This window comes from Caloenas nicobarica, unplaced genomic scaffold, assembly GCF_036013445.1.
Source record: "Caloenas nicobarica isolate bCalNic1 unplaced genomic scaffold, bCalNic1.hap1 Scaffold_219, whole genome shotgun sequence".
NCBI classification, from domain to species: Eukaryota; Metazoa; Chordata; class Aves; order Columbiformes; family Columbidae; genus Caloenas; species Caloenas nicobarica.
Genome location: NW_027017208.1, coordinates 152,141 through 218,496, shown reverse-complemented (window position 1 = coordinate 218,496; position 66,356 = coordinate 152,141). Strand labels below are relative to the sequence as shown.

Genomic DNA, 66,356 nt, shown 5'->3' with positions numbered 1-66,356 from the left:
CCCCCCGATGTCCCCATGTCCCCATGTCCCCATGTCCCCCCATGTCCCCATGTCCCCCCAATGTCCCCATGTCCCCCCATGTCCCCCCATGTCCCCCCGCCATCCCCATGTCCCCCCCATGTCCTCATGTCCCCCCGATGCCCCCATGTCCCCCCGATGTCCCCATGTCGCCATGTCCCCATGTCCCCCCGATGTCCCCATGTCGCCGTGTCCCCCCAATGTCCCCATGTCCCCATGTCCCCCCATGTCCCCATGTCCCTCCGATGTCCCCATGTCCCCCCGATGTCCCCATGTCCCCATGTCCCCATGTCCCCCCATGTCCCCATGTCCCCCCGATGTCCCCATGTCCCCCCATGTCCCCATGTCCCCATGTCCCCATGTCCCCCCATGTCCCCATGTCCCCCGATGTCCCCATGTCCCCATGTCCCCATGTCCCCCCATGTCCCCATGTCCCCCCAATGTCCCCATGTCCCCATGTCCCCCCATGTCCCCATGTCCCCCAATGTCCCCATGTCCCCCTGATGTCCCCCATGTCCCCATGTCCCCATGTCCCCATGTCCCCCCATGTCCCCATGTCCCCCTGATGTCCCCCATGTCCCCATGTCCCCATGTCCCCATGTCCCCATGTCCCCCCATGTCCCCATGTCCCCCCGATGTCCCCATGTCCCCACGTCCCCCCATGTCCCCAGGCCACCGTGGCGGCCTTTGCGGCCAGCGAGGGCCACGCGCACCCGCGGGTGGTGGAGCTGCCCAAGACCGAGGAGGGTCTGGGCTTCAACATCATGGGGGGCAAGGAGCAGAACTCCCCCATCTACATCTCGCGCGTCATCCCGGGCGGGGTGGCCGACCGGCACGGGGGGCTCAAGAGGGGGGACCAGCTGCTCAGCGTCAACGGCGTGGTGAGCGGGGGCCGGGGGGGCGGCGAGGAGTTATGGGAGGGGTTTGGGGGGACATGGGGATGGGGGGCGTGGGGGCGTCATGGGGGGACGCGGGGACACGGGGACGTGGGGATGGGGGGGCATGGGGGCGTCATGGGGGGACGCGGGGACACGGGGACGTGGGGATGGGGGGGCATGGGGGCGTCATGGGGGGACGCGGGGACACGGGGACGTGGGGATGGGGGGGCATGGGGGCGTCATGGGGGGACGCGGGGACACGGGGACGTGGGGATGGGGGGGCATGGGGGCGTCATGGGGGGACGCGGGGACACGGGGACGTGGGGATGGGGGGCATGGGGGCGTCATGGGGGGACGCGGGGACACGGGGACGTGGGGATGGGGGGGCATGGGGGGACATGGGGGGACGCGGGGACACGGGGACGTGGGGATGGGGGGCATGGGGGTGTCATGGGGGGGACATGGGGATATGGGGACGTGGGGATGGGGGGACATGGGGGGACATGGGGGGACATGGGGACATGGGGACGTGGGGATGGGGGGGCATGGGGGGACATGGGGGGACATGGGGACACGGGGACGTGGGGATGGGGGGCATGGGGGGACATGGGGGGACATGGGGACATGGGGACGTGGGGATGGGGGGGCATGGGGGCGTCATGGGGGGACATGGGGACGTGGGGATGGGGGGCATGGGGGCGTCATGGGGGGACATGGGGACGTGGGGATGGGGGGGCATGGGGGGACATGGGGGGACACGGGGACGTGGGGATGGGGGGCATGGGGGAGTCATGGGGGGACGCGGGGACATGGGGACGTGGGGATGGGGGGGCATGGGGGCGTCATGGGGGGACACGGGGACGTGGGGATGGGGGGCATGGGGGAGTCATGGGGGGACGCGGGGACATGGGGACGTGGGGATGGGGGGCATGGGGGGACATGGGGGGACATGGGGACATGGGGACGTGGGGATGGGGGGGCATGGGGGCACCATGGGGGGACATGGGGACATGGGGACGTGGGGATGGGGGGGCATGGGGGGACATGGGGGGACATGGGGACACGGGGATGTGGGGATGGGGGGGCATGGGGGCGTCATGGGGGGACATGGGGACACGGGGACGTGGGGATGGGGGGCATGGGGGCGTCATGGGGGGGACATGGGGATGGGGGGACGTGGGGATGGGGGCGTCATGGGGGCGTCATGGGGGGACGCGGGGACATGGGGACGTGGGGATGGGGGCGTCATGGGGGCGTCATGGGGGGGACATGGGGATGGGGGGATATGGGGACATGGGGACATCATGGGGGGACGCGGGGATATGGCGACATGGGGATGGGGGGGCATGGGGGGACATGGGGACGTGGGGATGGGGGGGCATGGGGGTGTCATGGAGGGGACATGGGGATATGGGGACGTGGGGATGGGGGGACATGGGGATGGGGGGATATGGGGACGTGGGGACATCATGGGGGGGACACGGGGATATGGGGACGTGGGGATGGGGGGCATGGGGGTGTCATGGGGGGGACATGGGGATATGGGGACATGGGGACATCATGGGGGGGACACGGGGATATGGGGACATGGGGATGGGGGCGTCATGGGGGGGACATGGGGTTTTGGAGATATGGGGGGACATGGGGGAATTAGAGGGGTTCGGGGGGGCCTATGGGAGGGGTTCGGGGGGTTATGAGGGGATTCGGGGGCTACGAGGGGTTTGGGCGGATTATGGGGGATTTGGGGGGTTATGAGAGTGTTTGGAGGGGTTATGGGGGGCTACAGGGGGTTTGGGGTGCAGGGGGGTTGCGGGGGGGTTACAAGGGGATTTGGGGGGCTATGAGGGGTTTGGGGGGTTATGGGGGGGCTACAGGGGAGTATTGGGGGGCTTTGATGGGGCTACAAGAGGTTTAGGGGGGCTACGAGGTGTTTGGAGGGGTCTAGGAGGGGTTTTGGGGTGCGCCAGAGGGTTTGCAGGGGATGCCCAGGGTTTGGGGTGTCAGAGCAGGTTTTTGGGGGGGTAATCCAGGTTTTGGGGTGCAGCACAGATTTTGGGGGTGCAGCAGGAGGTTTGCAGGGCTGGGTGTTGGTTCTGGGGGGGGGTGTGTGCGGGTTTGGGGGGGTCAGAGCAGGATTTGGGGGTCCGAGCGGGTTTTGGGGGGTCAGAGCAGGATTTGGGGGTCCGAGCGGGTTTTGGGGGGTCAGAGCAGGTTTGGGGGCGCAGCACAGATTTGGGGGTGCAGCAGAAGGTTTGCAGGGTATAGGATGCAGCAGCGGGTTTGCAGGGGTGGGTGTTGGTTTGGAGGGGTCACTGTTGGTTCTGGGGGGGTGTGTGCGGGTTTGGGGGTTCTGAGCGTGTTTTCGGGGTGCAGAGCATGGAGGGGGAGCAGCACCGGCGGGCGGTGGAGCTGCTGAGGGAGGCGCAGGTTGGGGGGGGTCGGTGCATGGTTGGGGGGGTCAGAGCAGGATTTGGGGGTCCGAGCGGGTTTTGGGGGGTCAGAGCAGGATTTGGGGTGTCAGAGCGTGTTTTCGGGGGGCAGAGCGTGGAGGGGGAGCAGCACGAGCGCGCGGTGGAGCTGCTGAAGGCGGCGCAGGGCTCGGTGAAGCTGGTCGTGCGTTACACGCCGCGGGTGCTGGAGGAGATGGAGGCGCGATTCGAGAAGCTGCGCACGGCCCGGCGGCGCCAGCACAACAGCTACTCGTGAGCACCCCCAAAAACGCACCCCCCGAAACACCCCAAAGACCGCACACCGAAAAAAACCCCCTGCGCGCTGAAAAACTGCACCCCAAAAATCCTGCGCCCCCAAAAACCTGCATTCTGAAAACCCTCCCCGACCGCCCCCCGAGACCCAACCCGGCGCCCCCAAATCTCCTGAGCCCCCAACCCCACCTTGGCCCTCCCCGAATCCCCCTCAGCACCCCCAAACCTGCCTGACCCCCCCAGTTTACTGACCCACTCCCAATTTCACCCCACAGGTCGCTGGAATCGAGGGGCTAGAGCCCCCCCCGGACCCCCCCCGGGCCCCCCAAAACCCCTGGTGCTCCCCAAGGTCCCCTCTGTATATTTGGATTATTTATGGGGCGCAGCCCCCTCTGTACAGTATTTATTGACCCCCCCCCATTGAAAGGCTGATGTGTGTCATGGGGTGGGGGGGGAAGGGGCTCGGACGCCTGGGTCCTCTCTGGGGGGGTTGGGGCACACGGGGTGGGGGGTGGCTGTAACTATGGCAACGGGTGTGGGGAGGGGGAGGAGGGGCTGTTGCCATGGTGATGGGGGGGTGTGGAGCTGTCACCATGGCAACAGGTGGATGCGATGGTTTGTTTCCATGGCAACACATATGGGGGGTGTGATCCTCTCTCCATGGCAACGGGCGTGGAAGGGCCGACCGTTTCCATGGCGACACGGGAGGAGCAGTCCTGTCTCCATGGCAACACACAGGGAAGGATGGTCTGTCCCCATGGAGACCTGCTGGGGGGAGACACACGTGTCCATGGCAACGCGCCTGGATGGACGCGCCGTCTCCACGGCGACGGGGATGGAGGGGCGGTCCCGTCTCCATGGCAACGCGCGGGGGTGGGCGGTCCCTCTATCTCCATGGAGACTTCCTGCAGGGGGCGTGGCCCCGTCTCCATGGCAACGCGCGTGCGCGCCGCCGCCCCGCCCCGATGACATCACCCCCCGCCGGCCCCGCCCCCGCCGCCTCCCATTGGCCGCTGGCGCCGCCGCTCCCCTCCCCCTCCCTCCCCGCGCGGGGGCGGGGCCAGGGCTCCGCCGGACCGCAGGGCGCGCTCCCATTGGTCCACGCCGCCGTCCGTCAGCGCCGCTCTTAAAGGGCCCGCGCAGCGTTTTTTTTTAGCGGAGCCGGGCGGGGGGGGGGGGCTCGGTGGCGGGGGTGGGGGGCGGGCGGCGGCCGCGGGGCTCGGGGCGCGGCGGGGGCCTGGACGGGAGCGGGGGCGGCGGGCAGAGACCCCCCCCTCCCCGGGGCCGCCTCCCTCCAGCGGAGCTGCCGCAGCGCCGCTCGCAGCCCAGGTAGGAGCGGGCCTGGCCCCCCAGCCCCCCCACCCCCGGACCCCTCCCCCACACCCACCATCACACCCCCACCCTGGACGCCCCCAACCCCCCCCATTGAGCCCCCCCATTGAACCCCCCCATTGCTCCCAGTCATCCCCATCTCATCCTGCAGTGCATCCCCAAATTGACACCCCCGCCAGACCCCTCTGCACCCCCACTGCACCCCCCCGTTGGCCCCCCAGGCCCCATTGCACCCCCATCGCACCCCCCATCTCATCCTGCAGTGCATCCCCAAATTGACACCCCCCCAGGCCCCTTTGCACCCCCCCACTGATAACCCCCAGGCCCCTCTGCACCCCCATCGCATCCCCACTGCCCCCCACATTGGCCCCCCTTGCATCCCCCCGTGCACCCCCTCTGCAACCCCCTTTGCATTCCCGCTGCACCCCCACATTTGCATCCCTTCCCTGCACCCCAGCATCTCCCCTTTGCACCCCCATTGCATCCCCCCATTGCACCCCAGGAGCCCCCATTGCACCTCCGCGCTGCAACCTCCCGTTGCACCCCCCCATTGCATCCCCCCATCGCACCCCAAATTGACACCCCCCAGGCCCCTCTGCACCCCCATCGCAGCCTCCATTTCACCCCCACATTGACACCCTCCCAGTCCCCATTGCACCCCCTCTTTTGCACCCCCCATTTGCACCCCCCCGTTTGCACCTCCTTTTCTGCACCCCCATTGCAACCTCCTCTTTTACACCCCCCCTCTTTTGCACCCCTCCGTATTTCCCCCCCCCATCATGACCGTGTGTCACACGTGGATGCCCCCCCCTCCCCCACACCAGGGGACCCAGGCGTCCGGGGGCCCCCCTGGGATTTGGAAGGTGGTGGGGAGGGGGGACACACACCCCTCTGTGTCATGGGATGGGCTTGCGGGGGGGAGGACCCAGGCGTCCGGGGGTGGGGGTTGGGGGAACCCCGGCATCCGGGCCCCACACATGTGGGGTGCTGGGGGGTGTTTTAGGGTGTAAGGGAGCCGGGCCTTCCTGCTGGGCCCCCCCGTGCAGGCAGGACGAGGTACAAGGTGCTGCCCATCCTGTGTTGCAGGCAGGACACAGGCAGGGTGCAGGCAGGATGATGTGTGAGGTCCTGCCTGTCCCGTGCTGCAGGCAGGACGCAGGCAGGAGGATGCACAAGGCTCTGATGTCCTGCCCGTCCCGTGCTGCAGGCAGGACGCAGGCAGGGTGCAGGCAGGAGGATGCACAAGGCTCTGATGCCCTGCCCGTCCCGTGCTGCAGGCAGGACGCAGGCAGGGCGCAGGCAGGAGGATGCACAAGGCTCTGATGTCCTGCCCGTCCCGTGCTGCAGGCAGGGCGCAGGCAGGAGGATGCACAAGGCTCTGATGTCCTGCCTGTCCCGTGCTGCAGGCAGGGCGCAGGCAGGAGGACGCACAAGGCTCTGATGTCCTGCCCGTGCCGTGCTGCAGGCAGGGCGCAGGCAGGAGGATGCACAAGGCTCTGATGTCCTGCCCGTCCCGTGCTGCAGGCAGGACGCAGGCAGGGCGCAGGCAGGAGGATGCACAAGGCTCTGATGTCCTGCCCGTCCCGTGCTGCAGGCAGGGTGCAGGCAGGAGGATGCACAAGGCTCTGATGTCCTGCCCGTCCCGTGCTGCAGGCAGGACGCAGGCAGGGCGCAGGCAGGAGGATGCACAAGGCTCTGATGTCCTGCCCGTGCCGTGCTGCAGGCAGGGTGCAGGCAGGGCGCAGGCAGGAGGATGCACAAGGCTCTGATGTCCTGCCCGTCCCGTGCTGCAGGCAGGATGCAGGCAGGACACAGGCAGGAGGATGCACAAGGCTCTGATGTCCTGCCCGTCCCGTGCTGCAGGCAGGGTGCAGGCAGGACACAGGCAGGAGGATGCACAAGGCTCTGATGTCCTGCCCGTCCCGTGCTGCAGGCAGGGCGCAGGCAGGAGGATGCACAAGGCTCTGATGTCCTGCCCGTCCCGTGCTGCAGGCAGGACGCAGGCAGGGCGCAGGCAGGAGGATGCACAGGGCTCTGATGTCCTGCCCGTGCCGTGCTGCAGGCAGGACGCAGGCAGGAGGATGCACAAGGCTCTGATGTCCTGCCCGTGCCGTGCTGCAGGCAGGGCGCAGGCAGGAGGATGCACAAGGCTCTGATGTCCTGCCCGTGCCGTGCTGCAGGCAGGGCGCAGACAGGGTCCCGTACAAGGTGCTGACGTCCACGTCCCCTGTTCCAGGCAGGGCTGCAGCCCCTGGGCAGGATGACGCGCGAGGCGCTGACGTCCCGATGTCCTGCTGTCCATCCTGTGTTCCAGGCAGGGCTGCGGGCCCCCCCAGCAGCAGGATGATGTGCGAGGTGCTCCCCACCATCAGCGAGGACGGGCGGCGCGGCTCGGGCGCCCCCGAGGAGCCGGGGCTGGAGCAGCTGATGGTGCAGATGCTGCGGGAGCGCGAGCGGCTGCTGGAGACGCTGCGGGACACGCAGGAGGGCCTGGCCACGGCGCAGCTGCGCCTGCGCGACCTGGCGCACGAGAAGGACTCGCTGCAGCGCCAGCTGGCCAGCGCCCTGCCGCAGGTGGGCGGGGCCCGAGGGGAGGGGCTGGCGCGAGGGAAGGCGAGGGGGCGTGGCTTCGTGGGGGCGCGGCCTGAGGGGGCGTGGCCTGAGGGGTGGGGCGTGATGGGCGGGGCCTGAAGGGGTGGGGCCTGAGGGGGTGGAGGGGATCAGGTGGGGGTGGGTGGGGCCAATTAGAGCAGGGAGAGGAAGGGAGGGGCGTGGCTTAGTTTGGGCGGGGCCTGAGGGGGCGGGGCCTGAGGGGGCGGAGGGCGAGAGGGGATGGGGGTGGGGAGGGCGGGGTTGAGGTGATGGGGTGTGGGAGGTGAGGGGGCGTGGCTCGGTTGGGGTGGGGCCTAAGGGGGCAGGGCAGGAAGGGCGGGGCCTAAGGGGGTGGGGCCTGAGGGGGAGGGGAGGGGTGGGTGGGGTTGAGGGGATGGGCAGTTAAGGAGGGGAGCACGGCTGGGCTGGGGCCTAAGGGCTGGGGCGGGTGCTGTCCCTGTGTCCCCGCTGTCCCCCATGTCCCCCATGTCCCCCATGTCCCCGCTGTCCCCGCTGTATGTCCCCGCTGTCCCCAGGAGCTGGCGGCGCTGACCAAGGAGCTGAACCTGTGCCGGGAGCAGCTGCTGGAGCGCGAGGAGGAGATCGCGGAGCTGAAGGCCGAGCGCAACAACACGCGGGTGAGGACAGCGGGGCGCTGGCACCTGCCCCCGTGTCACCGTGTCACCTGGCACCTGGCATGTGGCACTATGACCCCGTGTCCCCAGCTGCTGCTGGAGCACCTGGAGTGCCTGGTGTCTCCATGTATGTCCCCACACTGTCCCCGTGTCCCCAGCTGCTGCTGGAGCACCTGGAGTGCCTGGTGTCGCGCCACGAGCGCTCCCTGCGGATGACGGTCGTCAAGCGCCAGGCGCAGTCCCCGGCCGGCGTCTCCTCCGAGGTCGAGGTGCTCAAGGCGCTCAAGTCCCTGTTCGAGCACCACAAGGCCCTGGACGAGAAGGTGGGACCTGCTGGCACGTCCCGGTCCCCAAGGGTGGCCCAAGGGTCTCAGGGCGGCTTCTGGTGGCACCTGGTGGGACCCGGGGGTGTCTCAGGGGTCTCAGGTGGCTTCTGGGGGGACGTGGTGGCAACCAGGGGTGTCTCAGGTGGGTTCAGGGGGACCTGGTGGGACCTGGTGGTCCCCAAGGGTGGCCCAAGGGTCTCATGTGGCTTCTGGGGTGACCTGGGGGGTGTCTTAAGGATCTCAGGTGGCTTCTGGTAGGACCTGATAGGACTTGGTGGCACCCGGTGGTCCCCAAGGGTGTCTTGAGGGTCTCAGGTGGCTTCGGGGGTGACCTGGTGGCACCTGGTGGCCTCTGGGGGTGTCTCAAGGGTCTCGCGTGGCTTCAGGGGTGACCCGTGGGACACCAGGAGGTGTTGGGGTGACCCAAGTGGCTCTGGGGACAATCCAGGAGGTCCCCAAGCTCTGGGGAACCTGGTGGCCCCCCAAGAGCTCCTTGGCCAATCTGGAGGGTCCCAGGGGCACCCCTGGGTGCTGGTGGCCGCGGGTCACTCCCCGGTGTCCCCAGCAGGTGCGGGAGCGGCTGCGGGTGGCCCTGGAGCGAGTGGCCGTCCTGGAGGAGGAGCTGGAGGTGTCCAACCAGGAGGTGGGTGACACCGGGGGGGTGTCCCCATGACAAGATGTCCCCATGGGCAGGTGTCCCCATGACTTGGTGTCCCCATGACGAGACGTCCTCATGGGTGGAGGTGTCCCTGTGGGTGGGATGTCCCCATGACTTGGTGTCTCCCTGACAAGATGTCCCCATGACTTGGTGTCCCCATGACATTGTGTCCCCATGACATTGTGTCCCCATGGGTGGGGGTGTCCCCATGGGTGAGGGTGTCCCCATGGGTGAGGGTGTCCCCATGGGTGAGATGTCCCCATGACTTGGTGTCCCCATGACTTGGTGTCCCCATGACATTGTGTCCCCATGGGTGGGGGTGTTCCCATGGGTGGGGGTGTCCCCATGGGTGGGATGTCCCCATGACTTGGTGTCCCCATGATATTGTGTCCCCATGGGCAGGTGTCCCTGTGACTTGGTGTCCCCATGGGTGGGGGTGTCCCCATGGGTGGGGGTGTCCCCATGGGTGAGATGTCCCCATGACTTGGTGTCCCCATGGGTGGGGATGTCCCCACGACTTGGTGTCCCCACGACTTGGTGTCCCCATGACGAGACGTCCCCATGGGTGGGATGTCCCCATGGGTGGGACGTCCCCACGGGTGTGTGTCCCCGGGGGGTGACTCCGTCCGTCTGTCCGTCCGTCCGCAGTCGCTGTCCCTGCGGGAGCAGCTTTCCCGCCGGCGCTCCGGCCTGGAGGACACGCCCAGCGACGGGGACACCCCGGTACCGGGGCCGGGGGGCGGGGCGGGGGGGCTGGGGTCAGAGGTCAAGGTCATGGGCTGGTCGTCAAGGTCAGAGGTTGCATGTCAAGGGCCAAGGGGCAGGGGCCACATCCCCCCCCCCCAAGCAGCCCCTGAGGTCCACGGGACCGGGGGCCGGGGCCGGGCCAAGACCCCCAGGCCCAGGGGTCAAGGTCGCGTCCCCGCGCCCCCGCAGGGCACCCCCGAGGGCCGCCGGCGCGAGGCGGAGCTGGAGGCGTCGCTGTGGCGGCAGCGGGCGGTGGCCGCGCAGCAGCGCGAGCGCGCGGCCGCCATGGGCCGCCAGCTGGGCCGCCTGCAGGAGGAGGCGGCGGCCGCGCAGCGGGAGCTGCAGCGCGCCCAGGAGAGCGGCGCCAAGCTGCAGAGGGACCTGCGGGAGGTACGGGCGCCCAGAACGGGGACACGGTGACGGGGGCGCCCAAAACGGGGACACGGTGATGGGGGCGCCCAAAATGGGGACACGGTGATGGGGGCACCCAAAACGGGGACACAGTGACGGGGGCGCCCAAAACGGGGACACGGTGACGGGGGCGCCCAAAACGGGGACACGGTGATGGGGGCACCCAAAACGGGGACACGGTGACGGGGGCGCCCAAAACGGGGACACAGTGACAGGGGCGCCCCGAAAATGGGGACACAGTGACGGGGGCGCCCCGAAAATGGGGACACGGTGACGGGGGCACCCCGAAAATGGGGACACAGTGATGGGGGCGCCCAAAATGGGGACACGGTGACAGGGGCGCCCAAAACGGGGACACGGTGATGGGGGCACCCAAAACGGGGACACGGTGATGGGGGCGCCCAAAACGGGGACACAGTGACAGGGGCGCCCAAAACAGGGACACGGTGACGGGGGCGCCCAAAATGGGGACACGGTGACGGGGGCACCCCGAAAATGGGGACACAGTGACGGGGGCGCCCAAAACGGGGACACGGTGACGGGGGCGCCCCGAAAATGGGGACACGGTGATGGGGACGCCCAAAACGGGGACACGGTGACGGGGGCGCCCAAAATGGGGACACACACACAGAGTGGCGGGGGTGCCGAAAATGGGGACACAGAGCAACAGGGACACCCTGAAAATGGGGGGACACACACACACAGTGACAGGGGCAGCGAAAATGGGGACACACACACACAGAGCGACGGGCGCACCCCGACACCGGGGACACTCGGCCCGGAATGGAGGGACTAGGCCTGGACTGGGGGGACCGGGCCCAGGCTGCAGGAACAGCCCCAAACTGGGGCCCATCCCATCCCTGTCCCCATGATGTCTTTGTCCCCCTCCCCATGATGTCCTTGTCCCCACCCCCATGATGTCCCCGTTCAAACCCCTGATGTCCTTGTCCCCATCTCCACCCCATCCCACACCATCCTGTCCCCCCTGTCCCCATCCCGTCCCCCCTGTCCCCATCCATCCCCACTGTCCCCATCCCGTCCCCCCTGTCCCCATCCATCCCCATCATCCCCATCCCGTCCCCATCGTCCCCATCCCGTCCCCATCACCCACATCCATCCCCATCACCCCCATCCCGTCCCCATCACCCCCATCCATCCCCATTGTCCCCATCCTGTCCCCATCACCCCCATCCCGTCCCCACTGTCCCCATCCCATCCCCACTGTCCCCATCCCGTCCCCATCACCCCCATCCATCCCCATCACCCCCATCCATCCCCATTGTCCCCATCCTGTCCCCATCACCCCCATCCATCCCCACTGTCCCCATCCCGTCCCCACTGTCCCCATCCCGTCCCCACTGTCCCCATCCCGTCCCCATCACCCCCATCCATCCCCACTGTCCCCATCCCGTCCCCACTGTCCCCATCCCGTCCCCATCACCCCCATCCATCCCCACTGTCCCCATCCCGTCCCCACTGTCCCCATCCCGTCCCCATCACCCCCATCCATCCCCACTGTCCCCATCCCGTCCCCACTGTCCCCATCCCGTCCCCATCACCCCCATCCATCCCCACTGTCCCCATCCCGTCCCCATCACCCCCATCCCGTCCCCATCACCCCCATCCATCCCCACTGTCCCCATCCCATCCCCATCACCCCCATCCATCCCCACTGTCCCCATCCCGCTGTCCCTGTCCCCGCAGGCGCTGGCGCAGCGGGAGGACATGGAGGAGCGCATCACCACGCTGGAGCGGCGCTACCTGAGCGCTCAGCGCGAGGCCACGTCCCTGCACGACGCCAACGACCGTCTGGAGAACGAGCTGGCCAGCAAGGACTCGCTGTACCGCCAGGTGACAGCCCAGACCCCGCGGGGACACCGCGATGGGGACACCCCCCGGAACCCAACAGGGACACCCCGATGTGGGTCACTCCCCGGGAACCCAACGTGGGTCCCTGAACATGGGACCCTCACCCTGGGCCCTCCACTCGTGTCCCACGGTGACGTCTCTGTCCCAAAGAGCCCCATGGGGTGATGTCCCCATGGTGGTGGCCCTGATGGGACCTTCACCGAGGAGCTGCAGTGGATGGTGTCCCTGACCCCATGGCTGTGTGTCCCCCCCGTGGCTGTGTGTCCCTCACCCCATGGCTGTGTGTCCCGCCCATGGCCGTGTCCCCCGCCCCACGGCCGTGTGTGTCCCCTGGCCCTGTCCCCCGCCCCACGGCGCTGTCCCCATCCCCAGAGCGAGGAGAAGGGCCGGCAGCTGCAGGAGTGGCTGGAGGACGCCAAGGCCAAGCTCCAGCAGACCCTCCAAAAGGCTGAGACCCTCCCCGAGATCGAGGCCCAGCTGGCGCAGAGGGTGGCGGCGCTCACCAAGGTGGAGGGGGGACAACTTGGGAGGGTCCTTGGGGAGTTCTGGTGGGTTCTTGGGGGGTTCTGGTGGGTCCTGAGGAGGTTCCAGGGTGTTCTGGTGGGTTCTTGGGGGGTTCTGGTGGGTCCTGAGGAGGTTCCAGGGTGTTCTGGTGGGTTCTTGGGGGGTTCTGGTGGGTCCTGAGGAGGTTCCAGGGTGTTCTGGTGGGTTCTTGGGGGGTTCTGGTGGGTCCTGAGGAGGTTCTAGGGTGTTCTGGTGGGTTCTTGGGGGGTCTTGGCGGTGGTTCTGGTGGGTTTTTGGTGGGTTCTGGGGGTGGTTCTGGTGGGTCCTCAGGAGGTTCTGGTAGGTCCTTGTGGGTTCTTGGAGGTCTTGGGGAGTCCTGGTCAGTTCTTGAGGGGTTCTGGGGGGGCTCCGGTGGCTTCTCGGGGTCCTGGAGGGGTCCTGGGGGTGCAGATCTGGGAGGTACAGCGGAGGTGTCCAGCCTCAGGGGTCCCTATGTCCCCCCCATCCCCACGTCCCCATGTTCCCATATCCCCATGATGTCCCCATGTCCCCCCATATCCCCACGTCCCCCTGATGTCCCAATGTCCCCTGTCCCCATGTCCCTGTCCCCAGGCTGAGGAGCGTCACGGGAACTTTGAGGAGCGGCTCCGGCAGCTCGAGGCCCAACTGCAGGAGAAGAACCAGGAGCTGCAGCGGGTGAGACTTTGGGGGCAACCCCACCAACCTTGGGGACCCCCCTCCCGATCGTGGGGACCCCCCCTGAATTCGGGGCCCCCCCCAGGCCCGGCAGCGGGAGAAGATGAACGACGAGCACAACAAGCGGCTCTCGGAGACGGTGGATCGGCTGCTGTGCGAGTCCAACGAGCGGCTGCAGCTGCACCTCAAGGAGAGGATGGGGGCCCTGGAGGAGAAGGTGGGGGGAGCTTGGGGGGTCTGGGGGGGTCCTAGAGGGGTCTGGGGGGTTATGGTGGGTTTGGGGGGTCCTGGAAGGGTCCAACGAGCGGCTGCAGCTCAAGGTGAGGCTGGGGCTCTGGAGGAGAATGGGGGTATCTTAGAGGGTTTGGGGAAGTCTGGGGGGGTCCTGGAGAACGTGGGGGGGTCTGGGGGAGTCTTGGGGATCTGGGAGGGGACCTCTGAGTTATTTTGGGGGCTCCCCCACTTTGTGTCCCCTTCAAACCGCAGAACTCGCTGAGTGAAGAAATCGCCAACATGAAGAAGTTGCAGGACGAGCTGCTGCTCAACAAGGTCTGGGGGGGGTCGGAGGGGATCGGGGGAGCCCTGGAGGGATCCCCAGCATTGACCCCCCCTCCCCAAAATCCCCTCGGCCCCCCAGGAGCAGCTGCTGGCGGAGATGGAGCGGATGCAGCTGGAGCTCGACCAGCTCCGGGGGCGGCCCAGCTCCACGTACTCCAGGTACCCCCCAAACCCCCCCAAAACCCCCACAATTCCCCCCAGGACCCCCCCCAAAACTCCACCCCCAAAACCTTCCCTGGATTCCCCCCCCCAAAAACCCAAACCACTTCCCAGGACTCCCCAGCCCCTCCCTCAAACTCCCCCCCAGGATCCCCCTTAATTATCCCCAGCCCCCCCCAGACCCCCCCCTAATTACCACAGGACCCCCACAATTACCCAAAGACCCCCCCAGGACCCCCCTCAATTACCCCAGACCACCCCAGTTACCCAAGACCCCCCCAATGACCCCCAGCCCCCCCTAACGTGTATCTGGGGGTCTGGGGGGGTCACACCCCCACGTGCCCCCCCCGGCCCCCCAGGTCCCTTCCGGGCAGCGCCTTGGAGCTGCGGTACCCCCAAAGTCCCGGGGGGGGGCCCCCCCTGGACCCCTACAGCGCCCCCCCCCCCCGCAGGGCCCGCAAGGCCCGATGGGCCCCCCCAAAAGAGGACGCCAAGGTGGGGGAGCGGGGGGGGATTTAGGGGGGGTCAGGGAGGGGGCTTGGGGGGGGTGCGGGGGGGTGGGGAATTTGGGGGGGTCAGGAAGTGATGAGGGTGCTGGGGGGGGTTGGGGGATTTGGGGGTGATTTTGGGGGAGCTGGGGGGGTGGGGGGATCTGGGAGGGGGTTTGGGGGGTCGGGGGAATTTGGGGGGTCAGAAAGGGGCTGGAGGGGTTGGGGGATGTGGGGGGGGATTTAGGAGTGGGGGTTTTGGGGGGACTTTGGGGGAGTTGGGGAGGGGCTGGGGGGGTTTGGGGATTTTGCGGGGACCTGGGGGGGATTGGGGGGCTCTTCATCTGCTTCTTCCTCTTCCTCATCTTCTTCCTCTTCCATCCCCGTCATCTCCCCATCATCCCCGTCATCCCTGTCATCTCCATCCCCATCCCCATCATCATCCCCGTCATCCCCATCATCCCCGTCATCTCCATCCCCATCCCCATCATCATCTCCATCATCATCCCCGTCATCCCTGTCATCTCCATCCCCATCCCCGTCATCATCCCCGTCATCCCCGTCATCCCCGTCATCCCCATCATCCCCGTCATCTCCATCCCCGTCATCTCCATCCCCATCCCCATCATCATCTCCATCATCATCCCCGTCATCCCTGTCATCTCCATCCCCATCCCCATCATCCCCGTGATCCCCGTCATCCCCATCATCCCTGTCATCTCCATCTCCACCCCCGTCATCTCCATCCCCGTCATCTCCATCCCCATCCCCATCATCATCTCCATCATCATCCCCATCATCCCCGTCATCTCTCCATCCTCTCTCCATCATCATCTCCATCACCCCCATCTCCATCACCCCCATCTCCATCACCCCCATCTCCATCACCCCCATCTCCATCCCCGTCATCATCTCCATCCCCGTCATCATCTCCATCCCCGTCATCATCTCCATCCCCGTCATCTCCATCCCCATCCCCATCCCCGTCATCCCCATCATCCCCGTGATCCCCATCATCCCCGTCATCTCCATCCCCATCCCCGTCATCTCCATCCCCATCCCCATCATCATCTCCATCATCATCCCCGTCATCCCCGTCATCTCTCCATCCTCTCTCCATCATCTCTCCATCAACATCCCCATCACCCCCATCCCCATCTCCATCTCCATCCCCGTCATCTCCATCTCCATCTCCATCCCCGTCATCTCCATCTCCATCCCCGTCATCTCCATCCCCATCCCCACCATCATCTCCATCCCCATCTCCATCCCCATCCCCATCCCCATCTCCATCCCCATCATCTCCATCCCCATCCTCATCCTCATCCTTCTCCTCCCCGCCAGGGCGGGGACTGGGCGGGGCCGCCCCTCCCCCCCGAGGGCTCTGACGAGGAGCGGGGGGAGGGGCCGGGGGGGGCCGGGGGGGCGGGGGAGCCACTGTCCCCCCCCGGCCAGACAGACGTACAGACGCTGGCGGTGCTGCTGCAGGAGCAGCTGGAGGCCATCAACAAGGAGATCAAGTGCGTACCCCCAAAATGCAGGGACTCCCAAACCCGGGACCTCCCCCGGGGACCCCCCAAAACCCCCCAGGGACCCCAAAACCCCCGTAGGACACACAGACACCGGTGGTACAGCTGGAGGCGTCAACAAGGAGACCAAGTGCATGGGGGGGCCCCAAATCCCAGGGACCCCCCAACCTGGGACCCATGTTTTGGGGACCCCCCAGGCTGACGGAGGAGGAGAAACAGTGACCGGGGGGGGGTCTGAGGGACATTTGGGGTGATACCATGAATTCGGGGGGAGTCCCACAGATGTCGGGGGTTCTGTGGGTTCCAGGGGGGGTCCCATGGGTGTGGGGGGGGTTCTATGGGTTCCAGGGGGGTCCCACCGATATCGGGGGTTCTGTGGGTTCCAGGGGGGGTCCCATGGGTGTGTGGGGGGGGTGCCACGTTTTGGGCCCCCCCCGATGCCCCGTTTCCCCCCAGGCTGATCCAGGAGGAGAAGGAGTGCACGGAGCTGCGGGCGGAGGAGCTGGAGAGCCGCGTTGGGGGGGGGTCTGTGGAGGGGACCCCCCCAGGGCGGTACCGGGGGGGTGGGGGGGGCAGCCCCTCCCTGCCCCCCTCCCTGGCCAGCCCCTCCCCCCCCAGCAGCGGCCGCTCCACCCCCCGCCCGGCCCCGCCCAGCCCCGCCCGCGAGGTGAGACCCCCCCAAAAATACAGGGGGACCCCCCCAAAATGATGGCATCCCCTCCAAATGATGGGGACCCCCTAAAATGGATGGAGAACCCTCCAACGATTGGGGACCCCCTAAAATGGGTGGGGACCCTCCCAAATGATTGGAACACCCCCAAAATTATGGGGACCCCCTGAAATGCTTGTGAATCCAAAACGGGGGGGGGGCGACCAGAATATGTGGGTGTTTCTGGGACCCCCCCAAAATTAGAGTGTGTGTCCCCCCAAATTATCTGCCGCTCCTCCCCCCCAGAACCATGTGCCCAAGGAGGAGCCGCGGGGGGGGGAGGGGCCTGGGGACCCCCCCGGGCCCCCCCGAGCACCCCGAATGGAGCGGGGGGGCCCCCCCGTGGAAGAGGCAAGAGACCCCCGGGCGGGGTGAGTTTGGGGGGGCTGGGGGGATATTGGGGTCCCTGGGGGGTCCTTGGGGTGTGGGGGGTTCTCGGGGGGGGCGTTGGGGTGCGGGGGGGGTTAATGGGGGATATTGGGGTGCGGGGGTGGGTCCCGGGGGGCTCTGGGGGATACTGTGGTCCCTGGGGGCATCCTTAGGGTGCGGGGGGGTCCTGGGGGTTCTCTGGGGGGGTTATTGGGGTCCCTGGGCGGGGTGTCTGGGGGGTATCGGGGTGCAGGAGGGTCCCGGGAGGCCCATCGGGGGGGTCTCTGGGTGGGGGGTATTTGGAGCCTTGGGGGGGTGATGGGGGATCCCCAAGGGGTGACCCCCCCCAATACTCCCCCTCCCCAGGCTGGTCCCCGAGGGCCCCGGGGCCCCCCCCGACCCCCTGCACAAACCGCCCCCCCCCAAGAAGAAAAGCATCAAATCGTCCATCGGGCGCCTGTTCGGCAAGAGGGAGAAGGGGCGGCCAGGGCCCCCCCCGCGGGACGGGCCCCCCCTGGGTGAGACCCCCCCCCAAAAGGGACCCAGGCGTCCGGGTGCCCCCACCCCGGGTTGTGTGTGTGTGTGGGGGAGGGTCCCTTTTTTGGGGGGGGTCTCACTGTGTGTCCCCCCCCCAGCCGGGACCCCCTCAGAGGAGCTGCCCCCCCCCGAGGCGCTGGGCCTGGCCAAACTGCCGGGGGGGGTGGACAAGGACCGGCGGAGCAAGAAAAAGTGAGGGGGGGTCCCCAAATCGGGGAGGGGGGACCGGGGGGCTGGGGGGAGCCCGGGGGCTTGGGGGTCCAGGAAGATTTGGGGAGGGGGCTGGGAGAGTACAGGGGGTCTGGGGGGGGTTGGAGGGGATGGGGGGCAGGGGGGGTTGGGGGGTTCTGGATGCAGGGGGGGGATTAGGGGGGTCAAGGGGCTTTGGGGGTCTCAGGGTGGGGGTTTGGGGGGGTCTGGGGGGTCTGGGGGTGCCCATGGGTTTTGGGGGTGCCCATGTGGGGTCTCACCCCCCGTTGCCCCCCCAGGCATGAACTGCTGGAGGAGGCGTGTCGCCAGGGGCTGCCCTTCGCCGCCTGGGACGGGCCCACCGTGGTGTCCTGGCTCGAGGTGGGGGGACCCAGGCGTCCGGGGGACCCAGGCGTCCGGGGCGGACCCAGGAGTTCAGGGGGATTCGCTGTGGGGGGGACCCAGGAGTTTGGGTGCCTTCCCCGCTTAGTAGGGGAGTTCTGGACAGGGACCCAGGTGTCCGGGTGGGGACCCAGGTGTCCGGGTGGGGACCCCCAGCCATGGGTGGGTGGGGATGCTGGGCTGGGAACACCCATAGTGGGGTGGTCCTGGGGAGGGGACCCATGTGTCCAGGCAGGGACCCAGGCGTCCGGGTGCCCCCAGCTGTGGGTGCGTGGGGGGTGCTGGGGAGAGGACCCAGGCGTCCGTGTGGGGACCCAGGCGTCCGGGTGCCCCCAGCTGTGGGTGCGTGGGGGGTGCTGGGGAGGGGACCCAGGCGTCCGTGTGGGGACCCAGGCGTCCGGGTGCCCCCAGCTGTGGGTGCATGGGGGGTGCTGGGGAGGGGACCCAGGCGTCCGGGCAGGGACCCAGGCGTCCGGGTGCCCCCAGCTGTGGGTGGGGATGCCGGCCTGGTACGTGGCCGCCTGTCGCGCCAACGTGAAGAGCGGCGCCATCATGGCCAACCTGTCGGACACCGAGATCCAGCGCGAGATCGGGATCAGCAACCCCCTGCACCGGCTCAAGCTGCGCTTGGCCATCCAGGAGATGGTGTCGCTCACCAGCCCCTCGGCACCGGCCTCCTCGCGCACGGTCAGTGCACGGGGCTTGTGCGAGGGGTTTGCACAAGGGGCTGGTGCAAGGGAGTTTTGTAAGGGGGTTTGCATGGGGGGTTTGTGCAAGGAGGTTTGCATGAGGGAGTTTGCACACAGGGTTTTGCACAAGGGGGTTTTGCACAAGGGGGTTTGCACAAGAGGGTTTTGCACACGGGGTTTTGCACACGGGGTTTTGCACAAGGGGGTTTGCACAAGGGGGTTTTGCACAAGGGGGTTTTGCACAAGGGGGTTTTGCACAAGGGGGTTTTGCACAAGGGGGTTTGCACAAGGGGGTTTTGCACACGGGGTTTTACACCAGAGGATTTGTGCAAAGGGTTTTTCTGGAGGGGGGTTGCACAAGGCGGGTTGGATGAGGGGTTTGCACGAGGGTTTTGCACCAGGGGGGGTTGCACAAGGGGCTCACACGAGGCGGTTTGCACGAGGGGCTCACACGGGGGGGGGGGGGGCGGTCTTTCCCGTGGGGCCTCACGTGGCCTCGCACGACTGCTGCCCCTCCCCCCAGTGACCCCCCCGCCCCTCCCCCCCCAGTCCACGGGCAACGTGTGGATGACGCACGAGGAGGTGGAGACGCTGGCGGCACAAACCAAACCCGTGAGAGACGGGGGGCTGGGGGGGCTGGGGGTGGGGGGGCTGGGGGTGGGGGATGGCGGGGGGATGGGCCCCCCTGACGCCTCTCCCCTCCCCCTCCCCCGCTGTCAGGAGACCAAGGAGATCAGCTGGGAGCAGGTAGGGGGCGGGGCTCGGGCGGGGGCGGGGCTCCCACGAATGGGCGGGGCTCCCACGAATGGGCGGGGCTCCCACAAATGGGCGGGGCTCCCGCAAATGGGCGGGGCTTGAAATAGGGGCGGGGTTTGAATGAGGGTCCTGGCAGAGAAAAATGGGGGTTCACAGGCTGGTCCTGATGGGGGTAAAAGGGGCTCACACACAGGTCCTGGCAGAGAAAAGGGGGGGGTCACATGCAGGTCATGGCAGCTCCAAGGCCCCATTGGGAGGCACCGGGGGGGGGTTCTGGTCTCTGCCCGTGTCCCCCCCACCCAGATCCTGGCATACGGGGACATGAACCATGAGTGGGTGGGGAATGAGTGGCTGCCCAGCCTGGGGCTGCCCCAGTACCGCAGCTTCTTCATGGAGTCGCTGGTGGACGCGCGGATGTTGGATCATCTGAGCAAGAAGGAGCTGCGGGGGCAGCTCAAGATGGTCGATTCCTTCCACCGGTGAGTGCGGGGTGGGGAAACACCCCCAGAAATCATTACAGCCCCAAAAAATTAACCCTCCCCCCAAAATATCCCTGCCAAAACCCCAGAAAATATCCTCCCCCAAAAAAGAAAAATCCCCCCCAAAATGAAAAATCTCCTTCCCAAAATTCCTCCCAGAAAAGAAAGATCCTCTCCCAGAAATTCCTCCCCCAAAAAAAGAAAATTTCCCCCCCAAAGGGAAATTCTCACCCCCAAAAAGGAAAATTTCTCCACTGAAAATTCTCCCTCAAAAAAGGAGAATTCCGCCCCCCCCCCCCCAAATTCCTCCCCAAAAGAAATTTTCCCCCAAAAAAGGAAAATTTCTACCCCAAAAAAGAAGAATTTCCCCCACCCCAAAAAAATTTGGAGGGTCTCCAGCCCTTCCCCACTCCCAGATTTGGGGAGGGGGGGTCTGTGTGAATGGGGGGGATGGGGGAGAAATGGGGGGGGGGCAGGGAATGGCAACCCCCGAGGTGACCCCTGACCCCCCCAGGGTGACCCCCCCCAGCCCGGGGGGCGTGGCCGGGGCCGAGGGGCGGGGCCAGAACGAGGGGCGTGGTCAGGGTCCAGGGGCGGGGCCTCCGGGCAGCACCGAGTCCATAGGGCGGCCCCGGTGACCCCCCCCCGTGCCCCCCGGCCCCGTGCCCCCCAGGGTCAGCCTCCACTATGGGATCATGTGCCTGAAGCGCCTCAACTACGACCGGAAGGAGCTGGAGCGGCGGCGGGAGGAGAGCCAGGCCCAGAGCACCGGTACGGGGGGTCCGGGGGGTCCCGGAGGGTTTGGGGGGCAGAGCCAGGCCCAGAGCACCGGTACGGGGGGTCCGGGGGGTCCCGGAGGGTTTGGGGGGCAGAGCCAGGCCCAGAGCACCGGTACGGGGGGCCCGGGGGGTCCCGGAGGGTTTGGGGTCAGAGCCGGGCCCAGAGCACCGGTACGGGGGGTCCGGGGGGTCCCGGAGGGTTTGGGGTGCAGAGCCAGGCCCAGAGCACCGGTACGGGGGGCCCGGGGGGTTCCGGAGGGTTTGGGGGCAGAGCCAGGCCCAGAGCACCGGTACGGGGGGCCCGGGGGGTCCCGGAGGGTTTGGGGTGCAGAGCCGGGCCCAGAGCACCGGTACGGGGGGCCCGGGGGGTCCCGGAGGGTTTGGGGGGCAGAGCCGGGCCCAGAGCACCGGTACGGGGGGCCTGGGGGGTCCCGGAGGGTTTGGGGGGCAGAGCCGGGCCCAGAGCACCGGTACGGGGGGCCCAGGGGGTCCCGGAGGGTTTGGGGGGCAGAGCCGGGCCCAGAGCACCGGCACGGGGGGGACAGTGGGGGGTCTGGGGGGCCCTGGCAAGGCAGGGGGCAAAAGGGGCAAGGGGGCGTGGCCGTGGCCGAGGGGGCGTGGCCGCGGCTCGGGGAGGGGCCGTTTCCATGGGGAGGGCTCGGGGGCGGGGCCGTGGCCGGGGGGCGGGGCCGGGGGGCGGGGCCGGGGCCGCGGGGCTGTGATGTCATTCCCGCAGACGTGGTGGTGTGGTCCAACGAGCGCGTGACGTCATGGGTGACGTCGGTGGGGCTGCGGGAGTTCGCGCGGAACCTGGGGGAGTCGGGGGTGCACGGGGCGCTGCTGGCGCTGGACGAGACCTTCGACTGGGCCGACCTGGCGCTGCTGCTGCAGATCCCCACCCAGAACACACAGGTACGGACTGGGGGGACTGGGGGGGACTGGGGGGGAATGGGGGGACTGGGGGGACTGGGGGGGACTGGTGGGGAATGGGGGAACTGGGAAGACTGGGGGGAATGGGGGGACTGGGGGGGACTGGGGGGACTGGTGGGGAATGGGGGGACTGGGAAGACTGGGGGGACTGGGGGGACTGGTGGGGAATGGGGGGACTGGGGGGGACTGGGGGGACTGGGAAGACTGGGGGGACTGGGGGGGACTGGGGGGGACTGGGGGGACTGGTGGGGAATGGGGGGACTGGGAAGACTGGGGGGAATGGGGGGACTGGGAAGACTGGGGGGAATGGGGGGACTGGGGGGGACTGGGGGGACTGGGAAGACTGGGGGGAATGGGGGGACTGGTGCTGCAGATCCCCACCCAGAACACACAGGTACTGGAGGGACTGTGAGGGGACTGGGGGGTCACTGGGAAGGGACTGTCCCCCCCATGTCCCCCCCATGTCCCCCCCATGTCCCCCCAGGCCCGGCAGCTGCTGGAGAAGGAATTTTCCACCCTTATCAGTGTTGGCACCGACCGGCGCCTTGACGAGGTGAGGACCCCCCGAAAACCCCCTGAAACCCCTGGGATGCCCCATGGAACCCTGGGACTCCCACCCATGGGACTCCCACCCATGGGACTCCCACCCATGGACCCCCCACCCTTGGACCCCCCACCCCAGGAGGGCTCGAAGCCGTTCAGCCGCTCCCCGTCGTGGCGGAAGCTGTTCCGGGAGAAGGAGCTGCGGGGGGGTGGACCCGACGCCGCCGAGATGCTGCCCCCCAACTTCCGGGGGGGGCCCCTGGGGACCCCGGCCCTGCCCCTCAGGAAACTGCAGCCCGAGGGTGAGGGGGGGACAGGGGGAAATGGGGGGACGGGGACATGGGGATGGGGGGGACATGGGAGTTGGGGGGGACATGGGGGTGCGGGGGGGTTGGGGGTGATACAGGGGTCAGAGGGTGACGGTGTGGGGAGGGTAATATGGGGGGGCAGGGGGGCATGGGGGGGTCTCTTGGCTGGGGGGTCCTGACCCTGATTGTCCCCCCCCAGGTAACTCAGTGTCCCCCCAGAGGGGGGAGGGGGTGTCTGTGAGGACCTACTCCTGTTAATGGTGAGGGGGGGGAACCAGAAATGGGGGGGGCTGGAAATGGGGGAGGTGGGAAAATTGGGAGGAGGGCAAAAAATGGGGAGGGGACAAAAAGGGGGGGGCTGAAAATGAAGGGGGGGCAAAAATGGAGGGGGCTGAAAAGCTGGGACAAAAATGGGGGGTTTGGAAAATTAGGGGTGGGTTGGGAAAATAGGGGGGGACCCAAAAATGGAGGGGGTGTCTTGGAAATGGGGGGGGGGGGGAAATTTGAGGGGGGGCCAAAAATGGGGGGACAGGTGGAAATGGAGGTGTTTGGGGGTTGCTGAATGTGACTGGGGGTGGGACACCCTGAAAAATAGGGGGGGTGGAGCAGGGAAATGGGGGTGGGGGAAAAATGGGGGCGCCAAAGTGGGGGGCTGCTATTTTAGGGACCCCCCCTTTAATTTTCACTCCCCCCAAGCAGGTGCCCTGAAGTGATGGATGAAGCTTGAGGGGGGGGGCGAAAATTGGTCCCCCCCCAAATCGCCACCCCCCGTGTGGGGGGCGGGGGGGGGGGGGCGGCCCCTCCCCCACTGCCGAGCCCCGGGGGGCTCCGGTTCTGCTGCTAAAAGCGGGGGGTTGGGGGGGGTTGGGGGTGTCCCCCCCCATTGCCTTGGCCTCTCCCCCCCTTTTTAATTCCCTCCTCTTGCGGGGGGGGCGTGCGGGGGGGGGATTTTTGCATGGAAAAAAAAATAAAAAATGGGGAAAAAAAAAAAATAATGTGGAGTTTGTGCTGCCCCCCCTGCAATTAACCACATGACCCCCCCAAGTGACCCCCCAGACCTTTCCAATTAACCCCATGATCCCTCCTAATTAACCCCCCAGACCTTCGCAATTAACCCCCCCGCTTAACCCCCCCAATTAACCCTCTGCCACCCCAAACTGACCCCCCAATCAAACCCATGACCACCCCAATTAACACCGCTCCCCGTTACCACCACAAACAGTTCAGGCCTTTTATTTCCAGATAAACTGGGAGGGGGAGGCAGCAAAAAGGAGGGGTCAGTGGGACTGGGAGGGTACCCCAGTTTGGGGGGGGCGCTTGCTGCAGTGAAGCTCCCGAGAGCTCGCCCACGAGGCTGCCTGCAAAACGGGGGGACTTGGGGGGGCCCTGGGGGGTTGTGCGGAGTTGGGGGGTGTGGGGACTATTTGGGGTCTGGAGGGGTTGGGGGGGTGTTGGGGAGGTCTGGGGGGGCCAGGAAAGGGGATTGGAGGGTTAGGGGTGAGGGCCATTAGGGTTGGGTCAGGGTTGGGTTAGGGTCAGGGTTGGGTTAGAGTTGGGTTAGGGTTGGGTCAGGGTTGGGTCAGGGTTGGGTCAGGGTTGGGTCAGGGTTGGGTCAGGGTTGGGTTAGAGTTGGGTTAGGGTCAGGGTTGGGTCAGGGTTGGGTCAGGGTTAGGGTTGGGTTAGAGTTGGGTTAGGGTTGGGTGAGGGTTGGGTTAGGGTTTGGGTTGGGTCAGGGTCAGGGTTGGGTTAGAGTTGGGTCAGGGTTGGGTTAGAGTTGGGTTAGGGTTGGGTGAGGGTTGGGTTAGGGTCAGGGTTGGGTCAGGGTTGGGTCAGGGTTGGGTTAAGGTTGGGTCAGGGTTGGGTTAGAGTTGGGTGAGGGTTGGGTTAGGGTCAGGGTTGGGTCAGGGTTGGGTCAGGGTTGGGTCAGGGTCAGGGTTGGGTCAGGGTTGGGTCAGGGTTGGGTCAGGGTTGGGTCAGGGTCAGGGTTGGGTCAGGGTTGGGTCAGGGTTGGGTCAGGGTCAGGGTTGGGTGAGGGTTGGGTGAGGGTTGGGTTAGGGTTTGGGTTGGGTCAGGGTTGGGTTAGAGTTAGGGCAGACAGGTTAGAGCCCGACAAAGCCCAACAGAGCCCGACAGCCCCACAAGGCCTGACAGAGCCCAACAAAGCCCGACAAGGAGCGACAGAGCCTGACGAGGCCTGACACAGCCCGACGGAGCCTTACAGGGCCTGGCAGGGTTCGACAGGGCCTGGCAGTGCCCGACCGAATCCGACAGTCTGACAAAGGCCTGTAGGGGAGCCCTGGGGAGGAACGGGGAGCCCCAAGGAACCAAGACATGGTTTGGGGAGCCCTGAGGAACCAAGACACGTTTTGGGGAGCCCTGGGGAGGAATGTGGAGCCCCGAGGAACCAAGACACGTTTTGGGGAGCCCTGAGGAACCAAGGCGAGCCCTGGGGAGAACTTGGCAGCCTCGGGGAATCGATGCGAACCCTGGGGAGGACGGTGGATCTCAGGGGAGCCCCAGGGAGACGAGGCGATAGCTGGGGAGGGTCCGGAGAGCCCTGGAGGATGAGGGGGGTCCTGGGGAGACCTTTGGAGTCCTGGGGAGGCAAAGAAAGCCCTGGGTTACTTTTTAGAAGAGATTCTTGTGGAATCTAATTGTGCTTTGTCATTCAGTCCTACCAGAGTGTACTCCTGGTAGAAGTCAGGTAGTATCTGTGGTCTCGCTAGAAATTTAGTGTAACGCAATAGCATCTTAATTTTTTTATCGGAAATTTCAATACATAATTTTACAAATAATATAGTTATTGTATTTAATTTTCTATCTACATTCTAGAAAAAACTAAGTTGAAATCTGTACTCAGTTATTGCAGATGCAATAGAGGTAGAAAAGTGCAGGTGCTGACATTGCCAGTGAGGGGCCAGGGGATTGGTCAGGGTGGTGGGCGGGGCCTGGGCGATTGACCCCGCCCCTTCCCCAGGTGATTGGTCAGGGTGGTGGGCGGGGCCTGGGCCGATTGACCCCGCCCCTTCCCCAGGTGGTTTGGTCAGGGTGGTGGGCGGGGCCTGGGGTGATTGACCCCGCCCTTCCCCAGGTGATTGGTCAGGGTGGTGGGCGGGGCCTGGGCTGATTGACCCCTCCCCTTCCCCAGGGGATTGTGGGAGGGGGGTGGGCGGGGCCCGGGGTATTTGAGCCCCAGCCCCTGGGCAGGAGCTCATTCTGCTCCAGGGCTGCTTTGGTGCTGGTTCTCTGCTGCTCCTTCAGCAGTGGGCAGCTTTTGAGCTGTTTAGTCAGCATGGACAGACCTGTTTGGAGAAGTGGAGGTGTCTGCTAGAGGTAAGAGCTCCAGGAGCAGCAAAGGTTCAACAGCAGCTGTAGCAGAAAGTGTGTTTGTAACTATGTGTAATTTACTAAATCAATTTCAGGTGCTTCACGTTTTCCCAGAACCCCTGACTGCAATGAAAATGGAGCATTGTTTCTTTGGTTTTTACTGCTGTATACCAAGCTGCTGGTATAATCTTTTCTCCTAGGACTGACGCTCAGGTGATCTAGCGGGGGTTAGAGTGAGCGTCTTGTATCTGTAAATGGAGTTCTAGCACTTCTGCAGGAAGCAGCGGGGCCATAAGGCAGAGTGTCTTTCTGGCTCTGGGGTGGCTCATCGCCTGCCTGATCACCCACAGAACACGGTGTTGTCCCCAGAACCCTTGCAGTGGGCGGTGGCCCCTGGTGGATGGATCATTCAAATGTCCTTCCCAGAACTCAGCCAAGGTGAGCAGTGGCTATTAGACTAGTACTGGTAAATATTACCCTGGTGCTCAATAGTGTGTGTCTGTTTTCTTTTCTTATTGCAGGGGATGAAGGGGAAACTGGCAACTGCAGGAAGATCCCCATGAGCCCATGTGGTGTTTTCCTCCCCGGATGGATTCAGTCCCTTGGCCCTCTGAAAGCTAAGTGGAGGCACGGGGGCTGGGAAGGGGCTGGGAACTGCAGGGGCGAGGGGCTAAAGGTCTCAGAGGGGAAAGGGCCGTCCAGGACCAGTTCCCTTTGGGTGGGTAAAGGGCGCAGGGAACCTTACAGTGCGATGCCAGCTTGGGCAGGGCAGCTCCAGCCTGTGTCTGCGTTGTTGTGCACTTCGGGAAGCCTGCCTTGCGCCGTTCAGACGATCCTGGGGTCTCGTCGTGCCCGAGGGGCATGACAGACATCTCAGGCGCCATCCCGGGGTCTGGAATGCCGGTGCCGATTGGCCTATCACCAATTGGGTGCCAGGTTTCTTGTATCAGCAGCCGAAAGCGTGGATGGTTCTTGCGCCTTGGACATTTCTGGTCAGTTGTTTTATGGTGGTGTTCAGGGCTGCGTGGGCAGCTCTGCTCTCTACCCATCCAGTCTAAGGGACTGGCACTTCAGGATGCTGGGAAGAAGTTCTTAGGTCTTGCGGGAGCGTTTTGCCAGTGCCGCCATCTCGGTTGGTTGGTTGGTTTGTGCCAGTGCCGCCGTCTTGTAAGGGGCCGTGACGTTCGGCTCCTTTTTGTTTTGGGGTTGCAGTAGAGGCTTCTCGCCTCTCTTCTGCCTCCCCACAGGTTCTTTTGATTGATGCAGTCTCTGGTCTTGGAGTCATTCTCATTGTCGAGCGTTTTTGGTGCTGTTGCAGTCGTGCTGTTTGTAGCGTTCTGTGGAGCGTCAGTCTTCGCATGTGTGCGTTTGGCTCGGAGCTGCTCTGCCTGGAGACGTAGAGTCATGGGTGGGTGGACTGAGCCCTAGGAGTCCATGGTTAATCTCTTGATATATGTAATAGTGTGGGCAAAGGTTGTTCAGTCATCTAGGACGGAGCAGCTGTGGGCAGGGGCAGTGGGCAGTCCCTTCACCAGTAATTTAGGGGCTCGATTAGAGCTTCTGGTGTTCTTTGTGAATAGAAAGCAGACCTGTGGAATGGTCAAGCTGTTGATCAGCATCTGGGTGACCTGTTGAATACCTTGATTTCAGATGCAGAGGGAAAACTTGGCCCAAAAGAGCGACGGAAGAGGCAAGCCGAGCGCCATAAGCAGGTGGGCCGGTGCGAGGTCTCAGAGGGAAGGTGTGCCGTGTGCCTCTATGTAAGTTTGGTTGTTTCTCTATTTTATAGGTGCGAAGCGAGGAGGAAAGCCGGGTATTGGCACCGCAGCTCCTCGGTCGAGGTGAGCAAGGAGCGCTGGGCCGAAGCAGCGTCTCATTTCAGGTGTTGTGTTTCTGGTGCAGGTCTCAGAATCCTTTGCTTGTGTTTTACAGGTGGTAGCTGGGCCTCAACGCGGTCAACAGCGTGGCAGGTGAAGGTGACGGAGGCCAGGTGGGTGAGCAGCCAAGGTAAAGGGGCGGGACATGGGACCGTCTGCAGGCAGGCTGTGCTTTTGGGCAGTATCTGAGCATGCGCCTTTGTTTTAGCAGGCGCTACAGGCAAGCTCGGAGGGGCGAAGCCGCACGCCGACCAGCAGCCAAGAAGGTGAGGAGGTGGCTGGTGTTCAGGAGCACAGTACTGCCTGGTGACTCGGTTCAGTGTTTCCTTCTTGTTTTGCAGGGGCTTTGTGGACCCCTTTGGACTCAGAGGACCGTTTGCAGTGAGCAGGGGTAGGGGTGAGGAGGAGTGTGGGGCTGGGGACTTGTCCCAAGCACTAGAGCTCTTTTTCTGCTGTCTTAGGTGCCACGAGTGGTGAGGGTTTCTGCCTGCGCCCATGGCACGAGAGGCTGAATGGAACGCCTGGGAACTTCGGGGGAGGTGGGTGCTGTGGATGTCGTCGGTGTTGATGCACATGATATTTAGTGCTGGCACTGCTTAGTGAGTGTGTGTTAACTTGTGTTGTTGCAGATGTTGATGAGGAACCCGGCAATGCAGGAAGATCCCCGTGAGCCCATGTGGTGTTTTCCTCCGTGGATGGATTTGGTCCCTTGGCCCTCTGAAAGCTAAGTGGAGGCACGGGGGCTGGGGAGGGGCTGGGAACTGCAGGGGCGGGGGGCTAAAGGTCTCAGAGGGGAAAGGACTGTCCAGGAACAGTCCCCTTTGGGTGGGTAAAGGGCGCAGGGAACCTTACAGTGCGATGCCAGCTTGGGCAGGGCAGCTCCAGCCTGTGTCTGCGTTGTTGTGCACTTCGGGAAGCCTGCCTTGCGCCGTTCAGACGATCCTGGGGTCTCGTCGTGCCCGAGGGGCACGACCGGCATCTCAGGTGCCATCCCGGGGTCTGGAACGCCGGTGCCAATTGGCCTGTTGCCAGTTGGGTGCCGGTTTTCTTGTATCAGCAGCTGAAAGCGTGGATGGTTCCTGCATCTCGGACATTTCTGGTCAGTCGTGTGTTATAGTGTAGTTCTGGGCTGCGTGGGCAGCTCTGCTCCCTACCCATCCAGTCTAAGGGACTGGCACTTCTTCCCAGCATCCTGAAGTCTTTAGGTTTTGCAGGAGTTACTTGCACTTGCGCCGTCTCTGTTTGTTGTGCCAGTGGCGCCGTCTCCGTTTGTTTGTTGTGCCAGTGGCGCCGTCTCGTAAGGAGCCGTGATGTTCGGCTCCTTTTTGTTTTGGGGTAGCAGTAGAGGCTCCTCGCCTCACCACTGCCTCCCTGTAGTTTGTTTTGGTGCTGTCTCTGCTGTTCTCATGGTTGAATGACTTTGTTCCTGTTGGAGTGGTGGTGTTTGTAGCGTTCTGTGCAGCATCAGTCTGCACATGTGCGTGTTTGTCTTGGAGCTGCTCTGCCCGGAGGCATGGAGTCAGGTGTGGGTGGACCGAGCCCCAGGCGTCCATGGTTAATCTATTGACACATTCAAGTCTGTAGGCAAAATTTGTACCATCATCCAGGCTAGAGTATCCATGGGCAGGGGGAGTGGGCAGTCCCTTCACTTGTGTTTTACAGTTGATACCAAAGATCATTGTTGACTAGCGTGCTGTTATTTCACAGACAGTGTCTTAACTAATTTTTTTTCTTTGTAGGTGACCGCGTTGTCAATATGAGTCTTTTTAGCTAAAGAAAAATGCCTCTTAAGAGTATATCACTTGTCATTATGACCTTTGCTTCACGGCAACAAAAGCAGCTACAGACTACGATCGCCACCTGTGAGATCAGGCCCGCATTGCACTTCTTTGAACAAATAGGATTCATTCACAGAAAACACTACATTCAAGGCTGGCATGAAGTGCCTATGGACCGTAAACCGTATCTAGAGCTGCACAAAGCAAAGGCCTGTCTGAGGTCAGTGCAAAGGATCCACTAAGAAGCAAGAAGACTCCAGACACAACTGTTGCTATTGTTGCTATCATGGTGTGAGGGGTGGGTAAATAGTGTGTAAGGGTATAAATACCCAGGAATTTCTACACTCGGGTGGGACCTCAGCAAAGGCAGCAGTTCGAGTCAGCCCTCCTGCCGTACCACTCTGTTCGGTTACTTGTTTTCATGGACTTTGCCTGAGAGTTTGCCTCCAGGGACCAAGGATCCGGACCGCAATCCACCAGACCCCAGGCCCCTGGAGGGGAGGTAAGGACGTCGAGGTGCAGAATGATGAAACTCTGAAATCCCAGCTAAGTGATATAAGGGGTTGAGTGAGCACATGCAATCCTTTGGCCATATATAAATGTAATCCCTTAGGTGTTTCCCCTACGCTCTGTGTATTGTAGACATGAGCTGTAGATCCATCTGGGGCTAAGTTTGGATCCAGCCGCACCTAGACTCTTCTCCGAGGAAGAGTTTAGAAAGCAAGGGGGTCCATTCCGAACCTCACAACAGACACAAAGCGTAGATCCAGCCTGGGGCTAAGTTTGGACCCTGCTGCACTTAGACTCCTCTCTGAGCAGGAGTTTAGTAAGCAAGGGGGTCCCATCTGAACTTCGACTCAACAGAAGCGCCCCCCTTTAGCTTTCGGCATTTCCCGTCCAGGTACAGATCACTCTGAATCGAGTCTCACCTGAATATGCCCGGCATATTTTGTCAAAGCAGTAATAGTCCCCCTTGCCATCACTCTAACGTCGCACGGTAAGCGATCTAAAACCGCTCTCGGCCAGCAGCGCCCCGAGTCACTCACCCGACACCAACCGATGGCGGCAGGATGGCAGGCGCCGTCCCCGATTACTGATGGAGGCACAGGGCGAGTTAGAGGTCCAGATTCTCGGAGGAATGAGCCCGTGGTAATAGCCACGATTGGAAAGCTGTGGAAGAAAAGCTCACTACGCTCAAGAGCCATAGGAATGATGGAAAGGGAATTAATAGCAAAGTGTACCTTAGGGAACCAAGACACGTTTTGCAGAGCGCTGGGGAGGAATGGGGAGCCCTGAGAAACCAAGACACGTTTTGGTGAGCCCTGGGAAGTAATGGGGATCCCCGAGGAAGCAAGACACGTTTTGGGGATCCCTGAGGAAGCAAGACATGTTTTGGGGAGCCGTGAGGAACCAAGAAATGTTTTGGGGAGCCCTGAGGAGGAAGGGGGAGCTCTGAGGATCCAAGACACGTGTTGGGGTGCCCTGCGGAGCAATGGGCAATGAGCTCTGGCGGGCTCTGGCGGTCTCTCTTGGGCACGGTCGGGCTCTGTGGGGGCTCTGTGGGGGCTCTGTGGGGGCTCTGTGGGGGCTCTGTGGGGGCTCTGTGGGGGCTCTGTGGGGCCCTGTCGGGCCCTACTGTTCGCGGTCGGGCCCTACTGTTCGCGGTCGGGCCCTACTGTTCGCGGTCGGGCCCTACTGTTCGCGGTCGGGCCCTGTCGGGCTCTACTGAGCTAAACTGGGCCCTGTCGGGCTCTACTGGGCCCTGTCGGGCTCTACTGGGCCCTGTCGGGCCCTGTCGGGCTCTACTGGGCCCTGTCGGGCTCTACTGGGCTAAACTGGGCGCTGTCGGGCGCTGTCGGGCGCTGTCGGGCTCTACTGGGCCCTGTCGGGCTCTACTGGGCCCTGTCGGGCCCTGTCGGGCTCTACGGAGCTAAACTGGGCCCTGTCGGGCTCTACTGGGCCCTGTCGGGCTCTGTCGGGCCCTGTCGGGCTCTACTGGGCCCTGTCGGGCCCTGTCGGGCTAAACTGGGCTCTACTGGGCCCTGTCGGGCCCTGTCGGGCTCTGTCGGGCTCTACTGGGCTCTACTGTTCCCTGTCGGGCCCTGTCGGGCTCTGTCGGGCTCTACTGGGCTCTACTGGGCCCTGTCGGGCCCTGTCGGGCTCTACTGGGCCCTGTCGGGCCCTGTCGGGCTCTACTGGGCCCTGTCGGGCCCTGTCGGGCTCTACTGGGCTCTACTGGGCCCTGTCGGGCTCTACTGGGCCCTGTCGGGCTCTACTGGGCCCTGTCGGGCTCTACTGGGCCCTGTCGGGCTCTACTGGGCCCTGTCGGGCTCTACTGTTCCATGTCGGGCCCTGTCGGGCTCTACTGTTCCCTGTCGGGCTCTGTCAGGCTCTACTGGGCTCTGTCGGGCCCTGTCGGGCTCTACTGGGCCCTGTCGGGCTCTGTCGGGCCCTGTCGGGCTCTACTGGGCTAAACTGGGCCCTGTCGGGCTCTACTGGGCCCTGTCGGGCTCTACTGGGCTCTACTGGGCTCTGTCGGGCCCTGTCGGGCTCTGTCGGGCTCTAGTGGGCTCTGTCGGGCTCTACTGGGCTCTACTGGGCCCTGTCGGGCTCTACTGGGCCCTGTCAGGCCCTGTCGGGCTCTACTGGGCTTAACTGGGCCCTGTCGGGCTCTGTCGGGCTCTACTGGGCTAAACTGGGCCCTGTCGGGCTCTACTGGGCTCTACTGGGCCCTGTCGGGCCCTGTCGGGCTCTGACGGGCTCTGTCGGGCTCTACTGGGCTAAACTGGGCCCTGTCGGGCCCTGTCGGGCCCTGTCGGGCTCTACTGGGCCCTGTCGGGCTCTGTCGGGCTCTGTCGGGCTCTGTCGGGCCCTGTCGTGCCCTGTCGGGCTCTACTGGGCTCTACTGTTCCCTGTCGGGCCCTGTCGGGCTCTGTCGCGCTCTACTGGGCCCTGTCGGGCCCTGTCGGGCCCTGTCGGGCTCTACTGGGCTCTACTGTTCCCTGTCGGGCTCTGTCGGGCTCTGTCGGGCTCTGTCGGGCCCTGTCGGGCCCTGTCGGGCCCTGTCGGGCTCTGTCGGGCTCTGTCGGGCCCTGTCGGGCCCTGTCGGGCCCTGTCGGGCCCTGTCGGTCCCTGTCGGGCTGTACTGGGCCCTGTCGGGCCCTGTCGGGCCCTGTCGGGCTCTACTGGGCCCTGTCGGGCCCTGTCGGGCCGTGTCGGGCTCTACTGGGCCCGGTCGGGCTCGGTCGGGCTCGGTCGGGCTCGGTCGGGCCCGGTCGGGCTCGGTCGGGCCCGGTCGGGCCCTACTGGGCCCTGTCGGGCCCTACTGGGCCCTGTCGGGCTCTACTGGGCCCTGTCGGGCTCTACTGGGCCCTGTCGGGCCCTGTCGGGCCCTGTCGGGCCCTGTCGGGCCCTGTCGGGCTCTGTCGGGCTCTGTCGGGCTCTGTCGGGCTCTGTCGGGCTCTACTGTTCCCTACTGTTCCCTGTCGGGCTCTGTCGGGCTCTGTCGGGCTCTACTGTTCCCTGTCGGGCTCTACTGTTCCCTACTGTTCCCTGTCGGGCTCTACTGTTCCCTGCTGTTCCCTGTCGGGCTCTACTGTTCCCTGCTGTTCCCTGTCGGGCTCTACTGTTCCCTGCTGTTCCCTGTCGGGCTCTACTGTTCCCTGCTGTTCCCTGTCGGGCTCTACTGTTCCCTGCTGTTCCCTGTCGGGCTCTACTGTTCCCTGCTGTTCCCTGTCGGGCTCTACTGTTCCCTGCTGTTCCCTGTCGGGCTCTACTGTTCCCTGCTGTTCCCTGTCGGGCTCTACTGTTCCCTGCTGTTCCCTGTCGGGCTCTACTGTTCCCTGCTGTTCCCTGTCGGGCTCTACTGTTCCCTGCTGTTCCCTGTCGGGCTCTACTGTTCCCTGCTGTTCCCTGTCGGGCTCTACTGTTCCCTGCTGTTCCCTGTCGGGCTCTACTGTTCCCTGCTGTTCCCTGTCGGGCTCTACTGTTCCCTGCTGTTCCCTGTCGGGCTCTACTGTTCCCTGCTGTTCCCTGTCGGGCTCTACTGTTCCCTGCTGTTCCCTGTCGGGCTCTACTGTTCCCTGCTGTTCCCTGTCGGGCTCTGCTGTTCCCTGCTGTTCCCTGTCGGGCTCTGCTGTTCCCTGCTGTTCCCTGTCGGGCTCTGCTGTTCCCTGCTGTTCCCTGTCGGGCTCTGCTGTTCCCTGCTGTTCCCTGTCGGGCTCTGCTGTTCCCTGCTGTTCCCTGTCGGGCTCTGCTGTTCCCTGCTGTTCCCTGTCGGGCTCTGCTGTTCCCTGCTGTTCCCTGTCGGGCTCTGCTGTTCCCTGCTGTTCCCTGTCGGGCTCTGCTGTTCCCTGCTGTTCCCTGTCGGGCTCTGCTGTTCCCTGCTGTTCCCTGTCGGGCTCTGCTGTTCCCTGCTGTTCCCTGTCGGGCTCTGCTGTTCCCTGCTGTTCCCTGTCGGGCTCTGCTGTTCCCTGCTGTTCCCTGTCGGGCTCTGCTGTTCCCTGCTGTTCCCTGTCGGGCTCTGCTGTTCCCTGCTGTTCCCTGTCGGGCTCTGCTGTTCCCTGCTGTTCCCTGTCGGGCTCTGCTGTTCCCTGCTGTTCCCTGTCGGGCTCTGCTGTTCCCTGCTGTTCCCTGTCGGGCTCTGCTGTTCCCTGCTGTTCCCTGTCGGGCTCTGCTGTTCCCTGCTGTTCCCTGTCGGGCTCTGCTGTTCCCTGCTGTTCCCTGTCGGGCTCTGCTGTTCCCTGCTGTTCCCTGTCGGGCTCTGCTGTTCCCTGCTGTTCCCTGTCGGGCTCTGCTGTTCCCTGCTGTTCCCTGTCGGGCTCTGCTGTTCCCTGCTGTTCCCTGTCGGGCTCTGCTGTTCCCTGCTGTTCCCTGTCGGGCTCTGCTGGGCTCTGCTGTTCCCTGCTGTTCCCTGTCGGGCTCTGTCGGGCTCTGCTGTTCCCTGCTGTTCCCTGTCGGGCTCTGTCGGGCTCTGCTGTTCCCTGCTGTTCCCTGTCGGGCTCTGTCGGGCTCTGCTGTTCCCTGCTGTTCCCTGTCGGGCTCTGTCGGGCTCTGCTGTTCCCTGTCGGGCTCTGTCGGGCTCTGTCGGGCTCTACTGTTCCCTACTGTTCCCTGTCGGGCTCTGTCGGGCTCTGTCGGGCTCTACTGTTCCCTACTGTTCCCTGTCGGGCTCTGTCGGGCTCTGTCGGGCTCTACTGTTCCCTACTGTTCCCTGTCGGGCTCTGTCGGGCTCTGTCGGGCTCTACTGTTCCCTACTGTTCCCTGTCGGGCTCTGTCGGGCTCTGTCGGGCTCTACTGTTCCCTACTGTTCCCTGTCGGGCTCTGTCGGGCTCTGTCGGGCTCTACTGTTCCCTACTGTTCCCTGTCGGGCTCTGTCGGGCTCTGTCGGGCTCTGTCGGGCTCTGTCGGGCTCTGTCGGGCTCTGTCGGGCTCTGTCGGGCTCTGTCGGGCTCTGTCGGGCTCTGTCGGGCTCTGTCGGGCTCTGTCGGGCTCTGTCGGGCTCTGTCGGGCTCTGTCGGGCTCTGTCGGGCTCTGTCGGGCTCTGTCGGGCTCTGTCGGGCTCTGTCGGGCTCTACTGTTCCCTGCTGTTCCCTGTCGGGCTCTGTCGGGCTCTGTCGGGCTCTACTGTTCCCTGCTGTTCCCTGTCGGGCTCTGTCGGGCTCTGCTGTTCCCTGCTGTTCCCTGTCGGGCTCTGTCGGGCTCTGCTGTTCCCTGTCGGGCTCTGTCGGGCTCTGTCGGGCTCTACTGTTCCCTACTGTTCCCTGTCGGGCTCTGTCGGGCTCTGTCGGGCTCTACTGTTCCCTACTGTTCCCTGTCGGGCTCTGTCGGGCTCTGTCGGGCTCTACTGTTCCCTACTGTTCCCTGTCGGGCTCTGTCGGGCTCTGTCGGGCTCTACTGTTCCCTACTGTTCCCTGTCGGGCTCTGTCGGGCTCTGTCGGGCTCTACTGTTCCCTACTGTTCCCTGTCGGGCTCTGTCGGGCTCTGTCGGGCTCTACTGTTCCCTACTGTTCCCTGTCGGGCTCTGTCGGGCTCTGTCGGGCTCTACTGTTCCCTACTGTTCCCTGTCGGGCTCTGTCGGGCTCTGTCGGGCTCTACTGTTCCCTACTGTTCCCTACTGTTCCCTGTCGGGCTCTGTCGGGCTCTACTGTTCCCTACTGTTCCCTACTGTTCCCTGTCGGGCTCTGTCGGGCTCTGTCGGGCTCTGTCGGGCTCTGTCGGGCTCTGTCGGGCTCTGTCGGGCTCTGTCGGGCTCTGTCGGGCTCTGTCGGGCTCTGTCGGGCTCTGTCGGGCTCTGTCGGGCTCTGTCGGGCTCTGTCGGGCTCTGTCGGGCTCTGTCGGGCTCTGTCGGGCTCTGTCGGGCTCTGTCGGGCTCTGTCGGGCTCTGTCGGGCTCTACTGTTCCCTACTGTTCCCTGTCGGGCTCTGTCGGGCTCTGTCGGGCTCTACTGTTCCCTACTGTTCCCTGTCGGGCTCTGTCGGGCTCTGTCGGGCTCTACTGTTCCCTACTGTTCCCTGTCGGGCTCTGTCGGGCTCTGTCGGGCTCTACTGTTCCCTACTGTTCCCTGTCGGGCTCTGTCGGGCTCTGTCGGGCTCTACTGTTCCCTACTGTTCCCTGTCGGGCTCTGTCGGGCTCTGTCGGGCTCTACTGTTCCCTACTGTTCCCTGTCGGGCTCTGTCGGGCTCTGTCGGGCTCTACTGTTCCCTACTGTTCCCTGTCGGGCTCTGTCGGGCTCTGTCGGGCTCTACTGTTCCCTACTGTTCCCTGTCGGGCTCTGTCGGGCTCTGTCGGGCTCTGTCGGGCTCTACTGTTCCCTACTGTTCCCTGTCGGGCTCTGTCGGGCTCTGTCGGGCTCTGTCGGGCTCTGTCGGGCTCTGTCGGGCTCTGTCGGGCTCTGTCGGGCTCTGTCGGGCTCAACTTGTCTCTGTCGGGCTCTGTCGGGCTCTGTCGGGTTCTCTCGGGCTCTGTCGGGCTCTGTCGGGCTCTGTCGGGCTTTGTCGGGCTCTACTGGGCTCTACTGGGCCCTGTCGGGCCCTGTCGGGCCCTGTCTGGCTCTGTCGGGCCCTGTCGGGCCCTGTCGGGCCCTGTCGGGCCCTGTCGGGCCCTGTCGGGCTCTGTCGGGCTCTGTCGGGCTCTGTCGGGCTCTACTGGGCCCTGTCGGGCCCTGTCGGGCTCTACTGGGCTCTGTCGGGCTCTACTGGGCCCTGTCGGGCCCTGTCGGGCCCTGTCGGGCTCTGTCGGGCCCTGTCGGGCCCTGTCGGGCCCTGTCGGGCTCTGTCGGGCTCTGTCGGGCTCTGTCGGGCTCTGTCGGGCTCTACTGGGCTCTACTGGGCCCTGTCGGGCCCTGTCGGGCCCTGTCGGGCTCTGTCGGGCTCTGTCGGGCTCTACTGGGCTCTACTGGGCCCTGTCGGGCCCTGTCGGGCCCTGTCGGGCCCTGTCGGGCCCTGTCGGGCCCTGTCGGGCCCTGTCGGGCTCTGTCGGGCTCTGTCGGGCTCTGTCGGGCTCTGTCGGGCTCTGTCGGGCTCTGTCGGGCTCTGTCGGGCTCTGTCGGGCTCTGTCGGGCTCTGTCGGGCTCTACTGGGCCCTGTCGGGCCCTGTCGGGCCCTGTCGGGCTCTACTGGGCCCTGTCGGGCCCTGTCGGGCCCTGTCGGGCTCTGTCGGGCCCTGTCGGGCTCTGTCGGGCTCTGTCGGGCTATGTCTGGCTCTGTCGGGCTCTACTGGGCCCTGTCGGGCCCTGTCGGGCCCTGTCGGGCCCTGTCGGGCCCTGTCGGGCTCTGTCGGGCTCTACTGGGCTCTACTGGGCCCTGTCGGGCCCTGTCGGGCCCTGTCGGGCCCTGTCGGGCCCTGTCGGGCCCTGTCGGGCCCTGTCGGGCCCTGTCGGGCTCTGTCGGGCTCTGTCGGGCTCTGTCGGGCTCTGTCGGGCCCTGTCGGGCCCTGTCGGGCCCTGTCGGGCTCTACTGGGCCCTGTCGGGCCCTGTCGGGCCCTGTCGGGCTCTGTCGGGCCCTGTCGGGCTCTGTCGGGCTCTGTCGGGCTATGTCTGGCTCTGTCGGGCTCTGTCGGGCCCTGTCGGGCTCTGTCGGGCCCTGTCGGGCTCTGTCGGGCTCTGTCGGGCTCTGTCGGGCGCTACTGGGCCCTGTCGGGCCCTGTCGGGCCCTGTCGGGCTCTGTCGGGCTCTGTCGGGCTCTGTCGGCCTCTACTGGGCCCTGTCGGGCTCTGTCGGGCTCTGTCGGGCTCTGTCGGGCTCTGTCGGGCTCTGTCGGGCTCTGTCGGGCTCTGTCGGGCTCTACTGGGCCCTGTCGGGCCCTGTCGGGCCCTGTCGGGCTCTGTCGGGCTCTGTCGGGCTCTGTCGGGCTCTGTCGGGCTTTGTCGGGCTCTGTCGGGCTCTACTGGGCCCTGTCGGGCTCTGTCGGGCTCTGTCGGGCTCTGTCGGGCTCTGTCGGGCTCTGTCGGGCTCTGTCGGGCTCTACTGGGCTCTGTCGGGCTCTGTCGGGCTCTGTCGGGCTCTACTGGGCCCTGTCGGGCCCTGTCGGGCCCTGTCGGGCTCTGTCGGGCTCTACTGGGCCCTGTCGGGCCCTGTCGGGCCCTGTCGGGCCCTGTCGGGCTCTGTCGGGCTCTGTCGGGCTCTACTGGGCTCTACTGGGCTCTACTGGGCTCTGTCGGGCCCTGTCGGGCCCTGTCGGGCCCTGTCGGGCCCTGTCGGGCTCTGTCGGGCTCTACTGGGCCCTGTCGGGCTCTGTCGGGCTCTGTCGGGCTCTGTCGGGCTCTGTCGGGCTCTACTGGGCTAAACTGGGCCCTGTCGGGCCCTGTCGGGCTCTGTCGGGCTCTGTCGGGCTCTGTCGGGCTCTACTGGGCCCTGTTGGGCCCTGTCGGGCTCTGTCGGGCTCTGTCGGGCTCTACTGGGCCCTGTCGGGCCCTGTCGGGCTCTACTGGGCTCTACTGGGCTCTACTGGGCTCTGTCGGGCTCTGTCGGGCTCTACTGGGCCCTGTCGGGCCCTGTCGGGCTCTGTCGGGCTCTACTGGGCTCTGTCGGGCTCTGTCGGGCTCTGTCGGGCTCTACTGGGCCCTGTCGGGCCCTGTCGGTCCCTGTCGGTCCCTGTCGGGCTCTGTCGGGCTCTGTCGGGCTCTGTCGGGCCCTGTCGGGCCCTGTCGGGCCCTGTCGGGCCCTGTCGGGCCCTGTCGGGCTCTGTCGGGCCCTGTCGGGCCCTGTCGGGCCCTGTCGGGCCCTGTCGGGCCCTGTCGGGCCCTGTCGGGCCCTGTCGGGCTCTGTCGGGCTCTGTCGGGCTCTGTCGGGCCCTGTCGGGCTCTGTCGGGCTCTGTCGGGCTCTACTGGGCCCTGTCGGGCCCTGTCGGGCCCTGTCGGGCTCTGTCGGGCTCTGTCGGGCTCTACTGGGCTCTGTCGGGCTCTGTCGGGCTCTGTCGGGCCCTGTCGGGCTCTGTCGGGCCCTGTCGGGCCCTGTCGGGCTCTGTCGGGGTCTGTCGGGCCCTGTCGGGCTCTACTGGGCCCTGTCGGGCCCTGTCGGGCTCTGTCGGGCTCTGTCGGGCTCTACTGGGCTCTGTCGGGCTCTGTCGGGCTCTGTCGGGCTCTGTCGGGCTCTGTCGGGCTCTGTCGGGCTCTGTCGCGCCCTGTCGGGCCCTGTCGGGCCCTGTCGGGCCCTGTCGGGCTCTACTGGGCCCTGTCGGGCTCTGTCGGGCTCTGTCGGGCTCTGTCGGGCTCTGTCGGGCTCTGTCGGGCTCTGTCGGGCCCTGTCGGGCCCTGTCGGGCCCTGTCGGGCTCTGTCGGGCTCTGTCGGGCCCTGTCGGGCCCTGTCGGGCCCTGTCGGGCTCTGTCGGGCTCTGTCGGGCTCTACTGGGCTCTGTCGGGCCCTGTCGGGCCCTGTCGGGCCCTGTCGGGCCCTGTCGGGCCCTGTCGGCCTCTGTCGGGCTCTGTCGGGCTCTGTCGGGCTCTGTCGGGCCCTGTCGGGCCCTGTCGGGCCCTGTCGGGCCCTGTCGGGCCCTGTCGGGCTCTGTCGGGCTCTGTCGGGCTCTACTGGGCTCTGTCGGGCTCTGTCGGGCTCTGTCGGGCTCTGTCGGGCTCTACTGGGCCCTGTCGGGCCCTGTCGGGCCCTGTCGGGCCCTGTCGGGCTCTGTCGGGCTCTACTGGGCTCTGTCGGGCTCTACTGGGCTCTACTGGGCCCTGTCGGGCTCTGTCGGGCTCTGTCGGGCTCTGTCGGCCTCTACTGGGCCCTGTCGGGCCCTGTCGGGCTCTGTCGGGCTCTGTCGGGCTCTGTCGGTCTCTGTCGGGCTCTGTCGGGCTCTACTGGGCCCTGTCGGGCCCTGTCGGGCCCTGTCGGGCTCTGTCGGGCTCTGTCGGGCTCTGTCGGGCTCTGTCGGGCTCTGTCGGGCTCTGTCGGGCTCTACTGGGCTAAACTGGGCCCTGTCGGGCCCTGTCGGGCCCTGTCGGGCTCTACTGGGCCCTGTCGGGCCCTGTCGGGCCCTGTCGGGCCCTGTCGGGCCCTGTCGGGCTCTGTCGGGCTCTGTCGGGCTCTGTCGGGCTCTGTCGGGCTCTGTCGGGCTCTACTGGGCTCTGTCGGGCTCTGTCGGGCTCTACTGGGACCTGTCGGGCCCTGTCGGGCCCTGTCGGGCTCTGTCGGGCTCAACTGGTCTCTGTCGGGCTCTGTCGGGCTCTGTCGGGCTCTGTCGGGCTCTGTCGGGCTCTGTCGGGCTCTGTCGGGCTCTACTGGGCTCTACTGGGCTCTGTCGGGCTCTGTCGGGCTCTACTGGGCCCTGTCGGGCCCTGTCGGGCCCCGTCGGGCCCCGTCGGGCCCCGTCGGGCCCCGTCGGGCCCCGTCGGGCTCTGTCGGGCCCTGTCGGGCCCTGTCGGGCTCTGTCGGGCTCTGTCGGGCTCTACTGGGCTCTGTCGGGCTCTACTGGGCTCTACTGGGCCCTGTCGGGCTCTGTCGGGCTCTGTCGGGCTCTATCGGGCTCTGTCGGGCTCTACTGGGCCCTGTCGGGCCCTGTCGGGCCCTGTCGGGCCCTGTCGGGCTCTGTCGGGCTCTGTCGGGCCCGACGGCTCTACTGGGTTCTACTGGGCTCTGTCGGGCTCTGTCGGGCTCTACTGGTCCCTGTCGGGCTCTGTCGGGCTCTGTCGGGCTCTGTCGGGCCCTGTCGGGCTCTGTCGGGCCCTGTCGGGCCCTGTCGGGCCCTGTCGGGCCCTGTCGGGCCCTGTCGGGCTCTGTCGGGCTCTGTCGGGCTCTGTCGGGCTCTGTCGGGCTCTGTCGGGCTCTACTGGGCCCTGTCGGGCCCTGTCGGGCCCTGTCGGGCCCTGTCGGGCTCTGTCGGGCTCTGTCGGGCTCTACTGGGCCCTGTCGGGCCCTGTCGGGCTCTGTCGGGCTCTGTCGGGCTCTGTCGGGCTCTGTCGGGCCCTGTCGGGCTCTACTGGTCTCTGTCGGGCCCTGTCGGGCTCTACTGGGCCCTGTCGGGCTCTGTCGGGCTCTGTCGGGCTCTGTCGGGCTCTGTCGGGCTCTGTCGGGCTCTTTCGGGCTCTGTCGGGCTCTACTGGGCTCTACTGGGCTCTGTCGGGCTCTGTCGGGCTCTACTGGGCCCTGTCGGGCTCTGTCGGGCTCTGTCAGGCTCTGTCGGGCTCTGTCGGGCTCTGTCGGGCTCTACTGGGCTCTGTCGGGCTCTACTGGGCCCTGTCGGGCCCTGTCGGGCCCTGTCGGGCCCTGTCGGGCTCTGTCGGGCTCTGTCGGGCTCTGTCGGGCTCTGTCGGGCTCTACTGGGCCCTGTCGGGCCCTGTCGGGCTCTGTCGGGCCCTGTCGGGCTCTGTCGGGCCCTGTCGGGCTCTGTCGGGCTGTACTGGGCTCTGTCGGGCTCTGTCGGGCTCTGTCGGGCTCTGTCGGGCTCTACTGGGCTAAACTGGGCTCTGTCGGGCCCTGTCGGGCTCTGTCGAGCTCTGTCGGGCTCTGTCGAGCTCTGTCGGGCCCTGTCGGGCTCTCTCGGGCCCTGTCGGGCTCTACTGGGCCCTGTCGGGCTCTGTCGGGCTCTGTCGGGCTCTGTCGGGCCCTGTCGGGCCCTGTCGGGCCCTGTCGGGCTCTGTCGGGCTCTGTCGGGCTCTACTGGGCTAAACTGGGCCCTGTCGGGCCCTGTCGGGCCCTGTCGGGCCCTGTCGGGCCCTGTCGGGCTCTGTCGGGCTCTGTCGGGCTCTGTCGGGCTCTGTCGGGCTCTGTCGGGCTCTGTCGGGCTCTACTGGGCCCTGTCGGGCCCTGTCGGGCCCTGTCGGGCCCTGTCGGGCCCTGTCGGGCTCTGTCGGGCCCTGTCGGGCTCTGTCGGGCTCTGTCGGGCTCTACTGGGCCCTGTCGGGCCCTGTCGGGCCCTGTCGGGCTCTGTCGGGCTCTACTGGGCTCTGTCGGGCTCTGTCGGGCTCTACTGGGCCCTGTCGGGCCCTGTCGGGCCCTGTCGGGCCCTGTCGGGCTCTGTCGGGCTCTACTGGGCCCTGTCGCGCTCTGTCGGGCTCTACTGGGCCCTGTCGGGCCCTGTCGGGCCCTGTCGGGCTCTGTCGGGCTCTACTGGGCCCTGTCGGGCCCTGTCGGGCTCTGTCGGGCTCTACTGGGCCCTGTCGGGCTCTGTCGGGCTCTACTGGGCCCTGTCGGGCTCTGTCGGGCTCTGTCGGGCTCTGTCGGGCCCTGTCGGGCCCTGTCGGGCCCTGTCGGGCTCTGTCGGGCTCTGTCGGGCCCTGTCGGGCCCTGTCGGGCCCTGTCGGGCTCTGTCGGGCTCTACTGGGCCCTGTCGGGCCCTGTCGGGCCCTGTCGGGCTCTGTCGGGCTCTACTGGGCCCTGTCGGGCCCTGTCGGGCCCTGTCGGGCTCTGTCGGGCTCTGTCGGGCTCTACTGGGCTCTGTCGGGCTCTACTGGGCCCTGTCGGGCTCTGTCGGGCTCTGTCGGGCTCTGTCGGGCTCTGTCGGGCTCTGTCGGGCTCTACTGGGCTCTACTGGGCCCTGTCGGGCCCTGTCGGGCTCTGTCGGGCTCTGTCGGGCTCTGTCGGGCTCTGTCGGGCTCTGTCGGGCTCTACTGGGCTCTGTCGGGCTCTACTGGGCTCTACTGGGCCCTGTCGGGCTCTGTCGGGCTCTGTCGGGCTCTATCGGGCTCTATCGGGCTCTGTCGGGCTCTACTGGGCCCTGTCGGGCCCTGTCGGGCTCTGTCGGGCTCTACTGGGCCCTGTCGGGCCCTGTCGGGCTCTGTCGGGCTCTGTCGGGCCCTGTCGGGCTCTACTGGGCCCTGTCGGGCCCTGTCGGGCTCTACTGGGCTCTGTCGGGCTCTGTCGGGCTCTGTCGGGCTCTACTGGGCCCTGTCGGGCCCTGTCGGGCCCTGTCGGGCTCTGTCGGGCTCTGTCGGGCTCTGTCGGGCTCTACTGGGCTCTACTGGGCTCTGTCGGGCTCTGTCGGGCTCTGTCGGGCTCTGTCGGGCTCTGTCGGGCTCTGTCGGGCTCTGTCGGGCTCTGTCGGGCTCTACTGGGCCCTGTCGGGCTCTGTCGGGCTCTGTCGGGCTCTACTGGGCCCTGTCGGGCCCTGTCGGGCCCTGTCGGGCTCTGTCGGGCTCTGTTGGGCTCTACTGGGCTCTGTCGGGCCCTGTCGGGCCCTGTCGGGCCCTGTCGGGCCCTGTCGGGCTCTACTGGGCCCTGTCGGGCCCTGTCGGGCTCTGTCGGGCCCTGTCGGGCTCTACTGGGCCCTGTCGGGCTCTGTCGGGCTCTGTCGGACTCTGTCGGGCTCTACTGGGCCCTGTCGGGCCCTGTCGGGCTCTGTCGGGCTCTGTCGGGCTCTGTCGGGTTCTGTCGGGCTCTGTCGGGCTCTACTGGGCCCTGTCGGGCCCTGTCGGGCTCTGTCGGGCTCTGTCGGGCTCTGTCGGGCTCTGTCGGGCTCTGTCGGGCTCTGTCGGGCTCTACTGGGCCCTGTCGGGCCCTGTCGGGCCCTGTCGGGCCCTGTCGGGCTCTGTCGAGCCCTGTCGGGCTCTGTCGGGCTCTGTCGAGCCCTGTCGGGCTCTGTCGGGCTCTGTCGGGCTCTGTCGGGCTCTGTCGGGCTCTGTCGGGCTCTACTGGGCCCTGTCGGGCTCTGTCGGGCTCTGTCGGGCTCTGTCGGGCTCTGTCGGGCTCTGTCGGGCTCTGTCGGGCCCTGTCGGGCCCTGTCGGGCCCTGTCGGGCCCTGTCGGGCCCTGTCGGGCTCTGTCGGGCTCTGTCGGGCTCTGTCGGGCTCTACTGGGCCCTGTCGGGCTCTGTCGGGCTCTGTCGGGCTCTGTCGGGCTCTGTCGGGCTCTGTCGGGCTCTGTCGGGCTCTACTGGGCTCTACTGGGCTCTGTCGGGCTCTACTGGGCCCTGTCGGGCCCTGTCGGGCTCTGTCGGGCTCTACTGGGCCCTGTCGGGCCCTGTCGTGCTCTGTCGGGCCCTGTCGGGCCCTGTCGGGCCCTGTCGGGCCCTGTCGGGCCCTGTCGGGCTCTGTCGGGCTCTGTCGGGCTCTACTGGGCTCTACTGGGCCCTGTCGGGCCCTGTCGGGCTCTGTCGGGCCCTGTCGGGCTCTGTCGGGCTCTGTCGGGCTCTGTCGGGCTCTGTCGGGCTCTACTGGGCTCTGTCGGGCTCTGTCGGGCTCTGTCGGGCTCTGTCGGGCTCTGTCGGGCTCTACTGGGCTCTGTCGGGCTCTGTCGGGCTCTGTCGGGCTCTGTCGGGCTCTACTGGGCCCTGTCGGGCCCTGTCGGGCTCTGTCGGGCTCAACTGGGCTCTGTCGGGCTCTGTCGGGCTCTGTCGGGCTCTGTCGGGCTCTACTGGGCTCTACTGGGCCCTGTCGGGCTCTGTCGGGCTCTACTGGGCCCTGTCGGGCCCTGTCGGGCCCTGTCGGGCCCTGTCGGGCTCTGTCGGGCTCTGTCGGGCTCTACTGGGCTCTGTCGGGCTCTACTGGGCTCTACTGGGCCCTGTCGGGCCCTGTCGGGCCCTGTCGGGCTCTACTGGGCTCTGTCGGGCCCTGTCGGGCTCTGTCGGGCCCTGTCGGGCTCTGTCGGGCTCTACTGGGCCCTGTCGGGCCCTGTCGGGCCCTGTCGGGCCCTGTCGGGCTCTGTCGGGCTCTGTCGGGCTCTGTCGGGCTCTGTCGGGCTCTGTCGGGCTCTGTCGGGCTCTGTCGGGCTCTACTGGGCTCTACTGGGCTCTGTCGGGCTCTACTGGGCTCTGTCGGGCTCTGTCGGGCTCTGTTGGGCTCTACTGGGCTCTACTGGGCTCTGTCGGGCTCTGTCGGGCTCTGTCGGGTTCTACTGGGCCCTGTCGGGCCCTGTCGGGCCCTGTCGGGCCCTGTCGGTCTCTGTCGGGCTCTACTGGGCCCTGTCGGGCTCTGTCGGGCTCTGTCGGGCTCTGTCGGGCTCTGTCGGGCCCTGTCGGGCCCTGTCGGGCCCTGTCGGGCCCTGTCGGGCTCTGTCGGGCTCTGTCGGGCTCTGTCGGGCTCTGTCGGGCCCTGTCGGGCTCTACTGGTCTCTGTCGGGCCCTGTCGGGCTCTACTGGGCCCTGTCGGGCTCTGTCGGGCTCTGTCGGGCTCTGTCGGGCTCTGTCGGGCTCTGTCGGGCTCTTTCGGGCTCTGTCGGGCTCTACTGGGCTCTACTGGGCTCTGTCGGGCTCTGTCGGGCTCTACTGGGCCCTGTCGGGCTCTGTCGGGCTCTGTCAGGCTCTGTCGGGCTCTGTCGGGCTCTGTCGGGCTCTACTGGGCTCTGTCGGGCTCTACTGGGCCCTGTCGGGCCCTGTCGGGCCCTGTCGGGCCCTGTCGGGCCCTGTCGGGCTCTGTCGGGCTCTGTCGGGCTCTGTCGGGCTCTGTCGGGCTCTACTGGGCCCTGTCGGGCCCTGTCGGGCTCTGTCGGGCCCTGTCGGGCTCTGTCGGGCCCTGTCGGGCTCTGTCGGGCTGTACTGGGCTCTGTCGGGCTCTGTCGGGCTCTGTCGGGCTCTGTCGGGCTCTACTGGGCTAAACTGGGCTCTGTCGGGCCCTGTCGGGCTCTGTCGAGCTCTGTCGGGCTCTGTCGAGCTCTGTCGGGCCCTGTCGGGCTCTCTCGGGCTCTGTCGGGCTCTACTGGGCCCTGTCGGGCTCTGTCGGGCTCTGTCGGGCCCTGTCGGGCCCTGTCGGGCCCTGTCGGGCCCTGTCGGGCTCTGTCGGGCTCTGTCGGGCTCTACTGGGCTAAACTGGGCCCTGTCGGGCCCTGTCGGGCCCTGTCGGGCCCTGTCGGGCTCTGTCGGGCTCTGTCGGGCTCTGTCGGGCTCTGTCGGGCTCTGTCGGGCCCTGTCGGGCTCTACTGGGCCCTGTCGGGCCCTGTCGGGCCCTGTCGGGCCCTGTCGGGCTCTGTCGGGCCCTGTCGGGCTCTGTCGGGCTCTGTCGGGCTCTACTGGGCCCTGTCGGGCCCTGTCGGGCCCTGTCGGGCTCTGTCGGGCTCTACTGGGCTCTGTCGGGCTCTGTCGGGCTCTACTGGGCCCTGTCGGGCCCTGTCGGGCCCTGTCGGGCTCTGTCGGGCTCTACTGGGCCCTGTCGCGCTCTGTCGGGCTCTACTGGGCCCTGTCGGGCCCTGTCGGGCCCTGTCGGGCTCTGTCGGGCTCTACTGGGCCCTGTCGGGCCCTGTCGGGCTCTGTCGGGCTCTACTGGGCCCTGTCGGGCTCTGTCGGGCTCTACTGGGCCCTGTCGGGCTCTGTCGGGCTCTGTCGGGCTCTGTCGGGCTCTGTCGGGCCCTGTCGGGCCCTGTCGGGCTCTGTCGGGCTCTGTCGGGCCCTGTCGGGCCCTGTCGGGCTCTGTCGGGCTCTACTGGGCCCTGTCGGGCCCTGTCGGGCCCTGTCGGGCTCTGTCGGGCTCTACTGGGCCCTGTCGGGCCCTGTCGGGCCCTGTCGGGCTCTGTCGGGCTCTGTCGGGCTCTACTGGGCTCTGTCGGGCTCTACTGGGCCCTGTCGGGCTCTGTCGGGCTCTGTCGGGCTCTGTCGGGCTCTGTCGGGCTCTGTCGGGCTCTACTGGGCTCTACTGGGCCCTGTCGGGCCCTGTCGGGCTCTGTCGGGCTCTGTCGGGCTCTGTCGGGCTCTGTCGGGCTCTGTCGGGCTCTACTGGGCTCTGTCGGGCTCTACTGGGCTCTACTGGGCCCTGTCGGGCTCTGTCGGGCTCTGTCGGGCTCTATCGGGCTCTATCGGGCTCTGTCGGGCTCTACTGGGCCCTGTCGGGCCCTGTCGGGCTCTGTCGGGCTCTACTGGGCCCTGTCGGGCCCTGTCGGGCTCTGTCGGGCTCTGTCGGGCCCTGTCGGGCTCTACTGGGCCCTGTCGGGCCCTGTCGGGCTCTACTGGGCTCTGTCGGGCTCTGTCGGGCTCTGTCGGGCTCTACTGGGCCCTGTCGGGCCCTGTCGGGCCCTGTCGGGCTCTGTCGGGCTCTGTCGGGCTCTGTCGGGCTCTACTGGGCTCTGTCGGGCTCTGTCGGGCTCTGTCGGGCTCTGTCGGGCTCTGTCGGGCTCTGTCGGGCTCTGTCGGGCTCTGTCGGGCTCTGTCGGGCTCTACTGGGCCCTGTCGGGCCCTGTCGGGCCCTGTCGGGCCCTGTCGGGCCCTGTCGGGCTCTGTCGGGCTCTGTTGGGCTCTACTGGGCTCTGTCGGGCCCTGTCGGGCCCTGTCGGGCCCTGTCGGGCCCTGTCGGGCTCTACTGGGCCCTGTCGGGCCCTGTCGGGCTCTGTCGGGCCCTGTCGGGCTCTACTGGGCCCTGTCGGGCTCTGTCGGGCTCTGTCGGACTCTGTCGGGCTCTACTGGGCCCTGTCGGGCCCTGTCGGGCTCTGTCGGGCTCTGTCGGGCTCTGTCGGGTTCTGTCGGGCTCTGTCGGGCTCTACTGGGCCCTGTCGGGCCCTGTCGGGCTCTGTCGGGCTCTGTCGGGCTCTGTCGGGCTCTGTCGGGCTCTGTCGGGCTCTGTCGGGCTCTACTGGGCCCTGTCGGGCCCTGTCGGGCCCTGTCGGGCCCTGTCGGGCTCTGTCGAGCCCTGTCGGGCTCTGTCGGGCTCTGTCGAGCCCTGTCGGGCTCTGTCGGGCTCTGTCGGGCTCTGTCGGGCTCTGTCGGGCTCTGTCGGGCTCTACTGGGCCCTGTCGGGCTCTGTCGGGCTCTGTCGGGCTCTGTCGGGCTCTGTCGGGCTCTGTCGGGCTCTGTCGGGCTCTGTCGGGCCCTGTCGGGCCCTGTCGGGCCCTGTCGGGCCCTGTCGGGCCCTGTCGGGCTCTGTCGGGCTCTGTCGGGCTCTGTCGGGCTCTACTGGGCCCTGTCGGGCTCTGTCGGGCTCTGTCGGGCTCTGTCGGGCTCTGTCGGGCTCTGTCGGGCTCTACTGGGCTCTACTGGGCTCTGTCGGGCTCTACTGGGCCCTGTCGGGCCCTGTCGGGCTCTGTCGGGCTCTACTGGGCCCTGTCGGGCTCTGTCGGGCCCTGTCGTGCTCTGTCGGGCCCTGTCGGGCCCTGTCGGGCCCTGTCGGGCCCTGTCGGGCTCTGTCGGGCTCTGTCGGGCTCTACTGGGCTCTACTGGGCCCTGTCGGGCCCTGTCGGGCCCTGTCGGGCCCTGTCGGGCTCTGTCGGGCTCTGTCGGGCTCTGTCGGGCTCTGTCGGGCTCTACTGGGCCCTGTCGGGCTCTGTCGGGCTCTGTCGGGCTCTGTCGGGCTCTGTCGGGCTCTACTGGGCTCTGTCGGGCTCTGTCGGGCTCTGTCGGGCTCTGTCGGGCTCTACTGGGCCCTGTCGGGCCCTGTCGGGCTCTGTCGGGCTCAACTGGGCTCTGTCGGGCTCTGTCGGGCTCTGTCGGGCTCTGTCGGGCTCTACTGGGCTCTACTGGGCCCTGTCGGGCCCTGTCGGGCCCTGTCGGGCTCTGTCGGGCTCTACTGGGCTCTGTCGGGCCCTGTCGGGCCCTGTCGGGCCCTGTCGGGCTCTGTCGGGCTCTGTCGGGCTCTACTGGGCTCTGTCGGGCTCTACTGGGCTCTACTGGGCCCTGTCGGGCCCTGTCGGGCCCTGTCGGGCTCTACTGGGCTCTGTCGGGCCCTGTCGGGCCCTGTCGGGCCCTGTCGGGCTCTGTCGGGCTCTACTGGGCCCTGTCGGGCCCTGTCGGGCCCTGTCGGGCCCTGTCGGGCTCTGTCGGGCTCTGTCGGGCTCTGTCGGGCTCTGTCGGGCTCTACTGGGCTCTACTGGGCTCTGTCGGGCTCTACTGGGCTCTGTCGGGCTCTGTTGGGCTCTACTGGGCCCTGTCGGGCTCTGTCGGGCTCTGTCGGGCTCTGTCGGGTTCTACTGGGCCCTGTCGGGCCCTGTCGGGCCCTGTCGGGCCCTGTCGGGCTCTGTCGGGCTCTACTGGGCCCTGTCGGGCTCTGTCGGGCTCTGTCGGGCTCTGTCGGGCTCTGTCGGGCCCTGTCGGGCCCTGTCGGGCCCTGTCGGGCCCTGTCGGGCCCTGTCGGGCCCTGTCGGGCTCTGTCGGGCTCTGTCGGGCTCTGTCGGGCTCTGTCGGGCTCTGTCGGGCTCTGTCGGGCTCTACTGGGCTCTGTCGGGCTCTGTCGGGCTCTACTGGGCCCTGTCGGGCCCTGTCGGGCCCTGTCGGGCTCTGTCGGGCTCTGTCGGGCTCTGTCGGGCTCTGTCGGGCTCTACTGGGCTCTGTCGGGCTCTACTGGGCTCTACTGGGCTCTGTCGGGCTCTGTCGCGCTCTGTCGCGCCCTGTCGGGCCCTGTCGGGCCCTGTCGGGCCCTGTCGGGCCCTGTCGGGCTCTGTCGGGCCCTGTCGGGCCCTGTCGGGCTCTACTGGGCCCTGTTGGGCCCTGTCGGGCTCTGTCGGGCCCTGTCGGGTTCTGTCGGGCCCTGTCGGGCCCTGTCGGGCCCTGTCGGACTCTGTCGGGCCCTGTCGGGCTCTGTCGGGCTCTGTCGGGCTCTGCTGGGTCCTGTCGGGCCCTGTCGGGCCCTGTCGGGCTCTGTCGGGCCCTGTCGGGCCCTGTCGGGCCCTGTCGGGCTCTGTCGGGCCCTGTCGGGCCCTGTCGGACTCTGTCGGGCCCTGTCAGGCTCTGTCGGGCTCTGTCGGGCTCTGTCGGGCCCTGTCGGGCCCTGTCGGGCCCTGTCGGGCCCTGTCGGGCCCTGTCGGGCTCTGTCGGGCTCTGTCGGGCTGTACTGGGCCCTGTCGGGCCCTGTCGGGCTCTGTCGGGCTCTACTGGGCTAAAGTGGGCCCTGTCGGGCCCTGTCAGGCCCTGTCAGGCCCTGTCGGGCCCTGTCGGGCTCTGTCGGGCTCTGTCGGGCTCTACTGGGCCCTGTCGGGCCCTGTCGGGCTCTGTCGGGCTCTGTCGGGCTCTGTCGGGCTCTGTCGGGCTCTGTCGGGCTCTACTGGGCTCTGTGGGGCTCTACTGGGCTCTGTCGGGCTCTGTCGGGCTCTGTCGGGCTCTGTCGGGCTCTGTCGGGCTCTGTCGGGCTCTACTGGGCCCTGTCGGGCTCTACTGGGCCCTGTCGGGCCCTGTCGGGCCCTGTCGGGCTCTGTCGGGCTCTGTCGGGCTCTGTCGGGCTCTGTCGGGCTCTGTCGGGCTCTACTGGGCCCTGTCGGGCCCTGTCGGGCCCTGTCGGGCCCTGTCGGGCTCTGTCGGGCTCTGTCGGGCTCTGTCGGGCTCTGTCGGGCTCTGTCGGGCTCTGTCGGGCTCTGTCGGGCTCTGCTGGGTCCTGTCGGGCTCTGTCGGACTCTGTCGGCCCCTGTCGGGCCCTGTCGGGCTCTGTCGGGCCCTGTCGGGCTCTGTCGGGCTCTACTGGGCCCTGTCGGGCCCTGTCGGGCTCTGTCGGGCACTGTCGGGCTCTACTGGGCTAAACTGGGCCCTGTCGGGCCCTGTCGGGCTCTGTCGGGCTCTGTCGGGCTCTGTCGGGCCCTATCGGGCCCTGTCGGGCCCTGTCGGGCTCTGTCGGGCTCTACTGGGCCCTGTCGGGCTCTGTTGGGCTCTGTCGGGCTCTGTCGGGCTCTGTCGGGCTCTACTGGGCCCTGTCGGGCTCTGTCGGGCTCTGTCGGGCCCTGTGAGGCTCTGTCGGGCTCTGTCGGGCTCTACTGGGCCCTGTCGGGCCCTGTCGGGCTCTACTGGGCTCTACTGGGCCCTGTCGGGCCCTGTCGGGCCCTGTCGGGCCCTGTCGGGCTCTGTCGGGCTCTACTGGGCTCTACTGTGCCCTGTCGGGCTCTGTCGGGCTCTACTGTGCCCTGTCGGGCCCTGTCGGGCCCTGTCGGGCCCTGTCGGGCCCTGTCGGGCCCTGTCGGGCTCTACTGGGCTCTGGCGGGCCCTGGCGGGCCCTGTCGGGCTCTGTCGGGCTCTGTCGGGCTCTGTCGGGCTCTGTCGGGCCCTGTCGGGCCCTGTCGGGCCCTGTCGGGCCCTGTCGGGCTCTGTCGGGCCCTGTCGGGCCCTGTCGGGCCCTGTCGGGCTCTACTGGGCTCTGTCGGGCTCTGTCGGGCTCTGTCGGGCTCTGTCGGGCTCTACTGGGCCCTGTCGGGCTCTGTCGGGCTCTGTCGGGCTCTACTGGGCCCTGTCGGTACCTGTCGGGCTCTGTCGGGCTCTGTCGGGCCCTGTCGGGCCCTGTCGGGCCCTGTCGGGCCCTGTCGGGCCCTGTCGGGCCCTGTCGGGCTCTGTCGGGCTCTACTGGGCCCTGTCGGGCCCTGTCGGGCCCTGTCGGGCTCTGTCGGGCTCTGTCGGGCTCTGTCGGGCTCTGTCGGGCTCTACTGGGCCCTGTCGGGCTCTGTCGGGCTCTACTGGGCCCTGTCGGGCCCTGTCGGGCCCTGTCGGGCCCTGTCGGGCTCTGTCGGGCTCTGTCGGGCTCTACTGGGCTCTGTCGGGCTCTGTCGGGCTCTACTGGGCCCTGTCGGGCCCTGTCGGGCTCTGTCGGGCTCTGTCGGGCTCTGTCGGGCTCTGTCGGGCTCAACTGGTCTCTGTCGGGCTCTGTCGGGCTCTGTCGGGCTCTACTGGGCTCTGTCGGGCTCTACTGGGCCCTGTCGGGCTCTGTCGGGCTCTGTCGGGCCCTGTCGGGCCCTGTCGGGCTCTGTCGGGCCCTGTCGGGCCCTGTCGGGCCCTGTCGGGCTCTGTCGGGCTCTGTCGGGCTCTACTGGGCTCTGTCGGGCTCTACTGGGCTCTACTGGGCCCTGTCGGGCTCTGTCGGGCCCTGTCGGGCCCTGTCGGGCTCTGTCGGGCTCTGTCGGGCTCTGTCGGGCTCTGTCGGGCTCTGTCGGGCTCTGTCGGGCTCTACTGGGCCCTGTCGGGCTCTGTCGGGCTCTGTCGGGCTCTGTCGGGCTCTGTCGGGCTCTGTCGGGCTCTACTGGGCTCTGTCGGGCTCTACTGGGCTCTGTCGGGCTCTGTCGGGCTCTGTCGGGCTCTACTGGGCCCTGTCGGGCCCTGTCGGGCTCTGTCGGGCTCTACTGGGCCCTGTCGGGCCCTGTCGGGCTCTGTCGGGCTCTGTCGGGCTCTGTCGGGCTCTGTCGGGCTCTACTGGGCTCTACTGGGCTCTGTCGGGCCCTGTCGGGCCCTGTCGGGCCCTGTCGGGCTCTGTCGGGCTCTACTGGGCTCTGTCGGGCTCTGTCGGTCTCTACTGGGCCCTGTCGGGCCCTGTCGGGCCCTGTCGGGCTCTTTCAGGCTCTTTCGGGCTCTGTCGGGCTCTACTGGGCTCTGTCGGGCTCTGTCGGGCCCTGTCGGGCTCTGTCGGGCTCTGTCGGGCTCTGTCGGGCTCTGTCGGGCTCTGTCGGGCTCTGTCGGGCTCTGTCGGGCTCTGTCGGCCTCTACTGGGCTCTGTCGGGCTCTGTCGGGCTCTGTCGGGCCCTGTCGGGCCCTGTCGGGCTCTGTCGGGCCCTGTCGGGCCCTGTCGGGCCCTGTCGGGCTCTGTCGGGCTCTACTGGGCCCTGTCGGGCCCTGTCGGGCCCTGTCGGGCCCTGTCGGGCTCTGTCGGGCTCTGTCGGGCTCTGTCGGGCTCTGTCGGGCTCTACTGGGCTCTGTTGGGCTCTGTCGGGCTCTACTGGGCTCTGTTGGGCTCTACTGGGCCCTGTCGGGCCCTGTCGGGCTCTGTCGGGCCCTGTCGGGCCCTGTCGGGCCCTGTCGGGCTCTGTCGGGCTCTGTCGGGCTCTGTCGGGCTCTGTCGGGCTCTGTCGGGCTCTGTCGGGCTCTGTCGGGCTCTACTGGGCTCTGTTGGGCTCTACTGGGCTCTGTCGGGCTCTGTCGGGCTCTGTCGGGCTCTGTCGGGCTCTGTCGGGCTCTACTGGGCCCTGTCGGGCTCTGTCGGGCTCTGTCGGGCTCTGTCGGGCTCTGTCGGGCTCTGTCGGGCTCTACTGGGCTCTGTCGGGCCCTGTCGGGCCCTGTCGGGCCCTGTCGGGCCCTGTCGGGCTCTGTCGGGCTCTACCGGGCCCTGTCGGGCCCTGTCGGGCTCTGTCGGGCCCTGTCGGACTCTGTCAGGCCCTGTCGGGCTCTGTCGGGCTCTACTGGGCCCTGTCGGGCCCTGTCGGGCCCTGTCGGGCCCTGTCGGGCCCTGTCGGGCTCTGTCGGGCTCTACTGGGCCCTGTCGGGCCCTGTCGGGCTCTGTCGGGCTCTGTCGGGCTCTGTCGGGCTCTGTCGGGCCCTGTCGGGCTCTGTCGGGCTCAACTGGTCTCTGTCGGGCTCTGTCGGGCTCTGTCGGGCTCTACTGGGCCCTGTCGGGCTCTGTCGGGCCCGGTTGGGCCCTGTCGGGCCCTGTCGGGCTCTGTCGGGCTCTACCGGGCCCTGTCGGGCCCTGTCGGGCTCTGTCGGGCTCTGTCGGGCTCTGTCGGGCTCTGTCGGGCCCTGTCGGGCTCTGTCGGGCTCTACTGGGCCCTGTCGGGCCCTGTCGGGCTCTGTCGGGCTCTGTCGGGCTCTACTGGGCCCTGTCGGGCTCTGTCGGGCTCTGTCGGGCTCTGTCGGGCTCTACTGGGCCCTGTCGGGCCCTGTCGGGCCCTGTCGGGCTCTGTCGGGCTCTGTCGGGCTCAACTGGTCTCTGTCGGGCTCTGTCGGGCTCTGTCGGGCTCTGTCGGGCTCTACTGGGCTCTACTGGGCTCTGTAGGGCTCTGTCTGGCTCTACTGGTCCCTGTCGGGCTCTGTCGGGCTCTGTCGGGCCCTGTCGGGCCCTGTCGGGCCCTGTCGGGCCCTGTCGGGCTCTGTCGGGCCCTGTCGGGCCCTGTCGGGCTCTGTCGGGCCCTGTCGGGCCCTGTCGGGCTCTGTCGGGCTCTGTCGGGCTCTACTGGGCTCTGTCGGGCTCTACTGGGCTCTGTCGGGCTCTGTCGGACTCTGTCGGGCTCTGTCGGGCTCTATCGGGCTCTGTCGGGCTCTACTGGGCCCTGTCGGGCTCTGTCGGGCTCTGTCGGGCTCTGTCGGGCTCTACTGGGCTCTGTCGGGCCCTGTCGGGCCCTGTCGGGCTCTGTCGGGCTCTGTCGGGCTCTACTGGGCCCTGTCGGGCCCTGTCGGGCCCTGTCGGGCTCTACTGGGCTCTACTGGGCTCTGTCGGGCTCTACTGGGCCCTGTCGGGCCCTGTCGGGCTCTGTCGGGCTCTACTGGGCTCTGTCAGGCCCTGTCGGGCCCTGTCGGGCCCTGTCGGGCCCTGTCGGGCCCTGTCGGGCTCTGTCGGGCTCTGTCGGGCTCTGTAGGGCTCTGTCGGGCTCTGTCGGGCTCTGTCGGGCTCTACTGGGCTCTGTCGGGCTCTGCCGGGCTCTACTGGTCCCTGTCGGGCTCTGTCGGGCTCTGTCGGGCTCTGTCGGGCTCTGTCGGGCTCTGTCGGGCTCTCTCGGGCTCTGTCGGGCTCTGTCGGGCTCTACTGGGCCCTGTCGGGCCCTGTCAGGCTCTGTCGGGCCCTGTCGGGCTCTGTCGGGCCCTGTCGGGCTCTGTCGGGCTCTGTCGGGCCCTGTCGGGCCCTGTCGGGCTCTGTCGGGCTCTACTGGGCTCTGTCGGGGTCTACTGGGCTCTGTCGGGCTCTGTCGGGCTCTGTCGGGCTCTATCGGGCTCTGTCGGGCTCTACTGGGCCCTGTCGGGCTCTGTCGGGCTCTGTCGGGCTCTGTCGGGCTCTACTGGGCCCTGTCGGGCCCTGTCGGGCTCTGTCGGGCTCTGTCGGGCTCTGTCGGGCTCTACTGGGCCCTGTCGGGCCCTGTCGGGGTCTGTCGGGCCCTGTCGGGCCCTGTCGGGCCCTGTCGGGCCCTGTCGGGCTCTGTCGGGCTCTACTGGGCTCTACTGGGCTCTGTCGGGCTCTGTCGGGCTCTGTCGGGCTCTACTGGGCCCTGTCGGGCCCTGTCGGGCTCTGTCGGGCTCTACTGGGCTCTGTCAGGCTCTGTCGGGCCCTGTCGGGCCCTGTAGGGCCCTGTCGGGCTCTGTCGGGCCCTGTCGGGCCCTGTCGGGCCCTGTCGGGCTCTGTCGGGCTCTGTCGGGCTCTGTCGGGCTCTGTCGGGCTCTGTCGGGCTCTGTCGGGCTCTGTCGGGCTCTACTGGGCTTTGTCGGGCTCTACTGGGCCCTGTCGGGCCCTGTCGGGCCCTGTCGGGCCCTGTCGGGCTCTGTCGGGCTCTGTCGGGCTCTGTCGGGCTCTACTGGGCCCTGTCGGGCCCTGTCGGGCCCTGTCGGGCCCTGTCGGGCTCTGTCGGGCTCTGTCGGGCTCTACTGGGCCCTGTCGGGCTCTGTCGGGCTCTGTCGGGCTCTGTCGGGCTCTACTGGGCTAAACTGGGCCCTGTCGGGCTCTGTCGGGCTCTGTCGGGCTCTGTCGGGCTCTGTCGGGCTCTACTGGGCTCTGTCGGGCTCTGTCGGGCTCTGTCGGGCTCTGTCGGGCTCTGTCGGGCTCTGTCGGGCTCTGTCGGGCTCTGTCGGGCTCTGTCGGGCTCTACTGGGCTCTGTCGGGCTCTGTTGAGCTCTGTCGGGCTCTCTCGGGCTCTGTCGGGCTCTACTGGGCCCTGTCGGGCTCTGTCGGGCTCTGTCGGGCTCTACTGGGCCCTGTCGGGCCCTGTCGGGCTCTGTCGGGCTCTGTCGGGCTCTGTCGGGCTCTGTCGGGCTCTACTGGGCTCTGTCGGGCCCTGTCGGGCTCTGTCGGGCTCTACTGGGCTCTGTCGGGCTCTACTGGGCTCTACTGGGCTCTGTCGGGCTCTGTCGGGCTCTGTCGGGCTCTGTCGGGCTCTGTCGGGCTCTGTCGGGCTCTACTGGGCCCTGTCGGGCTCTGTCGGGCTCTGTCGGGCTCTGTCGGGCTCTACTGGGCCCTGTCGGGCTCTGTCGGGCTCTGTCGGGCTCTGTCGGGCTCTGTCGGGCTCTACTGGGCCCTGTCGGGCTCTGTCGGGCTCTGTCGGGCTCTGTCGGGCTCTACTGGGCCCTGTCGGGCCCTGTCGGGCTCTGTCGGGCTCTACTGGGCTCAACTGGTTTCTGTCGGGCTCTGTCGGGCTCTGTCGGGCTCTGTCGGGCTCTACTGGGCCCTGTCGGGCCCTGTCGGGCTCTGTCGGGCTCTGTCGGGCTCAACTGGTTTCTGTCGGGCTCTGTCGGGCTCTGTCGGGCTCTGTCGGGCTCTGTCGGGCTCTACTGGGCTCTGTCGGGCTCTGTCGGGCTCTGTCGGGCTCTACTGGGCCCTGTCGGGCCCTGTCGGGCTCTGTCGGGCTCTGTCGGGCTCTGTCGGGCTCAACTGGTCTCTGTCGGGCTCTGTCGGGCTCTGTCGGGCTCTGTCGGGCTCTGTCGGGCTCTGTCGGGCTCTGTCGGGCTCTACTGGGCTCTACTGGGCCCTGTCGGGCCCTGTCGGGCCCTGTCGGGCTCTGTCGGGCTCTGTCGGGCCCTGTCGGGCCCTGTCGGGCTCTACTGGGCCCTGTCGGGCTCTGTCGGGCTCTGTCGGGCTCTGTCGGGCTCTGCTGGGCCCTGTCGGGCTCTGTCGGGCTCTGCTGGGTCCTGTCGGGCCCTGCTGGGTCCTGTCGGGCCCTGTCGGGCCCTGTCGGGCCCTGTCGGGCCCTGTCGGGCTCTGTCGGGCTCTGTCGGGCTCTGTCGGGCTCTGTCGGGCCCTGTCGGGCTCTGTCGGGCTCTACTGGGCCCTGTCGGGCTCTGTCGGGCTCTGTCGGGCTCTGTCGGGCTCTGTCGGGCTCTGTCGGGCCCTGTCGGGCTCTGTCGGGCTCTGTCGGGCTCTGTCGGGCTCTGTCGGGCTCTGTCGGGCTCTGTCGGGCTCTGTCGGGCTCTACTGGGCCCTGTCGGGCTCTGTCGGGCCCTGTCGGGCTCTGTCGGGCTCTGTCGGGCTCTGTCGGGCTCTGTCGGGCTCTGTCGGGCTCTGTCGGGCTCTACTGGGCCCTGTCGGGCTCTGTCGGGCTCTACTGGGCCCTGTCGGGCCCTGTCGGGCCCTGTCGGGCTCTGTCGGGCCCTGTCGGGCCCTGTCGGGCCCTGTCGGGCCCTGTCGGGCCCTGTCGGGCTCTGTCGGGCTCTGTCGGGCTCTGTCGGGCTCTACTGGGCCCTGTCGGGCTCTGTCGGGCTCTGTCGGGCTCTGTCGGGCTCTACTGGGCCCTGTCGGGCTCTGTCGGGCTCTGTCGGGCTCTGTCGGGCTCTGTCGGGCTCTGTCGGGCCCTGTCGGGCCCTGTCGGGCCCTGTCGGGCCCTGTCGGGCTCTGTCGGGCTCTGTCGGGCTCTGTCGGGCTCTACTGGGCCCTGTCGGGCTCTGTCGGGCTCTGTCGGGCTCTACTGGGCCCTGTCGGGCTCTGTCGGGCTCTACTGGGCCCTGTCGGGCTCTGTCGGGCTCTGTCGCGCTCTACTGGGCCCTGTCGGGCTCTACTGGGCCCTGTCGGGCTCTGTCGGGCTCTGTCGGGTTCTACTGGGCTCTACTGGGCCCTGTCGGGCTCTGTCGGGCTCTGTCGGGCTCTGTCGGGCTCTGTCGGGCTCTGTCGGGCTCTGTCGGGCTCTGTCGGGCCCTGTCGGGCTCTGTCGGGCTCTACTGGGCCCTGTCGGGCTCTGTCGGGCCCTGTCGGGCCCTGTCGGGCTCTGTCGGGCTCTGTCGGGCTCTACTGGGCCCTGTCGGGCCCTGTCGGGCCCTGTCGGGCCCTGTCGGGCTCTGTCGGGCTCTGTCGGGCCCTGTCGGGCTCTGTCGGGCTCTGTCGGGCTCTGTCGGGCTCTGTCGGGCTCTGTCGGGCTCTGTCGGGCCCTGTCGGGCTCTGTCGGGCTCTGTCGGGCTCTGTCGGTCTCTGTCGGGCCCTGTCGGGCCCTGTCGGGCTCTGTCGGGCTCTGTCGGGCCCTGTCGGGCTCTGTCGGGCTCTACTGGGCCCTGTCGGGCCCTGTCGGGCTCTGTCGGGCTCTACTGGGCTAAACTGGGCCCTGTCGGGCCCTGTCGGGCTCTGTCGGGCTCTGTCGGGCTCTACTGGGCTCTACTGGGCCCTGTCGGGCTCTGTCGGGCTCTGTCGGGCTCTGTCGGGCTCTGTCGGGCCCTGTCGGGCCCTGTCGGGCCCTGTCGGGCCCTGTCGGGCTCTGTCGGGCTCTGTCGGGCTCTGTCGGGCTCTGTCGGGCCCTGTCGGGCTCTGTTGGGCTCTACTGGGCTCTGTCGGGCTCTGTCGGGCTCTGTCGGGCTCTGTCGGGCCCTGTCGGGCCCTGTCGGGCCCTGTCGGGCCCTGTCGGGCTCTGTCGGGCTCTGTCGGGCTCTACTGGGCCCTGTCGGGCCCTGTCGGGACCTGTCGGGCTCTACTGGGCTCTACTGGGCTCTGTCGGGCTCTGTCGGGCTCTACTGGGCCCTGTCGGGCCCTGTCGGGCCCTGTCGGGCTCTGTCTGGCCCTGTCTGGCCCTGTCGGGCCCTGTCGGGCTCTGTCGGGCTCTGTCGGGCTCTGTCGGGCTCTGTCGGGCTCTGTCGGGCTCTGTCGGGCTCTGTCGGGCTCTACTGGGCTTTACTGGGCTCTGTCGGGCTCTGTCGGGGTCTACTGGGCCCTGTCGGGCCTTGTCGGACCCTGTCGGGCTCTGTCGGGCTCTACTGGGCTCTGTCGGGCCCTGTCGGGCTCTACTGGGCCCTGTCGGGCCCTGTCGGGCTCTACTGGGCCCTGTCGGGCCCTGTCGGGCTCTGTCGGGCTCTACTGGGCTCTGTCGGGCTCTGTCGGGCTCTACTGGGCACTGTCGTGCTCTGTCGGGCTCTGTCGGGCCCTGTCGGGCCCTGTCGTGCTCTGTCGGGCTCTGTCGGGACCTGTCGGGCTCTGTCGGGCTCTACTGGGCCCTGTCGGGCTCTGTCGGGCTCTGTCGGGCTCTGTCGGGCTCTGTCGGGCTCTGTCGGGCTCTGTCGGGCTCTGTCGGGCTCTGTCGGGCTCTGTCGGGCTCTGTCGGGCTCTGTCGGGCTCTGTCGGGCTCTGTTGAGCCCTGTCGGGCTCTGTCGGGCTCTACTGGGCCCTGTCGGGCCCTGTCAGGCCCTGTCGGGCTCTGTCGGGCTCTGTCGGGCTCTGTTGAGCCCTGTCGGGCTCTGTCGGGCTCTACTGGGCCCTGTCGGGCCCTGTCAGGCCCTGTCGGGCTCTGTCGGGCTCTGTCGGGCTCTGTTGAGCCCTGTCGGGCTCTGTCGGGCTCTACTGGGCCCTGTCGGGCCCTGTCAGGCCCTGTCGGGCTCTGTCGGGCTCTGTCGGGCTCTGTCGGGCTCTGTCGGGCCCTGTCGGGCCCTGTCGGGCCCTGTCGGGCCCTGTCGGGCCCTGTCGGGCTCTGTCGGGCTCTGTCGGGCTCTGTCGGGCTCTGTCGGGCTCTGTCGGGCTCAACTGGTCTCTGTCGGGCTCTGTCGGGCTCTGTCGGGCTCTGTTGAGCCCTGTCGGGCTCTGTCGGGCTCTACTGGGCCCTGTCAGGCCCTGTCGGGCTCTGTCGGGCTCTGTCGGGCTCTGTCGGGCCCTGTCGGGCCCTGTCGGGCCCTGTCGGGCCCTGTCGGGCCCTGTCGGGCTCTGTCGGGCTCTGTCGGGCTCTGTCGGGCTCAACTGGTCTCTGTCGGGCTCTGTCGGGCTCTCTCGGGCTCTGTCGGGCTCTACTGGGCTCTACTGGGCTCTGTCGGGCTCTGTCGGGCTCTACTGGGCCCTGTCGGGCCCTGTCGGGCTCTGTCGGGCTCTGTCGGGCTCTGTCGGGCTCTACTGGGCTCTACTGGGCCCTGTCGGGCCCTGTCGGTCTCTGTCGGGCTCTGTCGGGCTCTGTCGGGCTCTGTCGGGCTCTACTGGGCCCTGTCGGGCCCTGTCGGGCTCTGTCGGGCCCTGTCGGGCTCTGTCGGGCCCTGTCGGGCCCTGTCGGGCTCTGTCGGGCTCTACTGGGCTCTGTCGGGCTCTACTGGGCTCTGTCGGACTCTGTCGGGCTCTGTCGGGCTCTATCGGGCTCTGTCGGGCTCTACTGGGCCCTGTCGGGCTCTGTCGGGCTCTGTCGGGCTCTGTCGGGCTCTGTCGGGCTCTGTCGGGCTCTACTGGGCCCTGTCGGGCCCTGTCGGGCTCTGTCGGGCTCTGTCGGGCTCTACTGGGCCCTGTCGGGCCCTGTCGGGCCCTGTCGGGCCCTGTCGGGCTCTGTCGGGCTCTACTGGGCTCTACTGGGCTCTGTCGGGCTCTGTCGGGCTCTACTGGGCCCTGTCGGGCTCTGTCGGGCTCTGTCGGGCTCTACTGGGCTCTGTCAGGCTCTGTCGGGCCCTGTCGGGCCCTGTCGGGCTCTGTCGGGCTCTGTCGGGCCCTGTCGGGCTCTGTCGGGCTCTGTCGGGCTCTGTCGGGCTCTACTGGGCTGTGTCGGGCTCTGTCGGGCTCTGTCGGGCTCTGTCGGGCTCTACTGGGCCCTGTCGGGCTCTGTCGGGCTCTGTCGGGCTCTGTCGGGCTCTGTCGGGCTCTGTCGGGCTCTGTCGGGCTCTACTGGGCTCTGTCGGGCTCTGTCGGGCTCTGTCGGGCCCTGTCGGGCCCTGTCGGGCCCTGTCGGGCCCTGTCGGGCCCTGTCGGGCTCTGTCGGGCTCTGTCGGGCTCTACTGGGCCCTGTCGGGCTCTGTCGGGCTCTGTCGGGCCCTGTCGGGCCCTGTCGGGCCCTGTCGGGCTCTGTCGGGCTCTGTCGGGCTCTGTCGGGCTCTGTCGGGCCCTGTCGGGCCCTGTCGGGCTCTGTCGGGCTCTGTCGGGCTCTGTCGGGCTCTGTCGGGCTCTACTGGGCCCTGTCGGGCTCTGTCGGGCTCTGTCGGGCTCTGTCGGGCTCTGTCGGGCTCTGTCGGGCTCTGTCGGGCTCTACTGGGCTAAACTGGGCCCTGTCGGGCCCTGTCGGGCTCTGTCGGGCTCTGTCGGGCTCTGTCGGGCTCTACTGGGCCCTGTCGGGCCCTGTCGGGCTCTGTCGGGCTCTGTCGGGCTCTGTCGGGCTCTACTGGGCTCTGTCGGGCTCTGTTGGGCTCTGTCGGGCTCTCTCGGGCTCTGTCGGGCTCTACTGGGCCCTGTCGGGCTCTGTCGGGCTCTGTCGGGCTCTACTGGGCTCTGTCGGGCTCTGTCGGGCTCTGTCGGGCTCTGTCGGGCTCTACTGGGCTCTGTCGGGCCCTGTCGGGCCCTGTCGGGCCCTGTCGGGCTCTGTCGGGCTCTACTGGGCTCTGTCGGGCTCTACTGGGCTCTACTGGGCCCTGTCGGGCTCTGTCGGGCTCTGTCGGGCTCTGTCGGGCTCTGTCGGGCTCTACTGGGCCCTGTCGGGCCCTGTCGGGCTCTGTCGGGCTCTGTCGGGCTCTGTCGGGCTCTGTCGGGCTCTACTGGGCCCTGTCGGGCTCTGTCGGGCTCTGTCGGGCTCTGTCGGGCTCTGTCGGGCTCTGTCGGGCTCTACTGGGCCCTGTCGGGCCCTGTCGGGCCCTGTCGGGCTCTACTGGGCTCTACTGGGCTCTACTGGGCTCTGTCGGGCCCTGTCGGGCCCTGTCGGGCCCTGTCGGGCTCTGTCAGGCTCTGTCGGGCTCTGTCGGGCTCTGTCGGGCTCTGTCGGGCTCTGTCGGGCTCTACTGGGCCCTGTCGGGCCCTGTCGGGCTCTGTCGGGCTCTGTCGGGCTCAACTGGTTTCTGTCGGGCTCTGTCGGGCTCTGTCGGGCTCTGTCGGGCTCTGTCGGGCTCTGTCGGGTTCTGTCGGGCTCTACTGGGCTCTGTCGGGCTCTGTCGGGCTCTGTCGGGCTCTACTGGGCCCTGTCGGGCCCTGTCGGGCTCTGTCGGGCTCTGTCGGGCTCTGTCGGGCTCAACTGGTCTCTGTCGGGCTCTGTCGGGCTCTGTCGGGCTCTGTCGGGCTCTGTCGGGCTCTGTCGGGCTCTGTCGGGCTCTGTCGGGCTCTACTGGGCTCTACTGGGCCCTGTCGGGCTCTGTCGGGCTCTGTCGGGCTCTGTCGGGCTCTACTGGTCTCTGTCGGGCTCTGTCGGGCTCTGTCGGGCCCTGTCGGGCTCTGTCGGGCCCTGTCGGGCTCTGTCGGGCTCTGTCGGGCCCTGTCGGGCTCTGTCGGGCTCTACTGGGCCCTGTCGGGCTCTACTGGGCCCTGTCGGGCTCTGTCGGGCTCTGTCGGGCTCTGTCGGGCTCTGTCGGGCTCTGCTGGGCCCTGTCGGGCTCTGACGGGCTCTGTCGGGCTCTGTCGGGCTCTGCTGGGTCCTGTCGGGCTCTGTCGGGCTCTGTCGGGCTCTGTCGGGCTCTGTCGGGCCCTGTCGGGCTCTGTCGGGCTCTGTCGGGCTCTGTCGGGCCCTGTCGGGCTCTGTCGGGCTCTGTCGGGCTCTGTCGGGCCCTGTCGGGCTCTGTCGGGCTCTACTGGGCCCTGTCGGGCCCTGTCGGGCTCTGTCGGGCTCTGTCGGGCTCTGTCGGGCTCTACTGGGCCCTGTCGGGCCCTGTCGGGCCCTGTCGGGCTCTGTCGGGCTCTGTCGGGCTCTGTCGGGCTCTACTGGGCCCTGTCGGGCTCTGTCGGGCTCTGTCGGGCTCTGTCGGGCTCTGTCGGGCTCTACTGGGCCCTGTCGGGCTCTGTCGGGCCCTGTCGGGCTCTGTCGGGCTCTGTCGGGCTCTGTCGGGCTCTGTCGGGCTCTGTCGGGCTCTGTCGGGCTCTACTGGGCCCTGTCGGGCTCTGTCGGGCTCTGTCGGGCTCTACTGGGCCCTGTCGGGCCCTGTCGGGCCCTGTCGGGCCCTGTCGGGCTCTGTCGGGCTCTACTGGGCTCTGTCGGGCTCTGTCGGGCTCTGTCGGGCCCTGTCGGGCCCTGTCGGGCCCTGTCGGGCTCTGTCGGGCTCTGTCGGGCTCTACTGGGCCCTGTCGGGCTCTGTCGGGCTCTGTCAGGCTCTGTCGGCTCTACTGGGCCCTGTCGGGCTCTGTCGGGCTCTGTCGTGCTCTGTCGGGCTCTACTGGGCCCTGTCGGGCTCTGTCGGGCTCTGTCGGGCTCTGTCGGGCTCTACTGGGCCCTGTCGGGCTCTGTCGGGCTCTGTCGGGCTCTGTCGGGCTCTGTCGGGCTCTACTGGGCCCTGTCGGGCTCTGTCGGGCTCTACTGGGCCCTGTCGGGCTCTGTCGGGCTCTGTCGGGCTCTGTCGGGCTCTACTGGGCCCTGTCGGGCTCTGTCAAGCTCTGTCGGGCTCTACTGGGCCCTGTCGGGCTCTGTCGGGCTCTGTCGGGCTCTGTCGGGCTCTGTCGGGCTCTGTCGGGCTCTGTCGGGCCCTGTCGGGCTCTGTCGGGCTCTACTGGGACCTGTCGGGCTCTGTCGGGCTCTGTCGGGCCCTGTCGGGCCCTGTCGGGCCCTGTCGGGCTCTACTGGGCCCTGTCGGGCTCTGTCGGGCTCTGTCGGGCCCTGTCGGGCTCTGTCGGGCCCTGTCGGGCCCTGTCGGGCTCTGCTGGGCCCTGTCGGGCTCTGTCGGGCTCTGTCGGGCTCTGTCGGGCCCTGTCGGGCCCTGTCGGGCTCTGTCGGGCCCTGTCGGGCTCTGTCGGGCTCTACTGGGCCCTGTCGGGCCCTGTCGGGCTCTGTCGGGCTCTACTGGGCTAAACTGGGCCCTGTCGGGCGCTGTCGGGCGCTGTCGGGCCCTGTCGGGCCCTGTCGGGCCCTGTCGGGCCCTGTCGGGCTCTGTCGGGCTCTGTCGGGCTCTACTGGGCTCTGTCGGGCTCTACTGGGCTCTACTGGGCCCTGTCGGGCTCTGTCGGGCTCTGTCGGGCTCTGTCGGGCCCTGTCGGGCCCTGTCGGGCTCTGTCGGGCTCTACTGGGCTCTACTGGGCTCTGTCGGGCTCTGACGGGCTCTGTCGGGCTCTACTGGGCCCTGTCGGGCTCTGTCGGGCTCTACTGGGCTCTGTCAGGCCCTGTCGGGCCCTGTCGGGCCCTGTCGGGCCCTGTCGGGCTCTGTCGGGCTCTGTCGGGCTCTGTCGGGCCCTGTCGGGCTCTGTCGGGCTCTGTCGGGCTCTGTCGGGCTCTACTGGGCTCTGTCGGGCTCTACTGGGCTCTGTCGGGCTCTGTCGGGCTCTGTCGGGCTCTGTCGGGCTCTGTCGGGCTCTACTGGGCCCTGTCGGGCTCTGTCGGGCTCTGTCGGGCTCTGTCGGGCTCTGTCGGGCTCTACTGGGCTTTGTCGGGCTCTACTGGGCTCTGTCGGGCCCTGTCGGGCCCTGTCGGGCCCTGTCGGGCGCTGTCGGGCTCTGTCGGGCTCTGTCGGGCTCTGTCGGGCTCTACTGGGCCCTATCGGGCTCTGTCGGGCTCTGTCGGGCCCTGTCGGGCCCTGTCGGGCCCTGTCGGGCCCTGTCGGGCCCTGTTGGGCTCTGTCGGGCCCTGTCGGGCCCTGTCGGGCTCTGTCGGGCTCTGTCGGGCTCTGTCGGGCTCTGTCGGGCTCTGTCGGGCTCTACTGGGCCCTGTCGGGCTCTGTCGGGCTCTGTCGGGCTCTGTCGGGCTCTGTCGGGCTCTGTCGGGCTCTGTCGGGCTCTACTGGGCTAAACTGGGCCCTGTCGGGCCCTGTCGGGCTCTGTCGGGCTCTGTCGGGCTCTGTCGGGCTCTACTGGGCCCTGTCGGGCTCTGTCGGGCTCTGTCGGGCTCTGTCGGGCTCTGTCAGGCTCTACTGGGCTCTGTCGGGCTCTGTTGGGCTCTGTCGGGCTCTCTCGGGCTCTGTCGGGCTCTACTGGGCCCTGTCGGGCTCTGTCGGGCTCTGTCGGGCTCTACTGGGCCCTGTCGGGCTCTGTCGGGCTCTGTCGGGCTCTGTCGGGCTCTGTCGGGCTCTACTGGGCCCTGTCGGGCCCTGTCGGGCCCTGTCGGGCCCTGTCGGGCTCTGTCGGGCTCTACTGGGCTCTGTCGGGCTCTACTGGGCTCTACTGGGCCCTGTCGGGCTCTGTCGGGCTCTGTCGGGCTCTGTCGGGCTCTGTCGGGCTCTGTCGGGCTCTGTCGGGCTCTGTCGGGCTCTACTGGGCCCTGTCGGGCTCTGTCGGGCTCTGTCGGGCTCTGTCGGGCTCTGTCGGGCTCTGTCGGGCTCTGTCGGCCTCTGTCGGGCCCTGTCGGGCTCTACTGGGCCCTGTCGGGCCCTGTCGGGCCCTGTCGGGCTCTACTGGGCTCTACTGGGCTCTGTCGGGCCCTGTCGGGCTCTGTCGGGCTCTGTCGGGCTCTGTCGGGCTCTGTCGGGCTCTACTGGGCCCTGTCGGGCCCTGTCGGGCTCTGTCGGGCTCTGTCGGGCTCAACTGGTTTCTGTCGGGCTCTGTCGGGCTCTGTCGGGCTCTGTCGGGCTCTACTGGGCTCTGTCGGGCTCTGTCGGGCTCTGTCGGGCTCTGTCGGGCTCTGTCGGGCTCTACTGGGCTCTGTCGGGCTCTGTCGGGCTCTGTCGGGCTCTGTCGGGCTCTGTCGGGCTCAACTGGTCTCTGTCGGGCTCTGTCGGGCTCTGTCGGGCTCTGTCGGGCTCTGTCGGGCTCTGTCGGGCTCTGTCGGGCTCTGTCGGGCTCTACTGGGCTCTACTGGGCCCTGTCGGGCCCTGTCGGGCCCTGTCGGGCCCTGTCGGGCTCTGTCGGGCTCTGTCGGGCTCTACTGGTCTCTGTCGGGCTCTGTCGGGCTCTGTCGGGCCCTGTCGGGCTCTGTCGGGCCCTGTCGGGCTCTGTAGGGCTCTGTCGGGCCCTGTCGGGCTCTGTCGGGCTCTACTGGGCCCTGTCGGGCCCTGTCGGGCTCTGTCGGGCTCTGTCGGGCTCTGCTGGGCCCTGTCGGGCTCTGTCGGGCTCTGTCGGGCTCTGTCGGGCTCTGCTGGGTCCTGTCGGGCTCTGTCGGGCTCTGTCGGGCCCTGTCGGGCCCTGTCGGGCTCTGTCGGGCCCTGTCGGGCCCTGTCGGGCCCTGTCGGGCCCTGTCGGGCTCTGTCGGGCTCTACTGGGCCCTGTCGGGCCCTGTTGGGCTCTGTCGGGCTCTGTCGGGCTCTGTCGGGCTCTACTGGGCCCTGTCGGGCCCTGTCGGGCCCTGTCGGGCTCTGTCGGGCTCTGTCGGGCTCTACTGGGCCCTGTCGGGCTCTGTCGGGCTCTGTCGGGCCCTGTCGGGCTCTACTGGGCCCTGTCGGGCTCTGTCGGGCCCTGTCGGGCTCTGTCGGGCTCTGTCGGGCTCTACTGGGCCCTGTCGGGCTCTGTCGGGCTCTGTCGGGCTCTGTCGGGCTCTACTGGGCCCTGTCGGGCTCTGTCGGGCTCTGTCGGGCTCTACTGGGCCCTGTCGGGCTCTGTCGGGCTCTGTCGGGCCCTGTCGGGCCCTGTCGGGCCCTGTCGGGCTCTGTCGGGCTCTA

The 66,356-nt window shown here is 67.7% G+C and overlaps 1 protein-coding gene across 1 annotated transcript; it reads left to right on the top strand.

Annotated features, from left to right (window-relative positions):
- The first annotated feature begins 7,273 nt into the window (after positions 1-7,273).
- LOC136002729 (liprin-alpha-3-like) lies at positions 7,274-23,603 on the top strand. Its single transcript, XM_065657991.1, has 29 exons — positions 7,274-7,504; positions 8,059-8,160; positions 8,316-8,480; positions 9,052-9,126; positions 9,790-9,906; positions 10,090-10,278; positions 12,004-12,150; positions 12,541-12,675; positions 13,285-13,368; positions 13,454-13,585; positions 13,855-13,917; positions 14,006-14,085; positions 14,445-14,580; positions 15,918-16,093; positions 16,559-16,769; positions 17,058-17,182; positions 17,547-17,698; positions 17,816-17,909; positions 18,206-18,287; positions 18,795-18,995; positions 19,547-19,609; positions 19,718-19,744; positions 20,057-20,232; positions 20,906-21,003; positions 21,748-21,923; positions 22,426-22,494; positions 22,624-22,786; positions 22,992-23,052; positions 23,492-23,603. The coding sequence occupies exons 1-28, from the start codon at positions 7,274-7,276 to the stop codon at positions 23,048-23,050; spliced, it is 3,528 nt and encodes a 1,175-aa protein (XP_065514063.1). The 3' UTR covers positions 23,051-23,052; positions 23,492-23,603.
- The last annotated feature ends 42,753 nt before the right edge of the window (positions 23,604-66,356 follow it).

Coding starts and splice junctions, on each gene's coding strand:
- LOC136002729 (XM_065657991.1), top strand. CDS start 7,274: ATGATGTGCGAGGTGCTCCCCACCATCAGCGAGGACGGGCGGCGCGGC. Junction 7,505..8,058: donor TGGCCAGCGCCCTGCCGCAG/GTGGGCGGGGCC, acceptor CGCTGTCCCCAG/GAGCTGGCGGCGCTGACCAA. Junction 13,369..13,453: donor AGAACCAGGAGCTGCAGCGG/GTGAGACTTTGG, acceptor GGCCCCCCCCAG/GCCCGGCAGCGGGAGAAGAT.